This window comes from Euphorbia lathyris, chromosome 10 (assembly GCF_963576675.1).
Source record: "Euphorbia lathyris chromosome 10, ddEupLath1.1, whole genome shotgun sequence".
Taxonomy (NCBI): domain Eukaryota; kingdom Viridiplantae; phylum Streptophyta; class Magnoliopsida; order Malpighiales; family Euphorbiaceae; genus Euphorbia; species Euphorbia lathyris.
This window is the reverse complement of record NC_088919.1, coordinates 55,670,403-55,742,491: the sequence shown is the minus strand read 5'-3', so window position 1 is coordinate 55,742,491 and position 72,089 is coordinate 55,670,403. Positions and strand designations below refer to the sequence as shown.

At 37.7% G+C, this 72,089-nt stretch overlaps 2 protein-coding genes across 5 annotated transcripts; both read right to left on the bottom strand.

Moving 5' to 3' along the window:
- Positions 1-9,741: 9,741 nt before the first annotated feature.
- LOC136209681 (carotene epsilon-monooxygenase, chloroplastic) lies at positions 9,742-18,036 on the bottom strand. 3 transcript variants are annotated; one of them, XM_066001230.1, is made up of 11 exons: positions 17,910-18,036; positions 17,213-17,741; positions 15,987-16,283; positions 15,229-15,426; positions 14,253-14,354; positions 13,751-13,891; positions 13,516-13,623; positions 12,782-12,864; positions 12,226-12,388; positions 11,955-12,013; positions 9,742-10,147 (listed from the first exon to the last, which is right to left on the bottom strand). In XM_066001230.1, the coding sequence occupies exons 2-11, from the start codon at positions 17,720-17,722 to the stop codon at positions 10,132-10,134; spliced, it is 1,677 nt and encodes a 558-aa protein (XP_065857302.1). In that variant the 5' UTR covers positions 17,723-17,741; positions 17,910-18,036; the 3' UTR covers positions 9,742-10,131. The 3 variants fall into 3 exon arrangements, with proteins under 3 accessions (XP_065857302.1, XP_065857301.1, XP_065857299.1); XM_066001229.1 differs by having other exon boundaries at positions 17,213-17,812; positions 17,910-18,031; XM_066001227.1 differs by lacking the exon at positions 17,910-18,036 and having other exon boundaries at positions 17,213-17,903.
- Positions 18,037-31,912: 13,876 nt separating this feature from the next.
- LOC136208357 (probable 2-oxoglutarate-dependent dioxygenase SLC1) lies at positions 31,913-37,700 on the bottom strand. Of its 2 annotated transcripts, none has more exons than XM_065999201.1 (5): positions 37,625-37,700; positions 36,955-37,291; positions 35,795-36,042; positions 33,777-34,113; positions 31,913-32,334 (listed from the first exon to the last, which is right to left on the bottom strand). In XM_065999201.1, exons 2-5 carry the CDS (start codon positions 37,243-37,245, stop codon positions 32,089-32,091), a joined length of 1,122 nt encoding a protein of 373 aa, XP_065855273.1. In that variant the 5' UTR covers positions 37,246-37,291; positions 37,625-37,700; the 3' UTR covers positions 31,913-32,088. The 2 variants fall into 2 exon arrangements, with proteins under 2 accessions (XP_065855273.1, XP_065855274.1); XM_065999202.1 differs by having other exon boundaries at positions 36,955-37,284; positions 37,625-37,642.
- Between the last annotated feature and the right edge of the window lie 34,389 nt (positions 37,701-72,089).

The following is a 72,089-nucleotide window of genomic DNA, read 5'->3' as shown; positions in this document are numbered from 1 at the left end:
ATAATTTGCTCTTTTCTTTCCTACTTTCTTCTTTTGAAAGTCCTTAATATTGAAAAATTGCTATAAATATCATTTAGTCATCACTTCTCTTCCATTGTATTCTATACTTCATATCAAATCAGATTTTAACTCTTCCTTTGTATTGCCTTCCACTATATCTATATACACTGTGGTCATAATTCATACAAAGTTAAAGCATTTTTTACAATTCCAACGTGGATTGAGACCAAAAAAAGCACCAATTAAAAATTAGAAAGACACCAATTAAATCTTCTTTATCTCCAATGCCCGTACTTGAGTTGGAACTAGGATTTTTTTGGAGTTTAGGGGGTTAAAGGGTTGTCCCGTGAGGTGAGGGGGTTAAATGAACAAAATGGACAACTTTAGGGGGCTGTATGCATTTTTTTTACCGTTGGAGGCAAGAACAAAATCCTCCCACGCGCCTCCTGTGTTTGAGACACAAACGTTGACTAGGTCAATACCACGTCGGATGATAGGGGGTTAAAAGTAGCGTTTTTTTGGAGTTTAAGGGGTTAAAAGGATGTCCCTTAAGTTGAAGGGGTTAAACGAATAAAATGGACAACTTTAAAGAGCTGGGTATGTTTAAGCCCTATCTAAATTGATTCTTTTCTACCGATAAACGAATCCGGTAATCCGTGCTGAACCACCCATGGTAAGGTTGTTATGGGCGGTTCCTCGGGGCATGGCCTATCTCTGCGGCTGTATATAAGCGTCATGGAGAAATTTGGATACATCATTACAATGAGTCTAATGAGAAAATAAAAGAAAAATAATTTTCTTTTTCGAGAAAAGCAATTAAAAAAAAAAAGCATTATCTGTAATTTTATCCATATATGGACATTAGTAAATAATGGATACAGAAGATCAAAGCCGTTTAAATTGCACCAATAATGGCATATGACAAATATTTAACTCATATGAGCTTAATCATGATACTTCCTAATTATCTAAAAGGCAAAAAGCATCCAGAGGCCTCTGATCTTTCATTGTTTGGTGCATTAAGCCATCGATCTTTTATTTAAACACATTAAGCCCCTGATTTTTCATCATTTGGTGCATTAAACCCTCGATCTTTCATCCAGACACATTGAGCCCTTGATCTTTCATATATGGGTGTATTAGGCCCTTCCGTAAATCAATTAATATATAGGTTTATTAAGGGCATGTTTGGTTAGGTTTATATAACTGCAACGTTTCGCATTTTCTCTGAACACTGCAACATTTTGGAGCTTTTCACGAAAAGCTCTTTTCATGAACAGTTGTTTGTAGTTACTTGTTATTAATAAAATTACCCTTCTTATTTCCACAAAATGTGCTTCAATTTTAACATTATTTTTATTTTTAGAACATAATTATCGAAAAACAAGGTTTTATTGTGTTCAATAAATTTTTTATTTTTTATTTAAATTATTTTTATTAATTTGTATAATATATTTTTTATTTTAGAATTTGTTATTTTTAGAACATTATTTGTTGTCACACCAAACATGCCCTTAATAAACCTATATATTAATTGATTTATGGAAGGACCTAATACACCCAATATGAAAGATCAAGGGCTCAATGTGTCTAAATGAAAGATCGAGGGCTTAATACACTAAATGGTGAAAGATCAGGGGCTCAATGTGTCTAAATAAAAGATCGAGGGCTTAATGCACCAAACAATGAAAGATCAGGGGCCTCATGATGCTTTTTGCCTATCTAAAATGGAAACTAATGATTTACTATTATTAGTATTTCAATTTAAAATAACGGATAAGGTGTAAAAATACTCTTAACATTTACACTTAAGAGCAATTTTATCCCTAAAGTTAAAATGGTACAATTTTACCTTTAACGTTAGTAGCCAAAAGTAATTTTAGGCCATGTTTGGTAAAGAACGTTTTGGGATAAAAAGAGCGGTTTTGACCAACTTTAGCGGTTTGACCACTGAAACCGCTTATTGTAGTGTTTGGTAGAGAGAGGTTTGAGAGAGAGTTTTGAGATGAAAACGCTAGTAATGACAGAATTGCTGCTGGTGGAGTTCTTCGGGATGCTGGTGGCGTCTGGCTGGCTGGGTTTACCCATAACTTAGGTACGGGCTCCTCCTTTACTGCGGAGCTCTGGGGGATCTTGTCTGGCATTAAACTCGCCATTCGCATGGGTGTTAAAAGACTTTCGGTGGAGTCTGACAATTTGGAGGCTATCAACAGGATTTCGGATAGACAGGTTGTTTGTCTTAAGAGTCAGAATCTCATTAAAGCCATCTTGAGGCTTCGTCCTGCCTTCGATTCTCTTACCTTCTCCCATATTTATAGGGAGCAAAACCGCGTGGCGGATCGCTTGGCAGCTGCTGGGCATGGGGGGATGTTAGGTGTTTCTACCCTTTCCGTTCCTCCTTCTTTTCTGTTACCTTCTCTTCTTGAGGATAGGATTGGGGTCAGTCTTCCTAGACTGATTCCGGGTTAAGTTTTTGTTTGTTTGTTTTTTTTCTTCCCTTCTTACCAAAAAAAAAAAAGAAATGCCCTTATTCGTCTTTTTGCACAAACCGCTATTGTCAATCAGCTAATTTTTACCAAACAGGTCTACACAAACAGCTAGTCAAATCGGCTAATGTAATCAGCTAACAGCTAACACCTAATGTAATCAGCTAATACCTAACAGCTAATTCCCAAACAGAGTCTTAATCTTAACATTGACAAGTTTGGTCAATTGGAAAAATTATTCATCAAATTATCTTTTCGGTTATGAATCTTGTCATCTACACTCACATGTGCGTCATTTTATCACTCATTAGTAACAGATCACAACTACAGTAAAACCTCTGTAAATTAATACTCGATAAATTAATAAACTCTTTAAAATAATAATATCTTCTGGTCCTGACTTGGGCCAGTTCAAAAAATGATTAATTTTAATAAATTAATAAGATAATAATTTTCCAGAACAACCCTTTATAAATACATTGTATTATTACATCTATAAATTAATAATTTCTCAAATACATATGCGAAATATATATATAGATATACATACTTAGGATAATTTAGCAAAATATGAATCTATATTATTTTGTTTTTTCTTGAAATTTAAATTTAGTTGAATTTTATCTCTAACTATTCTCAGCGCATTTAAAAGTTCTGGTGTATCCTTGTCAAATTGTAACAAAAAATTATAAAGAGTGGATAATGCTATAATTGCTTCATTTCCTTTGAATGGCTTTAAAAGTACAGAATTATCCTCAGTTTCATCCTCATTTTTTGTATGATTTGAAACTACACTCCATATAAATTTATATAGTAATTCATTAACTATGATACATTGAATATTTTTAACATAAATACAATGAACTTCCAAATTCAATGAACTTATATGATGCGCATTTAATTTTATTTGTTCACTGATTTTATATAAAAACTTTATTTAAATTAGTAATTTAAATTTTATTTTTAAAAAAAATTTAAAATCACTCTATAAATTAATAAAATTCCATGGTTCCAACATTATTAATTTATAGAGGTTTTACTGTATATGATTAAATATGAAAAGATACTGTATTTTGTACGAGCTGGACAAAAAATTCAAATTTCACTGAATTTAAAAATATTAATCTCTAATTCTATTATTAAATCACAAAAAATATGAAATAATTTTTTTTAAATCAACTTACGTGTAATTAGTATAGAATAAGAAACAAAATATCTGTGTTTTATAATAATGTCTGGAGTTGATCCAACTCACCAACGATAGGGATAAAATTGCTATTGTTAAGGTAAAATTGTATCATTTTAGATGTTAAAGATAAAATTACTACAACATGGTATTTAAAACTCAACCATCTTCTCCTTATCTATTAATTTCAAATTTCAACCTTTCTCTATATATAACGATTATCTAGCCTTACGAGAATCGGGTTTTTTTTCTTCTGCAATAAACAACACACTAGTATTTTTGGATGAGATCGGAATAAAAAAATCTCGCATTATCTTCAAGTCTTTTTTTTTCCAATTAACTGTGCCATTTTTACTGTGAGAGTGATTAAAGAGATCAATTTTTTTTTTCAAATCTGATACATGTTGAACATTTTTTAATATTCGTACCACTCCATCAACCATCATTCTCTTCACTGTTCTTAATCCCGAGACATTGCATGGGTCACCATTGCTTATAATCACAACTAACTTCTTCACGAGTTTTAATCTTCAAACAACTCCTTATTGGAACACATGTGAAAACATCAAGCCGAGCCAAGTATCCGGTCTGAACCCATTGTTTATTCCCCTTTATGGCAACTGTGAAATCGTTTGCTCATCATCACCATCAGTATATATGGCAACTGTTCACAATCAAGGTCGGCTAGACCGTTTAGGCCCCGTCTAGACGTTCGAAATCGAGAATTCGTCCCGATTTTCTTTGATTCCCTCTAGACGTTTTTCTAGCTCAAAGACTATTTTTAGCCAACTGAGCACCGTTTAGACCGCCTTTCTGCCTTCTAAGTAATGATGAAATGTCGTTGGGGCATTCCCTACTCAGCGATGCGCTGCACTTCCTAGACCCGGGTGTAGTGATAAATGTGCAACGGTTGCTAGGTCGTCGCCCCGAAGCGGCGCGCCACCCCAGGACCCGGGGCTGGTGTCAAATATGCAAGGGTTGCGGGTAAATAAGCTAGTCCACGGTAATGGTAGGGGTAGGGGTAAGGGTAGTAGGTTATGCTTTGGGACATGGAACATAGGTTCTTTGACAGGAAGATTAGCTGAAATTGTAGATGTTATGAAGAGGAGGAGAATAAATATAATGTGCCTACAAGAAATCAAGTGGGTTGGAGCCAAGGCTAGAGAGATAGCTCCTTGGGGTTATAAGCTTTGGTACTCAGGAAAGGATAAGGGTAGAAATGGAGTAGGTATTCTTATTGATAGGGAGTATATTGATGATGTAGTAGCGGTGTCTAGGAAGAGCGATAGAATTATGAGTGTTAAGCTAGTGATAGGGGATGAGGTTGTGAATGTCATTAGTGCATATGCACCACAAATAGGATTAGATGTCTCTATAAGACAAGCTTTTTGGGAGGACTTAGAGGAAGTGGTGCAACAGGTTCCTAGGGATGAAAAAATGGTACTGGGGGTGATCTTAATGGACACGTGGGTTCTAGGCGAGATGGGTTTGAGAGTGTTCATGGAGGGTATGGTTTTGGAGATAAGAATGAAGCAGGAAATGATATTTTGGAATTCGCATCAGCCTATGACTTGAGTATTATGAACACATGGTTTATGAAGAGAACATCCCACTTAGTGACTTATCGGAGTGGCGGTAATGCGAGCCAAATTGACTTCTTCTTAGTAATGAGTGCTTGGAGAAAGAGTTATATTGATTATAAGGTGATCCCTGGTGAGAGTACGACAACCCAACATAGAGTAGTGGTGCTTGATTTTCGAAGTAGGAAATGTATAAGACAACAAACACCACAAGTAGAGACTAAGATTAAGTGGTGGAAATTGCAAGGGGAGAATCAACAAAAATTTGTGGATGAGATGACCAAAAAAGATATTTGGACTTGTAATATGGATTTAGATATAGATTCGATATGGACTAAGATGGAGCATAGTATAAGGGAAGTAGCGAAGGAAGTTCTAGGGGAATCTAAAGGTAGCATGCCACCGGGTAAGGACACATCTTGGTGGATAGAAGAAGTACGACAAGCAGTAAAGAGTAAGCGAGAATCCTATAAAATATTGGGGAAATGTAGGAGTGACGAGAACTACAAAAAATACAAAGAGGCTAAAAGGGAAGTAAAGAAGGTCATACGAGATGCTAGAGCAAAGGTGAATCTGGATCTGTATATAAGATTGGATACGAAAGAAGGGGAAAGAGACATATATAGAATTGCTCGGATGAGAGATAGGAAGACGCGAGATCTCGGAAAAGTTAAATGTGTGAAGGATGTGGACCAGAAAGTCCTAGTTGGAGATAAGGATATCAAAGAACGATGGAGGTCTTATTTTGATGACTTATTTAATGGAGATCGCAGACAAGATGTTGGAGATATAAGTATTCATCATGATATGATAAATCATGAATGCCTGCGGAGAATTCAAAAGGGTGAAGTGAAAATGGCATTAAGTAAGATGAAGTTGAAGAAAGTAGTAGGACCTGATGGCATCCCTATTGAGATTTGAAGATGTTTGGGAGAAAGAGGAATCGAATGGTTGACGACGTTCTTCAACAAAATTTGGAGAAACAATAAGATGTCATCAGAATGGAGGAAAAGTATCTTAATCCCTTTGTATAAGAACAAAGGCGATGTCTAAGATTGTGCCAACTATCGGGGAATCAAATTAATGAGTCACACTATAAAACTTTGGGAGCGAGTGATCGAACAAAGGCTAAGGAGGACGGTGAAGATCTCAGAAAACCAATTTGGCTTTATGCCGGAAAGATCAACTATGGAAGCCATCCATCTAATGAGACAATTAATGGAGCACTATCGAAATAAGAAGAAAGACTTGCATATGGTTTTCATTGACTTGGAGAAAGCATATGATAAGGTACCAAGGGAAGTACTTTGGTGGGCCTTGATAAGAAAAGGCATTTCGCGGAAATATATTGACATCATAAAGGACATGTATGAGGAAGCATGCACGAGTGTACGTACTAGTGTTGGAAAGACTGAAGAGTTTCCTATTACGATTGGAGTGCATCAAGGTTCCGCACTAAGCCCATTTCTTTTTTCCATCCTTATGGATGAACTAACAAGTTCACTTCAAGATGGTATACCATGGTGCATGCTGTTTGCAGATGATATTGTGTTGGTTGATGAGACGAAAGAAGGAGTGGAGAGAAAGTTGGAACTTTGGAGACAAACTCTAGAATCTAGAGGCTTTAAGTTGAGCCGAAGTAAGACAGAATATTTGGAGTGTAAGTTTAGCGGCCATAGGAGTAGGGAGGCAGGGACAATCACCCTAGATGGGAGAGTTGTTCAAGCCTCGGATTGCTTCCGGTATTTAGGATCTATTATCCAAACGGATGGAGAAGTAGATGGAGATGTTGCTCATAGGATTAAAGCTGGTTGGTCGAAGTGGAAGAGTGCTACGGGTTTCCTTTGTGACCCCGGCATGCCTAATAGATTGAAGGGAAAATTCTACCGGACGGTAATTAGACCAGCATTGTTATATGGTACGGAGTGTTGGACAGTGAAACACTGCCACATCCATAAGATGTCGGTGGCGGAGATGCGTATGTTGAGATGGATGTGTGGTCATACGAGAAAGGATCGGGTGAGTAATGAAATAATTAGGACAAAAGTAGGGGTCACATCTATTGAGAATAAAATGAGAGAAAACCGACTAAGGTGGTTTGGCCATGTGAGACGTAGAGCGCTCGATGCGCCGGTTAGGAGAACCGAAGAGTGGCAAAAGGATGTAATGGTGAGGGGTAGGGGAAGACCTAAGCAAACTTGGAGGAGGGTGATCGAGAGTGATATGAGTTTACTGGGAATTGAGGAAAATATGGTAGTGGATAGGACGGAGTGGAGGGAGCGAATTTGTGTCGTTGACACGACTTGATTTCACGGTTTTATATGATGGTTCATGTTAGCCGACCCCGAATCATTTCGGGACTAAGGCTTTGTTGTTGTTGTTGAATTTATTTTTCCTTTATTATAATTCACTTTTGAGTTGTTTAAATTATATTATTGTTAAAATATTGATGTTTGCACATTTTTAAAGATATATGTTACAAATGCTCATTTGGAAGTGCCGCAACTTGGCGATTTTTGAATTGAAGCTCCCTTCAATCCAAAGCACATTATCTCGCCTTCGTTTTGTAATCCGTGAGTCAGATCGGATGTTGCACGGTTACTGTAGCAACCACAACAACAAACTGACATTGCAGCGTCTATTTTTGCAAGCACGACCTCCTCCTGCTCCAAACTTCGTTCTGGTTCGATGGCTTCCTCCCCCTCCGAATTGGCTAAAAGTGAACACTGATGGCTCGGCACATGGGGTTCCTGGTGCGGAAGGTGCAGGTGGTATATTCAAGACTCCCCGATGTTTCGTTAGGGTATGCTTTGCCTTTCCTATTGGTTCGGCTACTGCTCACATCGCTGAGTTGCAAGCGATAATGTTTGCTATCGATTTTGCGTGGGAGAAAGGGTGGACTTCCTTATGGGTCGAATCAGACTCTTTGTATGCACTTAATATGCTTCGGCGTCGCTCAGCTGACGTCCCTTGGCGATACTGGCAACAATGGAGACGGTGCTTAGTTCAATGCTCGGATATGCAGGTATTGGTCACACACATCTACCGTGAAGGGAACAGGGCCGCAGATGCGCTGGCCCGATTTGGAGTCATGGATACCACCACGCGATGGTGGCATTCATGTCCTTATTTTGCAGCGAATTCATTTTCAACGATTTATGTAATTTAGCTCACTCTATGTTCAAGTTTCATTCATTTCTCCCTCTGTATTGAACACAATTTTTTCATTTATTTATTCTTTTGGGTTTTGCCGGTCAAGGTTGTGGAGATGCTGACCTAGTCGGGATGCCTGTCTTGCCTCCCATCGTCCCAATTTTCAAAAAAAAAAAAGGTACATGTTACAAATATATATGTTTTTCTATATTAAATAAATTTACATTATTATTTTTAGATAATATAATATATATTTTAATTGAATTTATATGGTAATTTGTTGATTAACAAATAAAAAAATACAAAATATATATCCGATTAATCCCTGACTAATCCCCGATTAATCCTGAAGGCTCTGTCCGTTCGATTAGCGTCTAACGTTTTTTACAACCTTGTATATGGCATATATATTCTCTCATTGTTTTGATTTTTTTTTTCAATAACACCTTATCTCATCCATGTTGAGTGAGAATAACCCGCACTTTGAGTTACCGTAGACCAAAATTTATTAATCTATTAAATTTTTCAATGTCAAACACCATTTGTGAAACTATATTATTTTTGTCTTGAAATAATCAAATAACGAAACTAGACTCGGATACCACTTGTTAGGAATTGAGGATTGGATCAAGTATTGATTAGACAAACTTGATATGCGAAAAGAAAATTACAGGCTAATTCAAAACACATTATTTACGTGGTTTGATCAATTTGTGCCTACTCCTAAAAAGAGGAGAGACATTATTATTGAAGCAATGGAGAACAATTACAAAAGAATTTTATAGAACTTTAAACCTAAGAATTTTTTTAAGAAAATTCTATAACAGAATGGTTTTCCAAAACACTTTACATTGTTTCTACTTTCAATATACACCAATTCTTTTATTAAGAGATTTTCTCTCATTCTCTCTTACATCTTTTCTTCTCACATTTTATTGCATGCATCTTGAATGGTTTTTATAGCTTATGCAAATGAATATTTTGTAAAAAAAAAAAAAAAAAACACTAATGTGAACCAATTTGCATTTTGATACACAACATTTGAGAAATAAAATGGAAGACCCATTTACATTTTTTAACCCATTTACTCAATCTATTACATATCTAGATTATGTTTATGTAACTTTCCCAAAATATCCTTAATATATATATAACACTTAGAATTTTTTTAACCTTTCGTCTTTCACCCTCCCGTCTAACTTCGCAGATTTCGCATATTGCGAAATTTGCAAAGATAATATTTGGTTTATTAGATGATTTCAATTCGCAGATTTCGCAATATGCGAAGTCTGGACGTGTTTTAGCAAAATATGCGATGTGGTATATAACAAAAAAAGGCACAACAACAAGGGATTCCAACATTAAAATCATAACATTATCAAAATTTACAACAAGATTACCACAATAACAATATTAAAATCATAACATTATCAAAATTTACAACAAGATTGTCATAATAAACTCCTAACTAATCATTTCAAAGTTAACATGACGAATTTGGATGGAAATTTCTCCCTGTATTGGAAGTCCATACCTTTTGGGATGAGAAATGGAAGTCCAAACCTTTTGGGATGGATGTTTCACATGGTCCACAACAAGATTGCCACAATAAACTCCTAACAAACCATTTCAAAGTAAATGTGACCAATCTGGATGAGAATTTCTCCCTGTATCAGAAGGAACGACATCTCCTCTATATCCCAGTACATCGCCTTCCTGCGGGATGTTATGTATTCGACCACCTTCAGAAAAATTTAATCGTGTTAGGCAGAAAAAAAAGAAGATTTGACTTTGCCAAATGAGGATTCGCGAAGTATGCGAATATAAATGTGCAAGAAATATGATGATTTTACTTCACGAAATGATGATTTCGCGAAGTCTGCAAGGAGAAATGTGACGCTTTCGCTTCGCGAAATGATGATTACGCGAAGTCTGCGAGAGAAACATCATGAACTTTTCTCTTCGCATACTTTACGTTATCCATTTTCGCGAAGTCAAATCGTCACATTTCAGGCTCTTTCTCCTCGCAGACCTTCGCAAAAACGGATTACGCTAAGTGAATTTCTGAAAAAAACGCAGAGAAAACAATAGATACTTACATTTTTCCCGCCTTTCACTATTAAAATCGACAATAACCATATGATAAACTGGAAAAAACAATGAAAATAACGTAGAATAACGATTTCTTCGATCCGCACAAGAAGAAAGAAACTAAGAGACAAGCAGAAACAGGAAGATGAATAACCATGACGTCGTTTTCTAACAATAGGAAGATGAAGAATCAAGAGATGAAAGAGGAAGAAGAGAAAGACATGGTGAAGAAGAGAAATGGTGCAGATTTCACAAAATATAAAGGAAAGGAGGAAGATCAAAGGTCTAGGGAAGACCAACCGTTCGTGTAACCAGGAAGGGAAAGGGAGAAGATGAAAGAGTAAATGTATTTTGGGAAAGTCACACAAAAATAGTCTAGATGTGTATTAGGTTGAATAAATGGGTTAAATATGTAAATGAATCTCCCATTTGACCCAATTTTATAATTTTCCCGTAAAGAAAGCAATCAACCAAATCATTAATCTGGTTCATTACCAATTGTGGTAGGCACCCCATTTGTGTCTTCATTGATTATTTTTGTATTTTGTTTCACTAATAATAATAATAATAACAACAATATATTATTATTATTAATTTGAAACTAATTGTTAAAATTCAACATTTCTGATTAAAAGATGAGGAGATGCTTCTACCAAAAAAAAAAAAAAAAGATGAGGAGATGAAGTTGGTGAAAAATTATAAAGTGAAAACATTAGAAGAACTCCAGTCAAGAGGGTCACGGAATGGAGCAACGATACTCAAGGAGAACAATGACAATGAAGTACACTAACCCATTGGAAGGTGACCAATTGAACAATTGGATGCACCGGAGGGGTCGGAAGGTGATCCGAAATCGCATTCGAAAAGTAACGGGGAACAAAATTAGATTAGAGTTCGGCAACATGGCTGTTGGAGTCGCCAACCTGCCTAATATTTGTGTCAGGTCGGCCGCCTACCTAGCCTCATTTACTCATTCACAGTTAGATATAGACTTATTAAATCTAAGCTTCATGATGCTTTGAATCTCCACCTTAGGATTCTAATAAGCCTAGATCTAATGGTGAATGAGCAAATTCTACATGCTCATTAAGGTGCATGTGATCAAGACTGTTGTATTTGATACTTTTATCTCATTTCTTCGTTTTTTTATTATGTATTTGTGGTGATGTCTGTCAATCTACAGAAGGTAACTATTAGGTTTAGCTAGAAGCACTTGAACTATTAGGAACTCTCAATTTTGAGAATATTATCTAAATAAAGTTTTTCTAAATGCAATGTTATGATTGTTTTTTCCTAAATGATTAACTTTATTTGTTTTTTTCTGTCTCTTCTCTCTTTTCTTACCATAAAAAGAAAAAAGAATCAGAATATTTGCATTTCATATATAGTATAACATTTTATATTAATACAAGATTCATGTACATAATAATAACCCTATCTCCCATTTCTGTAACTTACCTAGTAGAAGAAGTAAATGCATATACATTTTTCCTTTGGCTGAGTTTCATGAACAACCCCTGCAATACAAATGGGTAAATTATCATTTCTGACACAACAACATGATTTACGGAGAAATCCACCTAGTACGACCCACAATTATCATTTCTGTTTCATATACATCGCGTATTCACATGATATGATTATGACAGGACAACCCGTTTAACTAGGATCACATTTAATGTCGAATCATTTACAAATTACTTTACAAAATAGGTAATGCAATACTTACATTGGTTGTATGTATTGTTGCTCCAGTAGTCATGCTGATTTTTTGATCAGGAACCAGCTCGAAGTTCATCTTTTGCAGAAAGATCGCAAGTGCAACAATGGCTTCCAGTAAAGCAAATTGGTCGCCTACGCATTTACGAGGACCTCCGCTAAAAGGAATGAACCTATCATAACCAATGCACCATTATAGAAATTAGAATCTAACTGATGCTAAGTCGAATACTACTTAGAAGCAAAAAAAAAAAAAAAAAACATTTACTAATTGGCTGAATTCCATGAAAATCACTAATTTTACTAGCATTCCAAAGGGGCGTGGCGAAACGGGGATGGGGATCCAATCCCCATAGGGTGGTAGAGGTTCTCGCCCTGTCCCTGTCTGTGGGGAAATTTTATACCCTTATCCCCACCCGTCGAGAAAATAAATAGGGATTTCTCATCTGTTGGAGCGAATTCACATCGGGGATTAATGGAGACTGATGAACCTCGCCCCGTTTGCAATCCTAATTTTTAGGACGGGAAACAAGTTGGAAATCTAAGAAACAAGAATAAGCATGCACCTGAAATCTGTATTTGTTTCATTTGGAATTGGACCTTCCAAGTCAAATCTTTCCGGGACAAACTCTTCTGCACTTTCCCAGACCTTGTAAAATCATGAGAAAAGAATTAGCACAAGAAGACACTAAGGCAGAAATATTGAAGGAGAAGAACCACAACTCAGAACTAAACAGGTAAAAAAATACATCCATAGCCCTTGAACTACAGTGCTATTAACATTATGACTCCTAAACTTGATTCCTTAACATAAAAATCTTTGAACTTTACATTTCGTATCAATTAAGTCAAAAACAAAAATCCATTAAACAAAAGATTAACGAAAGGAGGATCTAGAAAATTATGGTAAAAATACCTATTTTACCCTCATCATTTCGTTAATCTTTTTCATTTTAAAAGCTTGTAGAAGATAATCTAGAAAATATTCGGAATTTACTGAGTATGTAACTAGATTGATCCACTTCTGAAAATACATTAAATTCTAGGAAACGAGTTCCAATTTTTTTAAATTGCGGTAACATGAGCCTGAACATTCCATACAAGTTTCCGAGAATTTTGATTTCCAAAACAATTCAAAAATGTGAAACGCTTTGAAATTAAAGTTTCCGTGTTTCCGCGCGAAGTAGCCTTAAACTAGTAATACTCCCAATTCTTAACGGAGGAGCTGTTGCTGAACTCATAAGCTTATAAAAGGATTCGCATCAATTATGGAAATAGCAATTACAAGTGCTCAGCATACCTTTGAGGAATGATGTATATTGTAGACAGAAATCATTATATCTTGACCAGCATTAACCTTGTAATTTCCAGGAAGAACATCAGCTTCCTTTGCTCTTCTTAATAACACCTACAAAACCATCAACTAATTCTCATTGTGAATTCAGCTTCGTTTGCTCTCTCTTTCACTTTTTATTATTTAGAATTCAGTTATAATCCATCAACCTGCAAAAGAAGGAAATGAATTTGCAACATACAGGAGGATGTGGGTAGAGCCGCATCGACTCATTTATGCATCGTGTCAAGAATTTTAGATCCTTTATATCTTCATAGCTAGGACGTCTTCCTTCTAATACTCTGTCGACCTCTTCTTGCGCCTTCATCAGTGATGAAGAATCCTGCAAAAGGTTAAGAAATATGAGCTGAAATTTGGAAAGAGAAAAAAGAAAACAGGTATACATATAAGGGCCTAATAACTTCCTAGTCCCTTGTACTTCTCCAGAAAAGTCAACTCCCCTATACTTTAGAAACATTCTATTTACTCCTTCCTTTTGGCTTCTCAGGTGATACGTTTGGAGCCTTGTGCTTTTTGTGCCCGAAGCGCGTCTTTGACAACTCAATCAGATAAAATTTGCAGAGATCCTACATCTAAAGTGTAATAGTGATACTTCCGAGCTACAAAATATGATTTCTCTAACTCAAGGGCAAGTTTCAATATGATTGCCAACAGCCATCTTCCATTGTGAATAGATAGATTACCTTACTTAGAAGATATAATGTCCATGTCAGCACTGAACCAGTTGTCTCATGGCCAGCGACTAACATCGATAACAGGTCATCCCTTAATTGTACGCTTGAAACCTACATATATGAGTAGAATTCATAAACAATTATCTTAGATGGGTAAAGAGACAGAGAGGTACTTCAAATATAACAGCATTTTAGGATTAATTGGATTTTATTCATATTTTTTAATAGCTGAAAGGTATAAATAGACGACAAACACAAGAAAATTTAGAATACTCTTGAAGTACATACTTCCTTACTTAAAAGAAACCATACTCCAAGAGTATTCTAAATATAGAGAGTAGGATGACATCTGTTATATTGAAACAGAATTGTAGACATGCAGTTATAATATCATGTAAATAGACCTAACTCATCCCAAAAGGTCCCCCAAAGAAAGAGGCTTGCCAACCATCTGGAGCGTGAAGCCAATATCCATGAATGACCCAACATTGAATACAACGCTCTCATACCATCTAAATAAAGATCTAATTCACCCCAAAAAATACCTCAAAGGAGGAGGATTGCCTCACATATATGAGGCCATATAGCTCTATAATAAAGCAATGCGTGATATCTAACACATGGTATTAGAGCCTTGGGTTCAATATAAGGTCACCCGTGGATATTTACTTCAGGCTCCAGATGGTTCTGGGCATGAGAGAGATGTGCTAGATATCCACATTGCTTAATTAGAGAGTTATTCTCCTTTGAGGCCCTTTTACGGTGAATTAAGCCTTTGTTTACAGATAATAAATGACAACTTATCAAATTTTATCAGCTATTTTCCCAAACCTGATATGATATACAAAAACCTATTTATCTTATTTATCAACACAAAAAAGATATTAAATCTCTGCAGCAAAGTTTCAAGATTTTAAAAGATAAGCTAAAGCATGAAAATTGCAGATGCAATTATATTGGTAATCATTAAAAAAAAAAGACAGACCTCTTCTCTGCTGGCAAGCAAGAATCGAAGAATGCTCGGATCAGAATCATTTACATATTCCTCGTCATCTATTCTTTCTCCCTCACTCTCCACAATTTCTTTACATTTTGCAATAAGTTCTTCAACTGCATCCCTAATTACTCTAACTGCATTTTCAGCTTTTATTTGTCTAGGAACTATCTTACACAAAGCTTGAATCTGTTTTAAGAACAAGAGAGATGCCCGGTTAGCAAACAGAAAAACATAACTTAAATGGGTACATTACAATCATGACCCCCCAACTTTGTCCTTACTTTCTTTGTGGCCTCAGCTTCAAAATTGGACATTAAAGCCTTGAACTTTACACTTTCCTAACATAAACCGCTGACCAAGTCAAAATGACACATGACAAGCTCAAAATGAAAAGGTTCAAAAATTAAAGTTGTTTAGAACCATGTTTTCAATTTTCCAAAATAACCACATTCGGATCTTTTTCTCTCCTAACCAAACAACTAAATCACCTCAAAACCAAACAAATCAAGAATTAACGTTGCTTAGAATATCATTTCCATCAGCTCTACAATGGAGGTTAACTGGTATTGGAGTGGACATCCTACTCAATAGTAAAAGGGGTCATTATTAGTCAAGTGCACACAAAGTTCATGGGTTTCAATGTCCGGTTTTGAAGTTCAAGACTTATAAAAGAAAGTAAAGGCAAAGTTGAAAGGCCATGGGTGTAAATTACCCGAACTTAAACATACAAGAAAAGGGCATCACACCTTCCAATATGGCAAAAGATCCGTGGAACGAGCCTCTGCTTCTTTTAATGCAGTGTAAACAGCATCAATAACAGGACTATCAGTAGTGAGTGAATCAAAATTATAGTTGAAAACTGAGAGACCAATAACATCAAGAGTCATTTGAGAGAACTTTGCCTCCATGTTAACAGGATTGCCATTTAATGCATCAGCTTGAAGCTTCTCCACCAATCTTTCAGCACAATAGCAAAACACTCTGTCAACCATAACAGACAGATACTTCTTATGAAGAGATGGAACCACAGCCCTCCGCCTCGCCTATATCAAACCTGAATATCATTCTCAAGTAATAAAACAAGGCCACAGCCAATCTACAAATCACTATTTTCAAGTAATTACAGCATTATATTCACCTATTGAAAAATCAAGTTAGCATTCCAACCTATGTTGCACCGAAATGAAAAGCAAACTAATACCGAAACGGAAAAGCAAACTAATACCGAAACGGACACCAGAAAACCATAGTTGTAAGAGATATAGGAAAAAGGAAATATGGGGAAACATGTAATTACTAAAAATGTAGAAGTATATTTATAAATTTTGAATTTTTTGTATATATTAAATAAGAAAAATTGACAAGTTTATATAATAGGAAAGGGAAAAAAAAGGTTTTTTCATTTTGAAAATTTGAAGGAGATGATCTAATTTATGGATTCAATACATGTGACTGACACACGATCATAAAAAGTTTATTAGATCCAATAATGTGTTGTCTCCCTCTAAAAGCACATTGTTAAAAAAACGAGTTTCTAAATTGTAAGAAAATAAGTTTCCAATTTTCTTAAATTACAAAAACGTTGACCTGGAAAGTAAACGTGAAAACTCTTCCAAATCAAGGATTCCGTGCAAAGTAGATTCTAACAGATAAAGAGTCAATTTGAGCCTCCAAGTTTGCTTAGAGTTCATTTGCCAAAATAAACTTTAGGTATTAATTTGATCTTTCCATTTGACATTTTCTTGTGAAATCTTGTTAATATCAGAAATTGAAACCAGTGAATAAATCATCAATCATATATATAATGAACACAGGTCACTTTTAATCAAATTTTAATAAATAAAAAATGTCAAATTATTGATTAAATTCATATACAAAATTCATTTTGTACTAAATTGATCATGCAAGCCAAGTTTAGGGACTAATACGATGATTTACCCGAAATCTAAGCAAAAACAGAGAGCATTCTTACCGTCCAAAGAGGTCCCTCAGCAATGGCGAAACCCGACCCGAACAGAAACTCCGAAACCTCAGCGACGAGACCCTTAGCATACTTCCCGTAATTCCTGAGCACATGCTTAGCAATTGCAGGGTCACTAACCACAACGAAATTTCTCGGGCCAGCAGCAAGCCTATAAACAGGACCATACTCATTCATCCATTTGAACAGAGGAAGAAACAGAGCACCGCCGAGAAGTTCAGACACATCATCAAGCTTAGCACTGGCAATAGGAATGCCGGAATCGTCGTTTTGGCCTAATGTGAGGGTTTTAGTAAGTGAAGTGAGCCAATCTGGGCTGACCCAAGAACTAGGTTTATTGGTATTTGAATTGGGTTTTTTCGGTGTTCCATTGTCTAAGGAGGATTTAATGGAGAGAAAGCGAGATTTCGGAGTCAAAGAGGAGGCGGAGGAGAATGTCGGCTTGAAGAGCGGAGAAGGGAGGAGTGAAACGGCGGTGGATTGACAATATATCGGAGGCATGCTCGGAAAATGAAGTTATCTGTACAGAGAAATGGTGGGAAGAAGGAAGAGTTTGATCAGTTTAACTAATTTCTATTCCACAAATTGCTCCTAAAATTAAGAATGGCGAAGAACTCATGATCTTATCCAATTCAAATACTGAAAAACAGGAAGAAGAAAAAAACTAGAACTTAATTTTTAATGTTACCTGATCGAAGTTTTGCTGGCTTTTTTTCCTCCATTGGGCGGGTTTTCACCATCTCCATGGTTAAAAGCTCGTACAGTGATGTGTGGACTGGAGAAGACTCTCAATCTTAGAGTGAAACGTCGTCGTTATTAGTATATCTTCCGGAGAAAAGTTTTGGATTTTTTTTTTATGTAAACAGCGCCGTTTTTGTTATACCATTCGGGAAATTTTTTGAAATAGCCCATGTTTCCCACCCACCTTTTCAATTACCGAAACCGAATAAAATTAGTAATGGAATATTATTAAGTTGATTTTTTTTAATTTGATTCTCTTACTAACCGAAATATATAAATTATAATTTGATTATTTTAAATTTATAAAATATTATGCAATAAAATAAATTTTATTTATTTATAAAAAAATATTACTATATTTTTTTTATAAAATTTGTATTTTATTGAAATTAAAAATTAATTTGGTATTTTTAAAATTAAATGCACTTATATATATTTATATATACATTTTGATTTAGAGAATATGGAGTGAGATTACAATTTTTTTTATATATATTTCGGTTCGGTTTCGATTAAACTAATATTTTTTACGGAATAACTGAATTGGTAATCGATTATTAAACTAATTCTAAATGAAAATCGAATCGAACTAAAAAATAAATATAACTAAACCAAATTGAGATTCAATTCGGTTCGATTATCAGGTAACGATTATTTTACTTAGTATTATTGATGGGTACCATTTAGACTATGTCCAATTGGTGTTATGCTTTTTATATATACTATTTGTAACAAGTGTCAATTTTTTTTTTTATTGAAAACACACTTGCACTAATAGAGAAAATCACAATCAGTTTGAGTACAAGTTAAAACAGACGTATGAAAATTCTCAATAAGAATTTCTTCATATGAAAGCGAAATAGTACATGCAGCCAAGTTATGTGTAACTATATTCGATTGACGCTTTTTATGAATAAAATCAAAAAGTGAGAATGACTTTATATCTTACAGGATATCAGTAACAATCACTCCTCTTTTTTCTTCTTTCTTCATCATCCGGCTCATAGATACTTACTGGTTCTTTCCGGGGGTTAAGTTGTTCATCATATACTGTTTCTTCATTGTTTGTTTCTTCGGGGTCAAAATAACCCAAATATCTTCATCATATTTCGTTTCTTCCGGAACATAAAACGAATTCGAGCTAATATCATCTAAACCAGGGTTATGTGTGAGGTTGAAATCAGTGATCTTTTCGTTGCCTGGCCGATGAGTTTCAACTTCAACGGTTGTGTCCACTTCAGCGGTTGTGTCCAAATGAATATCTCTATCTATAGATTAGGGAGTTCAAATTTTGTAAATGGCTAACGAAACACTTTGTACATACTAGCAGACAATCGACTTTTTTTTTTAATAAAATTTCGAAGACTCATCATAAATTAAACCAAATGAATATCTTTATTTATAGATTAGGGAGTTCAAATTTTGTAATGGTAATATTAAAAGTAAACATATATGTAATTGTAACATAATTAAATCGGTAGTGATATTGTGCAATATGTGTCACCTTCTAGAACCTCCCTGAATGATCTGAAATGGGAGTAATAGATGGTCAAAGAAAGACCAGCGCCCAACGAATCCACTCTAATACTTAAGTTAACAAAGATTGAAGAGAGATTGAAATTAAGAATATTGGTAACTATGATGTTTACATAGCTATTGTGTATTACCCACCTTATCTCTATATAATAGCTACCAGGGTAGCTGCCATAATACTGAGAACGTGTCTTACTGATTCACTAGACATGTGTCGACCTCCAGTTGGTTCTGCAACCTTCACATTATAGTGACATCAGGTGGTGCACCCTGACTTGTAGCAAGCATGCTGCCAAATGTCATTGTTTCATTAGGCTTAAGGTCTTCAGACCGTTATGGTCTCAGGCGACGTGCTTTGTCATGTACCAACCATCCTTTGCGTAACGATTTCTCATGATCCAACTGTTGAAACACCTTTCCACAAGATTTTGATTTGATAAAATCATCCATGATTAAGAGGCAATTAAATTTAAATGCTTTGATTTAATTGTACTAATGTATTTGTTCAATATTGAGTGCAAGAATATATATATAAAGTAAAGACAGGACAAAAGTCAGCACAAGCAAAGCTGAGCAAAACGGAAACTCAATGTAAGCGGAGTGGAGTAGAACTCAAAAGCAAAACGAAGCTGACTAAAGTTAAAGATTTCTTCAGAAGCGGTTAAACAGAACGGAGCTAACCAAGAATGAACTCAGCTTTGAAGTTGAACATCCGAAGATTACGAAAGGAGCTAAATGACAGTCAGGACAGCATGAAGGATCCGTTCACTAAAGGACAAAGTCTGCCAATCTTCTGCACCAATAATTGGAACCTCGAAGATACACAAAAGACTAATTCCAAGAGACATGGGTCATTGGATTATTGGTAAAAGACAACTGGCACAAAAAGACAAGCCAGACGCAAGAAGACAAACCTGACGCCTGAAGAAAACAGAGAAAGGGAATGGAGGAACAGTCTGAAGCTGACCAAAAGATGTTCCCCAAAAGAGCCGTTTTGGTGTTAACGGTAACAACAATTCAAACGATCCAAATCTGCAATTTCCTTCTATAAAAGGACAATGAAGAACCTTGGATCATTACTGAAGCATCAAGAGAAAAATACAAAGAGAGAAAATCTTGAAAGCACTCAAATACAAAAAGATCTTACACCAATTTTTCTATTCTCTGTGTAAATCCTAGATTGATTGTTGTGTAATCATCTAAAGTGTTCTTTAGTATAAAAAGAACAAGTTTCGTGATCAATAGGAATATTGAGAGTGTTAAGCTGAGTGCCTGGTTGTAAGCATTCAGTGGTAGAGAAATCTAGGTGCTGGGTTGTAGCACTTAGTAGGAGTTGAGTAGACGAATAGAGAAAGGTACTCTTGCATATTCAACTGCCTTGTAATTGGTTTGTGCTCTACCGTTAAAGAGCTCAGTATTGGATTCAAAAAGCCCGGAGGACTCTGGGGACTGGACGTAGGCAGAGAGGCCGAACCAGGATAAGTGATACTGAGTAATCTCTGAACTCTCTCTTATATTGTATGTGTTGTTTGCTATATTTACTCAGCATATAAATTGCCTAAGCTGACCTTGAGTAAATAAGTGGTGCTGAGTTAGAAGCTGACCTCCAAGAGTGTCAATTCTTAACTCACAAGAAAACAACTTTAGTCAACATCTGACTAAAGTTGTCTTGAAATATATCTCACCAAGCTGACCAAAAGCTGAGTTAATAAACTCTCAAAATAACTTCCAGTCAGCTTAATTAAAACGCGAAAAAGTTATATTAGTTCCTAACCCCCCCCTTGGAACTAATTACCAGGGACCAACAAGTGGTATCAGAGCCTAAGCTCACTACTCAAAGATTTGACAATCTTGAGCTGATCCCTAAAAATGGGTGAGAATAGCACTCGGTTCCTTCCAGGAAACCAAACAACACAGATACTCCCTGAGGGACTATCAATCACTAGACCTCCCCTATTCTTTGGGTCAAATTATACATTCTGGAAGAATAGGATGAAAAACTTTATTCAAGCCACAAACATGAGTGCATGGCTTGCAATTGTTCAAGGTCCACATGTGCCATACAAAACTGTTAACGATGAGAAAATTGTTAAAAGTGAGGCTGAGTGGACAGAGGATGACCTCAGAAAATTACAAAATAATGCTTCGGCTATAAACATGCTTCACTGTGCGTTAGATGCTGCAGAATACAATAAGATTTCAGGTTGCGAGTCAGCACAAGTGATTTGGAAGAAGCTTGAAGTAACCTATGAAGGCACAAGCAAAGTTAAGGAGTCTAAAGTCAATCAACATATGAGACTCTACGAGCTGTTTGAGATGAATGAGAATGAAGACATCTCAGAAATGAACGCAAGGTTCACAAATATTATAAACGAGCTAAAAAGGCTTGGAAAGAACTTCACTGAAGAGGAACAGGTGAAGAAAATTCTAAGAAGTCTGCCTAAGAGTTGGCAAGCAAAGAAAACAGCCGTAGAAGAAGCTCAAGACTTGACTACCTATAAATATGATGAGCTGATCGGATCCCTGCTGACCCATGAAATCTCTATGAAAAACTTTGAAGCTAAAGAGAAAGAAAAATCAGAAGATAAGAAACAAAAGTCACTTGTCATGAAAGCTGACTCGACTGAAGCTGAGTCAACTGATGATGAGGAAATAGCCATGTTCACCAGAAAGATGAAGAAGCTGTTCAGAAGGAATGATAGAAACGGCAAAAGGTCATTTAGAAGAAGTGACAAGTATAAAGCCAAGTCAAGTGACAAGTACAAGAAGGACAGCTCGAAGTCTGTCACGTGCTTTGAGTGTCATCAAACTGGGCACATCAAGTCAAGCTGTCCCAACCTCAAAAAGGAGAAGAAGGGAAGCAAAAAGGCTATGGTAGCCACATGGAGTGACAGTGATGTGTCAACATCATCCGAAGCTGAGCAAAATGAAATAGCCAACATATGTTTCATGGCAGATGATGGAGCTGACCAATCCCAATCTGAGCAAGCTGACCTCTCTGAAGATTCCGAGCAGGAGGAAAACAACAATGAGGTAACATCCTTACTTTTGCTTAGAAATGAAATGGTAAATGCCCTAAGTGACTTATATACACTAACTAAGAAGTGTAACAAAAATATTAAGGCACTCAACAGGTGCTGTGATGAGATTGAAGAGGTCAAACTGAGTGACCTCCGATATCTTCTCTAGGACAACTCTGACTTGCATACCAACATGCAAATCTTACATAAGTTTGTCACGGAGGTTCAATCTGAGTCAAAGAAACTTAGAAAGGATATCACAATGTTACAGAGTCAAGGGAAGGGCTCATATAGAAATAAACCCCATGCTGAGTACGCAAATACTAGTCAGCATAAGCAATTTACTCAATGTGAGTGTTGTGGAAAAAGGGGACACACAAAGGATGTGTGTTGGCATAACAAGCGGATTGTCCAATGTGACTTCTGCGGAAGAAAAGGGCATACCACAAAAGTATGTTGGCATGCCCAACACAATAATGCTGACCATACTCAGTTCAACCCACAAATGGTACCGTTTTGTGATTTCTGTGGTAAGCCAGGGCACACCATAAAAGTATGCCGTCACAAGTTAAAATATGATTTTGCACCTGTTTATACTAATAAGAAAGGACCCAAAAGGAATTGGGTACCTAAAAATGAATAGTTTAAACTGCAGGTCAGCTTGACATGCGTGGAGAAGTCAAAACTATGGTATATAGACAGCGCATGCTCAAGGCATATGACAGGTGATGAAACTCAGTTCATCACACTAGAGCTTAAACGAGGTGGAAGTGTAAGCTTTGGAGACAACAAGAAGGGTAAGATAGTTGGCTCAGGTACTATCGGAGGTAACCCAACTATTGAGTCTGTCTCCTTAGTTAAAGGTCTCAAATACAATCTGCTGAGTGTAGCTCAGCTTTGCAAGAGCGGCAGAAAGGTTGTATTTGATGATACTAAGTGTCAAATACTCGAGGGAAATACAAATGAATTGATTCTAACTGCCCCTCGTGTAGAAAATGTATACATGTTAAACCTAGAAAAACAGTTTTCTAAAAACATATGCTTGGTGTCTAAAGAGGACAACTCCTGGCTATGGCATAGAAGACTTGGGCATGTCAGCATGGACCTTCTTGCCAAATTAGCTAGAAAGCAATTAGTTGAGGGATTACCCAAATTAAAGTTTGAAAAAGATCAACTGTGTAAAGCTTGTCAGCAAGGCAAACAAACTAAAAAGTCATTTCATAGCAAAAATATTGTCTCAACCAAAAGACCATTGGAATTACTACACTTGGATCTTTTCGGACCTATCCAGCCACTCAGCTTGGGAGGTAAGAAATTTTCCTTGGTTATTGTAGATGATTTCTCTCGGTACACTTGGATCATCTTGCTGAGCAGCAAGGATGAAACTTTTGAGATGTTTACCACACTGATTAAAAAGCTTGAAAATGACAAAGACCTAAGAGTAGCTCACATTAGAAGCGACAATGGTGGAGAATTCAAAAACCAACAGTTTGATGAATTCTGTGAAACCAGTGGTATTGACCACAACTTCTCTGCTCCTAGAACACCTCAACAAAATGGGGTCGTTGAAAGGAAAAATAGAACTATTGTCGAAATAGCTAGGACAATGCTGAGTGAAAATAGGCTTCCAAAGTACTTCTAGGGTGAAGCTGTTCACACGGCATGTTACATACTGAATAGGGCTCTAGTTAGACCTATACTTAAGAAAACCCCATATGAGCTTTGGAAAGGACGAAAGCCCAACATTGGATACTTTCGTGCCTTTGGGTGTAAATGCTTTATACTCAATACAAAAGACAACCTTGCTAAATTTGATGCTAAAGCTGACGAGGCGATCTTTTTAGGGTACTCAACAAACAGTAAAGCATATAGAGTATTTAACAAAAGAACTCAGGTTGTAGAAGAGTCTGTGCATGTTGAGTTCGATGAAACTGACCCTACAGGTAAGCCAGCTCAGCCTGAAGAAGATGTACCAAGCTCAGCTTCCGCTGATCAACCAGAAGCCTCTGTGTCATCTATACAGGAGCTGACCCAAGGTAAGCAAGAAATTGAAATATCATTTGCTGACCAATCTATTCCTGTGGAGATTGTAGAAACACCTCTTCCAAACGACTCAACATTGTCCAAGGAAATAAATATCCCAAGAGGACATACAGAACATGCCATTCTTGATGCTGCCAACAACAAGTTGATGACCAGAGATCAGCTTAGAAAATACCGTAGCAATGTTGCCTTCGTCTCAATGCTTGAGCCAAAGAATTTTGCTGATGCTGAGCAAGATGAATATTGGATAAATGCCATGCAAGAAGAACTTGATCAATTCACCAGAAATGAGGTATGGGATCTAGTACCTAGACCTAGGAATCAAAAGCCCATAGGAACCAAGTGGGTCTTTAGAAATAAACTAGATGAGCATGGAAATGTGATTAGAAACAAAGCTCGACTTGTAGCCCAAGGCTATAGTCAGCACGAAGGTATAGACTATGGAGAAACATTTGCACCTGTTGCTAGGCTAGAAGCTATACGTATATTGTGTGCCTATGCTAGTTTCATGAATTTTAAACTATACCAAATGGATGTGAAAAGTGCATTTCTTAATGGCCTTATAAACGAAGAGGTATATGTTAATCAACCTCCTGGGTTTGAAGACTCAAAGTTTCCAAACCACGTTTATAAACTCAAAAAGGCCTTATATGGCCTGAAAAAAGCTCCAAGAGCTTGGTATGAGAGGTTGACCAATTTCCTGCTGACCAGGAACTATGTCAGAGGAAAAGCTGACACAACCTTGTTTATTAAGAAAAAGGGTAAACATACCCTACTTGCACAGATATACGTAGATGATATAATATTTGGTGCTACTAACGAGTCCTTGTGCAAAGAATTTAGCCAACAGATGCAAACTGAGTTTGAAATGTCAATGATGGGTGAACTCAACTTCTTCCTTGGACTTCAAATCAAGCAAGGTAAGAATGGCATCTTTATAAGTCAGTCTAAGTACACCAAGGAAATGTTAAAGAAATTCAGCATGGTAGATTGCAAACCAATATCAACCCCCATGGGTACTGATACTGTCCTATGCAAGGATGAGAAGAGTAAGTCAGTTGATAGTAAACTCTATCGAGGTATGATAGGTTCTTTACTCTATCTCACTGCTAGTAGACCGGATATTCAATACTCAGTATGCTATTGTGCTAGATATCAAGCTGACCCCAGGGAATCTCATCTAACTGCTGTGAAAAGAATTTTTAGATACTTGCAAAGCTCAGTTGATGCAGGTCTATGGTATCCAACCTCAAATGACTTCACACTCATTGGATATACTGATGCTGACTATGGACGAGATAAGCTAGAACGGAAGAGTACTTCGGGAGGATGTCATTTCCTTGGAAGCTGTCTAGTATCTTGGTTCAGCAAGAAGCAATCATCTGTAGCTCTGTCTACAACTGAAGCTGAGTACGTGGCTGCTGGAAGCTGTGTTGCACAAGTCCTATGGATAAAGCAACAGCTTGAGGATTATGGAGTCAAAACAAAGACAATAGAGATCAAATGCGACAACAAAAGTGCCATTGATCTATCTAAGAATCCAGTCCAACACAGCAGGATGAAGCATGTTAGTATAAGGCATCACTTCATTAGAGACCATGTACTAAAAGATGAGATCAAGCTGACCTATGTGCCAACAAATGATCAGCTTGCAGATATCTTCACTAAGCCCTTAGCACGAGAATAATTCAATATACTGAGGGAAGCCATTGGTATGTCAAATCCACTCTAAATAATTCTGTATGATTGAATGACTGCTATACTGAGTGGAAATTTGAATGAATGTGCAAATGTCATGCTAAGTAAATTAACAATAAATATCTACTCTCTATTAAGTTTAAAAATAGAAAAATAACCTCATGCTAAATAGACATAAACATTGAGTGGTTATACTGAGTAGATACAAATGTTGAGTAAATATCCTATGCTGAGTAGATAGACATATTGAGTCTTCATCTTATGCTGAGTAGAAGCACATACTGAGTGCTCAAACGTATGCTGAGTTATTTAGAGATAGACAAAACATGGGCACTCAACATCACGAATGCTTCGAATTCTAGAAAAATCAAAAAGACGCACATTAATGGCAAATCCCATGCGCCGAAGATGTCATAAATGATAGAATCTTTGTCGGTTGAACGTCCCTAGGTAAAATGGCTAGTTAATGAATAAGGGCCGCCGTAAATCTATATAAAAAGTGGAAGAATCCCCACTCTTCACTCTTTACGCTTGTAATCTCCTGCAATCGAACTTCTCTCTCTCCTTAAAACCTCAAAACCTTCAACAATGGCTTTCGGTAAAGACAAAACCCCTAAAACTCAAACCTCAAACAAACCCACTCAGGCTGACCACGTGGGTCCTTCGACGCAAATAGAAAGGAAAATGATCAAAGTACAAAAAAGGTCAACAATCTGGAGGTTCTGAAATGCAGATGGTTCTCTCCAGGATTCGTCACCTCTGAGAAGCCCTTTTGTGACTAGATCGAGAAGAACAAGTGGACTGGTCTCTTCTCTCTCTCGGGAACAACCTACCCTAGGTTAGTACGGGAATTCTACTCAAATCTATATGTTGATGAAGATGACTCTGATTATTTGGAGACCACGGTTAAAGGTCAGAAAATCATTGTCACCCCTGCATATCTAGCCACCTTACTAGATTTACCAGACGAAGGAATTGAGTTTAGAACAACAAAGGAGAAAGTTCCAAAAGACACGGCTGAGAAGCTCAAGGGGTTCTGTAAACCCAAGGATCATAAGGGTGAAATACCCAGCACCTGTATGGGTAAAGAACAAAAGATGGTCCACTACATGCTGACCAACTTTATCTTCCCCAAACTCAGCTCAGCTTCATCTGCCTCCAACTTCGAGCAGTTCTTCATCTGGAACATGCTGACCTACACTCCACTCAACTTTTCCGTCTTCCTAGTTGGAGCTCTTCAACGAGGTGGTAAGAAACTCCGCTTGGGATCTCTAATCACAAAAATTCTCGAAGACAAGCAGATCGAGACGAAAAATGAAACAAGTAGCTTGGGGAGTGAAATCACTGCAGTTCTGCTGGATGGACTGTTATACAATCAACCCTTGAAAGGATATGAAGGAGCTGGAGATGCTGAGGAAGATGAAGAAGCTGAGCAACCAAATGCTGAGCTTGAACATGAACCTGAAAAAGAAGTGGAGACTCATACTGAGTCTCCTAGATAGCTCAGCCTGAGCAGAAGAAGAAGAAGAGGAAGGCTCTTGAAACCTGCTCTAAAGACATCCATGCTGTCCCCAAAAAGGTGAGACTTGTGTCTCAGGAAAAAGCTAAAGCTGACAAGGCTAAAGAGCAAGCTGAGTTAGCAGAGAAGAGAAAAAGGCAAGAAGAGCCTCAAGATGAAGAGGAAACCCCTGAATCCCCTTTGATGAAAAGGAAGAAGGTTAACACCTTACAAATAGTTAAAACTGCACCACTCGATGAGGCTATCTCTACAGGTCATGGAACTAACCTAGACGAAGCAGCTGAGAAAGGAACTGAGCAACAAGCTGTAGATGAAACTCATGCTGAGGAAGAAGTTAATACTGAGCAGGAAGAACATACCAATGTTGAGAAATCTCAGGATGATGCTGAGCAGGGAAAAAGAGAAAGTAATGATGTTGAGGGTCATATTGAGCAACTTGTAGAAGAGGAGACAGTTGCTACTGAGTCCAGCGACGAAATTCAAGCTGACCCTTCATCCCCAAAAGCTCCGACACGACGAAGACTTAAGAAGAAGGCGCAAAAGCAAATTGATCTTATGGACGACTTTTCTATTGATGAGCTTGAAACCGATCTCTCCACAATCCAGTTCCAGTACTTCTCGAATGAGACCGAGTCACCATCAGAAAATCCTGTAGAAAAACAAGCCTCTGTTACTCAGGATGAGGAACAAGCCAAACACCCTGAAGATCCAATCCAAGCTGCTCCAGGTAGCACACCTCCTGTTTCAACTTCACCTCTCCAAGCTGAGCAGATTAACTTGTCTAATCAAACTCCACCTTCAACCCAACATATTGATGACTCAGCTCCAGAAATCCATCAAAGTCCAGTTACCAATCAAGGTACTCAATCTGGCAAAGAACCACCTCCTCCACCACCATCAAGCTCAATACCAGCCTCTGAGCCTAATGCTGATCAATTTGCATACTTGAATGCTACTGAGTCAGGACGCCGTGTCATTGCTTCTGCTCAGTCCTTGCTTCAAGATTTAACCACTCCTCAAGCTGATGCACACCAATCCACTCAAGCTGAGTCCTCTCAACTATCAGGTATTACTCAGCTTCTAAATGAACTCCGAGGCCTTAAGGATCTGGTCAGTGTTATTACTGCGGTTCAAACTCAGCAACCAAATCAAGGCCATATAGCCAAACTGACTGAAATGATGCTGAAAATGGCAACCCATATGAATTCGCTTGAAGGCAAAATTCATCAACTGTCAGAAGTCAATCCAGGGTATGCCACTTCCACTGAGCTTCAAAGCTATTTTGCTAGGCTATCAGCGGAACTGACCACCTCTAGCACAACTGCTAATCCTGAGTCTGCTACCTCTGCTGAGTTGCAAGACTGCTTCATCAAGCTAAATGCTGAGCTGACCAAATCGAGTACACCCGGCAATGCTGAGTTTGCCACCTCTACCGAACTTCAACAATGCTTCACCCAGCTTAATGCTGAGCTGAACAGTACACGTGACTTAGTATCCTCCTCTTCTCAGTGTACTATTGACCAACTAAGTGAAGCTGTCAGACTCCTCAACATAGACAGAGCACAGATGGATGTTGATCCAGTCTCCAACAGTGAACTCATGAGTTTTTCACAAGCTATAATGAAGGCAATGCGCATCAACAATTCCCAACGGATGTTTTATGATTCTGCCTTGCTCAAAATGTACCATCAATCGTTTGGTCAGCTCACCGCCTCGCTCACCTGGCTCAGCAAATCCCATGAATGCCTCCTTAGCATGATCAGCAGCTCCCTTCGGGTTCCTAGGCATGTCCAGGACGATAGTGTACCAGTAATTGATGGCTTGGGTGAAAGCACTAAGAAGCTTCAGCGCTACTCCCATTATCTCTCATCCGCAGCTCGAAATGAAACCTTCCTCTACAAACCCGATGATGGCAAAACGGGGGAGACAAGTCAAAAAGGAACTCAGCCTGCAGGTAATACTTCAGGGAATAAAGAGAAAGGCAAAGGAATTGCTCAAGATGATCACTCGGCTCAGAAAAAGAAGAAGTAGAACTAGATATAGTCTAGTGAATGTTGTTTGTTTAGAACTTGCATAGAAACATTTATATGTTCTGCCTTATTGGTTAGCTTTATCTTTTCTTAAAAAATCTATGGCAAGTACAATTTCCTCAAACTGGTCGATCAAATTGAACAAACAAATTAAGAAGTAAAGAATACTCAGTTATAATAACACCTAGGTAATAAACTGAGTAAAAACATACTTAAATGATCAGATCTTGAAAAATCCAACATTTAACTAAATCAGCATACACAAGTGTCTTAAAACTAATCAAACATTGGAAAGTTTAGAATTAAGTTAAGACAACATATGCACCCCTTACGGGGGAGTCATTTCAAAAATATCAATCATGGGGTAACTTATAACTGAGTTCTATAATTACGTATTTTGCCAACATCAAAATGGGGGAGTTTGTTGAAACACCTTTCCACAAGATTTTGATTTGACAAAATCATCCATGATTATGAGGCAATTAAATTTAAATGCTTTGATTTAATTGTACTAATGTGTTTGTTCAATATTGAGTGCAAGAATATATATATAAAGTAAAGACAGGACAAAAGTCAGCACAAGCAAAGCTGAGCAAAACGGAAACTCAATGTAAGCGGAGTGGAGTAGAACTCAGAAGCAAAACGAAGCTGACTAAAGTTAAAGATTTCTTCAGAAGCGGTTAAACAGAACGGAGCTAACCAAGAATGAACTTAGCTTTGAAGTTGAACATCCGAAGATTACGAAAGAAGCTAAATGACAGTCAGGACAGCATGAAGGATCCGTTCACTAAAGGACAAAGTCTGCCAATCTTCTGCACCAATAATTGGAACCTCGAAGATACACAAAAGACTAATTCCAAGAGACATAGGTCATTGGATTATTGGTAAATGACAACTGGCACAAAAAGACAAGCCAGACGCAAGAAGACAAACCTGACGCCTGAAGAAAACAGAGAAAGGGAATGGAGGAACAGTCTGAAGCTGACCAGAAGATGTTCCCCAAAAGAGCCGTTTTGGTGTTAACGGTAACAACAATTCAAACGATCCAAATCTGCAATTTCCTTCTATAAAAGGACAATGAAGAACCTTGGATCATTACTGAAGCATCAAGAGAAAAATACAAAGAGAGAAAATCTTGAAAGCACTCAAATACAAAAAGATCTTACACCAATTTTTCTATTCTCTGTGTAAATGGTAGATTGATTGTTGTGTAATCATCTAAAGTGTTCTTTAGTATAAAAAGAACAAGTTTCGTGATCAATAGGAATATTGAGAGTGTTAAGCTGAGTGCCTGGTTGTAAGCATTCAGTGGTAGAGAAATCTAGGTGCTGGGTTGTAGCACTTAGTAGGAGTTGAGTAGACGAATAGAGAAAGGTACTCTTGCATATTCAACTGCCTTGTAATTGGTTTGTGCTCTACCGTTAAAGAGCTCAGTATTGGATTCAAAAAGCCCGGAGGACTCTGGGGACTGGACGTAGGTAGAGAGGCCGAACCAGGATAAGTGATACTGAGTAATCTCTGAACTCTCTCTTATATTGTATGTGTTGTTTACTATATTTACTCAGCATATAAATTGCCTAAGCTGACCTTGAGTAAATAAGTGGTGCTGAGTTAGAAGCTGACCTCCAAGAGTGTCAATTCTTAACTCACAAGAAAACAACTTTAGTCAACATCTGACTAAAGTTGTCTTGAAATATATCTCACCAAGCTGACCAAAAGCTGAGTTAATAAACTCTCAAAATAACTTCCAGTCAGCTTAATTAAAACGCAAAAAAGTTATATTAATTCCTAACCCCCCCCTTGGAACTAATTACCAGGGACCAACACCAACGACTCTCCTTCTTTCCCTGACGTATACTGAGATGGATGGCAGATATTAATTCACATGACCGGAAGGTACTGTTTAAATTTTTAGAGAATATTTCTTAATTTAGATCAGACGATTCTGGCAGGTCTTTCTGATTCGAAGGATGACATTGATCCATATGTATATGGAATATTCCTTAGGATATCCGGTGGAAAGAAAATTAAGCTCTCAATTTTATGATTGAATAGTTAACATTTTAACTAGCCAATGTCCCACACAATATATTACATTACATTCCAATAAATAATTAATTGCTATATATATCATTACTTAATGCTACCAACAAGTACAAAAATATGAATACAAGGTGCATAACTTTTAATTTCTTCTATAAATAAAAAATAACTTATAATTTCTTAATTATCTCCAAGTTTATGGTATAAAATTGAATGTATATTTTGATGAATTGAAATTAATTAGATCAATTTCCTAGACTCCAAGAAATCTTTATTCTTGGGTTCTTGAGATGAAACATAGTCAAGAAAAGTAGAAAAATTAGTATCTTGATATCTTCTTGGATTTTCTTGATCAATGAGTTTGAGCCATGGCTTCACCATGTAATTGAGTGGAAGAGTATGCAAAGATGCCACTGAAATCCGAGATTTTGTTGAGTTCACTTTCACTCTATGTAGCACACTCTTGTACTTCCCATTACTAAATATCTACACCAAATCAAAACCATAACAACTTATTAGCATAGGTAACAACTAGATCGTTGAAGTTACTTAAAATGATATGATTATCTTCTTAAGTTATACATGGCACAATGATTAACTCCAAGAGTCACTAACAATTTATAAAAAAGGTGTTTTAAGCAAGTTAAAGCAACCGAAAAAAGTCATTGAAACGTAAATTGAGATGACGGAAAAGTTGTTTTGAAAATTCAGAGGATAAGTGCACAAATGGATTCAAGATGAAAGGGTTGTTTAAGTAATAAGATGGGTTAAATGCACTATTGGTTACTGAATTTACATGGTTGTCTCAAAATTGTCACCAATTTCAATTTGTCTCAAAAAAACCACTCAACTTTGACTTTTGTCTCAATTAGGCCACTCTAGCGATTTTAGGGGTTAAAAGACATCGAAATGATATCATAGCTGACACGTCAACATGACACTCAAATATGCGACACTTGGCTACCATGTGTCAGTTATTTTTATGAAAGAAAAACAAAAATTACTTTCTTTTCATAAAAACAACCGACACATGGCTGTCAGTGTTGTTTTGGTTAGAGATTTGAGTTGACTCATACTGACGTGTCAGCCATAACATTATTCCAACGTCTTTTAACCACTGAAATCGTTAGAGTGATCTAATTGAGACAAAACTCAAAATTGAGTGATTTTACGGAGACAATTTGAAGTTAAGTGACCATTTTAAAACAACCATGTAAATTCACCAACCAATGGTGCATTTAACTCGTAATAAGATACATCAACGGTTACTCAAGTTTGAGACATGTTTTACAAAAGTTATTAAACTTTTTTTCCCCAGAAAATTATTATACTTCACATTCGATTTCAATAACATCATTTTGATCAATCCAAATACAAAAACTCACTGAAATATTGACAGAGATAGTTAAACATATAGCAATTAAGCATCATTATATAAGATACACACATGACAACTACATGTGTGCATATCAAAATCACATCTTTGTCCGACAATAACACTTAGCTGTCATATAATCAACTATTTTATATATCGTGTCAATATTAGGATGAGTTTTTATACACAAAGTAACTGGAATGACTTTATTGAAACCAAATCTACGAAAAAAACTCTAAACTTCAATAACGCTAGGTGCAATTTATCTGTGATCTATATAAATGACAAGTAAATATCTATGGTTTTCACCTGGGACTGATCAAGTGAATTTGTCTATCACCTATAGATCTATACTTATTAAATCTAAGACTTGCAATGATTTTAATCTCCATCATAAGATTCTAATGAACCTAGATTTAACGGTGACGGATGAAATTCACTTGGTCAGTTACTGACCGGATGAAAATTACTGAGTAAACATTTATTTAGATTAGATTAGTCGAAGATAATGAAGTAGTTAGGTAAAGAATGAATAAATTAATTAATATCTGACCTCAAGATGATCACCAACATTGACAACAAAAGCATTAGGAATAGGTTGAACAGTGAGCCATTTATCCTTATACTGAATCTGAAGACCTTCAACTTCATCTTGTAGAAGAAGAGTCAAGAACCCATAATCAGAATGAGGTGGCATTCCTAATGTTAATTCTGGTTCTGGACATGCTGGAAACAAATTTACTATCATTAGCTGGCTTCCATTTTTGAATTCCTCCATTATCATTTCATCTTCTTCTTCTTTTTTCTCTTCTGATAAACTCTCCAATATAGCCTCCATTATCATTAAAAACAAGTATTTTGTCTCTTTTGTGTAGCTGGCCACCAATTCCCTGATTAAATTATTACACATTAATACACTAATTAAGGTTAGATGAATTAATATGATGATCCTGATTAGGGGTGTAAAGTAGCTGAGCGAGCCCGGACCTAGGTAGGCTCGGTATTGGCTCGTTAATATTTCGAACCGAGCTTTGATCAAGCCGAGATTTGACCGAATCGAACTTTAACCGAACCGAGCTTTATCGAGCTTCTAACGAGTTTTAAACCAAATTCATCATAGATACATAGAATAAGTAGCGTGAAAAACAACAAAGACTTATAATATACTCCATATGAGTTAAAAATATTTATAAAGAAAAACAATGATGTGTTGTTGTCGAGATTCAAAAATAGTAGATGCTACTTGTGGTAGTAAAATACAAACTCGGAGAAAAATTTCAAAAAATGAAATATATATTAAAGTTTGTAATGTATTTCGTTTGCTATCAAATCTTAATTTTCTAGTTAAAAACTTAAAAGGTCTAAGTTTTTTTATGGGTTAAATCGTATGTGAATTTTGAATTATAATGAAAACCAATAATAATTAATGAAAGAAAAATTTAAAATAATAAAATATTATGGACATAACACTTATTTTAATCCCTAAATTAAAAGTTTAATTTAAAGTCAATTAAGACCTTAAACTATCAAAATCATCAATTAAATCTTTAAACTAAGCAAAAATCATCAATTGAGTCCCCATGTTATTCTAAAATCAGAAACTGTGACTATTTGACATGGACTGCAATGATTTTATGTTGGTTCAGAATAGATTTGAGGAGGAGAGTATGAAACTGTTCAACCGAATGATTTTCGTTTAAGACTTAATTGCTGATTTTTGTTTAGAACGGGGACTCAATTGATGATCTTTACTTAGAATGGGGACTCAATTAATAATTTTTACTTAGTTTAGGGACTTGATTGATTGTTTTGATAGTTTAAGATCCTAATTGACTTTCAAGCTTTAGTTTAAGGATCCAAATGGATATTATGTCATTATTATATATATAGGCCCTGTTTGGTAAAGAGCGTTTTGGGATAAAAAGAGCGGTTTTGACCAACTTTAGAGGTTTGACCACTGAAACCGCTAATTGGAGTGTTTGGTGGAGAGAGGTTTGGAAGAGAGTTTTGGGATGAAAACGCTAATTTAGAAAAAGCTCTTAAAAGGAGCTTTTTCAATTAGCGTTTTGCAATATTAAAATTAATGGACTTCTTTAACCCTAATAGATAGACCCCTTCTTCTCCTGCACCAAAATTAATGCCCTTATTCGTCTTTTTGCACAAACCGCTATTATCAATCAGCTAATTTTTACCAAACAGGTCTACACAAACAGCTAATCAAATCAGCTAGTCAACTCAGCTAATGTAATCAGCTAACAGCTAACAGCTAACATCTAACAGCTAATTCCCAAACATGGCCATAATAATTAAAAATGATCTAGCTTGTTTGTGAGCTTTCGAACCGAACCTAAAAAAGCTCAGGCTCAGCTCATTATTGCTCGAGTCGATCCCGAACTCGATCAAGCCCTTTCGAGCCGAGCTTTGATCGAGCTTTCAATGAGCCGAACTGGAATAGTTTGTGAACTACCAAGGCTCATGACACTCTAATCATGATGTTTTTGGCAACAAACGGAGAGTTTTGGCAACGAATAAAGTCGTTGCCAACATTATTACACATTAATTAATTATTACCTGAAATCTGGTGGAGAAGAAGGCCAATGGGGAAGAACATCTGATAATGGATGAGACATGAGCTTCAAGAAATCTCTCCAACAGAAAACTTTATCCTTGTTTTGATTGAAACTAGTTCCGTATCTAACTAAAGCTTTCATGTCTGCTGACATGTACTTTGATCTTACTTCCAGAGGAAGCTCAAAAAATCTCTTGCTTGCATCGAGCATTCCACTGATAACATCGTTGGGAATTCCATGATTTATCAACTGCAGTAATTAGTGAAGGAGATTCAATAATTAATTAATCAAGCTGCAATTTATGGAGGAGAACGGATTTAGAGTGTATATAAAATCCGCGTACGGAACTAGAACTAAATATTCGGACTCAATGGACAAAAATTAAGAAAGAAATCCAGATTTTTTATTTTGGATTAATAATCTGCGACAAATATCCGTTTCCAAATGTCAAATCCACTGCAAATTCTTAAAATATGAATTCCCAACAAAAGCTTTTTGTTTACAGACGGAAAATAACGTAGCTAAATCTTTTTTTTTTGTTATTTTCTATTAAGTTAAGTTGGTTCTAGAACTACGTCACCTAAAATACACATTTAGGCATAGTTATCGGGGGAGAATTTATTAGACTCCACTTATGAAACCTTGCAAATTTAGTACTAGTATATACTATTATGGTTCCATATGGATGGATGTCAGTACAATGGTAAACGTTGTTGTCGTGTGACTGAGAGGTCATGGATTCGAGTCTTAGAAACGGCCGCTTGTCAAAAAATTGGTAGGGGAAAGCTTGCCCTCAGTACACTCTTGTGGTGGGACCCCTCCTCGAAACCTCGCTTAAGCGGGGATGCATAATGCACCGCACCGCCCTTTATATACTATGGTTCCATATATGGATGCGAGTGACCAATCTAGAAGATCGGAAGGGAGCTGGAGCATCCATTAGGCCCCAGAAAATCCAATTCAACATGTGGATGGAGTTTTATTTTTTTTAGAGTAAAAAACAATTTTTTTCATCAAACACCTATCAGTATTGAAGCACCTGCTGTTAGTGAATCATGGATTTGTCATTGAGATTAATGAAACTTAATGAAACCAAATTAATGGAAAATAGAATTCTATTGAAATTGCTCAATCTACAAAATGTTAATGCTAACAGTGCACCTGAAAAAAGCCGTACTGCCGGCAAGCGTCGGAGAGGGATTTGAGGACTTGATTGCGATTAGAGCCTTGTAATTCAGCAAAATCAATAATGGGTAATTCAAGATTATGCTTATCTTTGCTGCAGAGTTCTTGGAAAGAATTGGGTCTTTCTTGAATAGGCAAAATGTACTTTTTAGGAAGTTTATTTAACCCTTTCTCACATAACAGCTTCACTCCCTTCTGGTATTCACTTTCTAATAATAAGCCATCTTCATCATCATTTTCCTTTCTCAATATTGCCATTGGAGACATGTTCCTGTTCTTGTTCTTGTTCTTCTTCCACCTTCCTTCCTGTAATCTATGCATATTTAAATCCAAAAATTAAAAAAATAAAAGAAAATCATTCTAGGTGTAATTAACGAGCTATCTGCAACATGTACCGTTTATTGCTACTGTTAGCTGTTTATTGACAGTCATTTTCACATGGACCTTAATAACCAAATTAATTTGGTCATTCACCGTTAGATTTAGACTCTAATAAACCTTGATCTGACGGTGAATGACTAAATAGTACATCGTCATTAAAGTTCATGCGATCGAAACTAGTTTACTGAATAGATATTTTGTTTCTCGATTCTAACCGAACAAACACTTAATTTGAAAAAAGGAAAAGGAAAAAAAGGAGTAGTACCTTGTAATGGGGGGCAAGAAGTAGAGGAAAAGAGGGGGAAGTATATGAGGAAAGTAGAGAAGAGAAATGATGTATAAATAGGAGAAAATAATGTAGAGAGGAAACCGGGTGGTTGGGTAAGTGAGAGTTGAATTTGTATTCCAACAAGGACTGACTGTTTCTTTATAAGAAAAAAAAGCGTTGACAAATAATCAGTCAGAGAACTCACGAAATGTCTCTTCCCCCTGGATGGTGTGGGGTCAACTCATCACAGTGTACTATTTTATTAGGAATACAATGAAATCAATCAATAAAAGTAAAAAAAAATTATGAAGAGATTTTTCTTTGTAAGCCGGGGCTTACCCATGATGCGGAGCCAGGATTTCATATTTTGGGCTAATTTTAGTTCCGTAGTTTGTAGTAACTTTCCAAAAGTCGGGCTGGGCAAATTATGAGGCTATCAAGTACACCGAATGAGTTTTATTCAATGGTGGAGCTGGCGGTAGGAGGAGCTGGAGCTCCACGAGCCTTGGGCTGGCTCCGCCACTGTCCATGACGTCTCACTATTGGATATAAGTTTGGCTAATTTTCAACTATTATTAAAGAACTCACTACAGAGCTATGAATCTCGTCATCTTCGCTCTACTTGTATGACATATCACGTATAAGTAACAACTCAAAAATATATGTACACACTGTTGAAATAATAAACTTGTAATTAATAGTCTTTAATTTGGTTCAATGTATTGTCCAAGAGTCATTTCTGTATCTGTATTTATAGAGAGTTAATGTTGTTTACTAAGAGTCATATCTGTAATCTATAAATACATATCAATACAAGTAGTAAGGTAAAGAGAATTTTCTTCCAGCAATTATACTATTCCTCTATACCTTTGAAAGTTTATTTATTTGATCCAACAAATTGGTATCAGAGCCAGACAAAAAATTTCCTGAAAATTGAGAATCATGATGAAAAGAGAAATCACCATTGATTCGTGAGAGATCAAATCGCAGATTTGGAAAGCTATGTGTTGTTGTATCAATGACATCAAAGAACAAGTCGATTCTTTGACCTTCGAGGAGATCAGGAGGTTGTTGGAAAATGATTTGGGATTGGAGAAATATGCTTTGGATGAACAGAAGAAATTTGTCGTGCAATGTCTGGTGGAATCCTTAGAAAATGATGATGATGAGAATTCTGAGGATTTAGGAGAAATTAAGGTACAAGAAAATGTATCAGATGATAAGGAGAGATCGGAAGATTCTCCTGTGATGGGTTTTTTTGCCAGAAACTGATCCAGTCACTAAGAAGAAAGAAGTTCCAAGTAAGAGCAGCATTAGCAAGGCCATGATGAAAAGAGCTTCCTATATTAAAGTCAATTATGAGGAAGTTACAATGGTCTGTCTTTGTCGAATTTTAGAGGAAGATATTGGACTTGATAAATTTGCACTTGATCCATACAATAAATATATAAACGATCATTTAGATGACATATTACTATGGGCTGATGAGATTCGGAGTCTTCAGACAGAGAGATTGATGAGGACGACGAAGATAAAGATGAAGTAAAACTAAAGAATAAAATTGGTGAAAAGCAAAAGGTGCAAAATTCTGAAGTATCTAAAAAGAGGAAGAGGATTGAAAATGAAGTCAAAGCATCAAGCGAGAAGATAAGCAAGCTTATGGAAGAAGTAGTTAAGGACAACAACAGCGCAGAACACATCGAGAATGGCTCTAATGATAGTTGTTCTCAATCATTTGTTGAACAAAGTAAAAATGAAGTTTCAACACCAGTATATGGTAAAGACGTTGAGCATATGATAATCAAACGCGTGCTGGAGAACAAACGTGAGGCCGAGCTAATTAAGGAACTGAAGGAGATATTTTTCATAGAAGTATTATCATCAAACACATCTGAAAAAGAAATCATGGAAGTTAAAAAGAGAAAGGAGAGAGTGGAAGAAGTCCAGGGAATTGACATGAGTAATATTATGTCAATATCATGTAGAAGGTGCACTACAAGTTATGTTCCAAATACAAAACACCAGTTGACAATCATAATAGTGATGTTGATGGTACCGACAAGGATGATGAGGAAGACGATGATGATGACGAGGAAGAAGAAAATGATGAAGATAATAATTGGTATGATGGAGGGTAGACTGAAGAAGTCAACAATGACGAAGTTCGAAGATTTCGACAATTAAGAGATTTGGTGTAACTAAGGGATAAAAAATTATAAGTTTAAGGGGGTGTGTTGAAATAATAAACTTGTCATTAATAGTCTTTAATTTGGTTCAGTGTATTATCCAAGAGTCATATCTGTATCTGTATTTATAGAGAGTTCATATTGTTTACTAAGAATCATGTCTGTAATTTATAAATACCTATCAATATAAGTGGTAAGGCAAAGAGAATTTTCTTCCAGCAATTATACTATTCTCTGTACATTTGAAAGTTTATTTATTTGATCCAACACACATGAAAAAACATATCTTGTGTTTGCACCAAATCAAAGATACGTGTATTCATAAGATATATATTTTTTTTTGAAGTTTTTAGTTTTTTTTCTTCCATGTCTTTGGCATGTTACTAATTAGTTATAACATAATAAACTGGAGATAACGAAATTCATGATTATGTAGTATGTAATTGTAGTTAAGAGTAAAATTAATCCAACTTACAAACATTAGAGGTATAACTATATTACAATGTTAAAATTCATGATTATGTAGTATGTAATTGTAGTTAAGAGTAAAATTAATCCAACTTACAAACATTAGAGGTATAACTATATTACAATGTTAAAAGTAAAATATAGAGAAGTATTTGAAATATTCCTAGTATAAGTCTAGATAGTAGTGCTCACTTGGATTTTAAAAGGCTAAATCATTTTGGTCATTCACCGTTAGATCTAAGTTTATTAGATTTAGGCCTTGTTTGGCAAATATCTATTAGCTGATTACCTTTTCGGTTAAATGATTTAACTAGCTGATTATGTAAAGTTGTTTGGTAAAACTTAGCTGATTGATAATAGCGGTTTGTGTAAAATGACAAATAAGGACATAGTAGTAAATCCTTAATTTGGGGTTAAAGGGTCGTAATTAAAGATAAAAATGTCATTCAAAAGAGATGTAGCAATAAGTTAATAGAAAAAGCTCATAAAATCAAGGTCTAATACTCCTCCAGCTCCCTTAACTTGTACAAATTGGTCATTTTACCCCCTCAATTTATCGAATGTCCTATTTACCCCCTTAACTCCATAAAAGTGGTATTTCTCACCCCCTCAACTTGTCCATTTATCCCCCCAACTCATAGAATATCCTATTTACCCCCTTAACTTCATAAAGTGGTATTTCTCACCCCCTCAACTTGTCCATTTACCCCCTCCCCAACTCATAGAATGTCCTATTTACCCCCTTAACTCCATAAAAGTGGTATTTCTCACCCCTTACAATCCGTCATCGAGGCTTAAACTGATATATTTTTTAAACGTTAAACCTATATTGGTGCTATTTTGTACGTGAAACCTAAATTGATACTTTCCCAAAATCATAGGCCAATTTTGGTACCTTTTCCCTACATATAATATCTTTAACTTGTTTATATTAATGTTCTTGTTTTTTTATCAAAAAAAAAAAACTTGTTCTTTTTATTTGTATCTTTTATTCATTCTTTCTCTTTTCAACTTTTTCTGCTAGTTAAATTTTGATTATCTAATTATTGTAATACGATATTATTATAATAAACACATGAAGAATCGATATAATTATCAAATTAAAACAAAATAAAAAGTTGATATTAAAAATATATACTTTCAAACTCATTTGAATAAGTGCTATTAATTTTGCACTATAAAGGGGTAAAAAAAATACCACTTTTATGGAGTTAAGGGGGTAAATATGATCATAAGGGGTGAGAAATACCACTTTTATGGAGTTAAGGTGGTAAATATGACATTCGATGAGTTGATGAGGGGTAAAATGACTAATTTGGACAAGTTAAGGGAGTGGGAAATATCATTTCTATGGAGTTAAGGGGGGTAAATAGGACATTCGATGAGTTGGATGGGTAACATGACCAATTTGAACAAGATAAGGAGGCGGGAGGAGCATTAGACCTAAAATCAACTTTTTTTCAAAATTAGTTTTTTTCAACAAAATAAGCTCTTTTAAATGTCTTTTTACCAAACAATACTATTAAGAATTTGACTAGTCAAAACTTTTATAGTCGCTCGCTCAAACCTCTAATTTTACATAAAAAAAAACTCTCTACCAAATAGGGTTTTAAGTAGGGATGACAACGGGTATTGTACCCGGTACTACTCGATCCTAATGGGACTATCCGTACCCTATATAAAAGGGTATGTGATGGGTATGTGATCAAAATCATTACCCGTTAGGGTAATGAGACGGGTATGAGAATACCCTACAGGGTACCCGATACCCGTCATAATTTTTTTTTATATATTAATAAATATTATTGTTTTTTAGATATAAGACGTGAGGTTTGAACCTCAACCTTTTGTTTTTCAACCATTGAATGATACCACTAAGCTAATTTATTCTTATTAATTAAGGTACAATTTGTTCAATTTTTAGATAACTGATTTATTAAATTTATACATTGTTAAATTTGTAATATTTTTTGTTTTATTTATTGATTATTAACGGGTAAGGATACCCGCGGGTATTCGCGAATTAAATGGCACGGGCATGAGATATAAAACGTATACCCGTTAGGGTAATAGGACATGTATGGATAATTAAAAAGTAAAAGGGTAAAGATTCAGAATTTACATTACTCGTAGATACCCAACCCGTAGGCTGAATCCCCACCATGATAGCCTAGATTTAAGATGAATGACTAAAATAATTTGCTGATTACTCCAATTGTGTACTATAAGGGGGCGTTTGGTTCACATGAGGTAAGGGAAAAGGAATGAAGAAAGGGAAACCAAAGGAAAGGAAATGAATAAGCATTGATTCCCATATGTGTTTGGTTATGTTTAGGAAAATGAATGCAATTTCAAACCTCTGGAATTTTTTAACTTTCAGATTTCTAGAATTTCAAAAAATTCTTGAACTTCAAAAATTATTAAATTCTGGAAATTTTGGAACTTGAATTTAAAAATTTTGAAATTTTGAAATTTTTAAAATTCCAGAATCCGAAAATTCTGGAATTTAAAAAATTTTGAAATTCTGAAATTCCAGAATCTAGAATTTCTGGAATTTCAAAAATTCTGGAATTTTAGAAATGCTGAAATTCCAGATATTTGAAATTCTAGAAATTTTGGAAGTTCAAAAATTCTAGAATTTCAGAAATTCTAGAATTCCAGAATCCAGAAATTCTGGAATTTCAAAAATTCTGAAATTTTTAAAATTCTGAAATTCCAGAAATTCTGAAATTTTAGAAATTCCAGAAATTTTGGACTTTTTGAAAATTCTGGAATTTCAAAAATTTCAGAAATTCAGAAATTCTGAAATTTCATAAATTTCAGAGATTTGTGGTTCGATAAAATAAAAAGAACAAAAAAATTGGGAAAGGGAATCCAATTCCCTATAAGATTTGGAGTAATGGGTTAACCTAAAGTGGTGTAATCCTATAATCTATAATGGGTAAAGGGAATGAATTTTTTTATTAAACAAACAAGAACAAATGGAATGAAACCCTCCCATTCCCATTCCTAAAGACCCCGAACCAAACGCCCCCTGTATCTAGAAATAAAATTACTTTTATTGTCTCTAAATTGAAATTTTGCATCTTATAACAAAAAGCATTAAATGTAGAGAAGTTTTTAAAATATCCCTAGTACAAGTCTAGGACCGCTTTCCAGTAGTGAGAAATTCTATAGCGGTTGACTTTTTTGGCCTTCCTAATACGTAGGGTCCATTCCATTATTATATATAGAATGGGTAAATTCACCCCTACACATTTTTATATTATGGCCACTCAATTTCATTTCTTCTCAGTATGGCCACTAAACTTTACACTTTTAATACCGGTGGCTACTCAATTTTAACTAACTTCTCAAAATGACCGTTAACGACCTAAAAATGAAAATATTCAAGAATTAAAGTTGTTTAGAACGACATTTACCATTAAACCGCATTTTTTATTTTCGAAAATCACATTTTTTTGGATATTTCTCTCTCTAAAAATTCACTTTCTCTCTCCTAACCAAACAACACCTAAATGACATCAAAACGAAAATTTTCAAGAATTAAAGTTCCTTAGAATATCATTAACGCTTTGGATTTTTTATTTTTACCCATCAATGGTCGTTTTGAGACGTTCAGTGGTTATCGGTGTTAAAAAGTGTAAAATTCAATGGCCATACCGGGAAGAAATGAAATTCAGTGGCCATGGGTGTAATTTGCCCTATATAGAATTGCAAAAGTTTATTAATAAGAACCACGTATTTTACCAATATGAATCTAGCTTAATAAAAAAAAAAAAGGTTTTGATTTCCAAATGAGGAGAGTGAAAATTATTAATTAATCATTTTAAAAAAATAATAATTAATGATTTAGCAAGCACGATTTTAACATGGCTGTGCTGGAGCCGACTTGATTCTAGAAATTTTAAGCCATTGCCAAGAAAAACAGCCATCAGCTTAAGAACTAGTCATATCGTAGGGAGGAAATATTTGTTAAAAATATATTTTTTTTTTTTTTAGCAATTTGTGCAATGCGTTTACATTAAAGAAGAAAGAAAAATTCCCACCAGACCTAGATGTGATTCGAACCCATGACCTCCCAAGGCATAGATAAGCTCTCAACCACTATGCTAAGAGCTTCACCACTTTTGTTAAAAATATCTTTAATATATATAACAGGTAATACAAGAGTTGATTCAAACATCATCTCCAAATCATTTTGGAGGATTTCCAAATCATGTAAGTTTTTTGTTTTTTTGTTTTTATTTTAAATATACGATAATCAATTGCAATTCTATATTAGTTATATGTAACTGTTTTATGCAGTTTTTTTTATAGTAATACTAATATTTCGTTAAATCATAAAATTTTAAGTACAAATGAAACAAGTAAGGAATAAAATCTTACATACATATAGGTTAAGCCTAATACATAGTCCACTATGGCAAGAAAATGACTATTAAAAACAAGAAAAATCATTAAAGGTACATTAAACATAAACAATATTGGAAACATATATAGATCGTAACTCCAAATTCGCCGCAAAGCAACTATAGTCCAATCTTCAGCATTTGAACTATTCTGAACCTTCGGATCTAAGTCTTTTCTTTCGCAACCACATAGATCTAGTGATCTACGGATAAGATCTACCGTTTCTGTCCTTGCTAAACCAGAAAAGGTTACAAAAACAGAGAGTTTAACCAACAGACGCAGTTCACACGGATTCAGAGGCACAATGAAATATATAGGATCCAACTAAAAATTGATACAAACAAAAAGAAAATAACTACGAAAACATAAAAACAAAAATGATGGGAGAAGACAATAGCAAAAGGAAGGCAAACAAGAGGAGAGTCGGTGGTTTAGGAGAGGTGGGGGAAAAGAAGGAAATAGAAGGCGGAGGAGGTGGGATCGGTGGTTGAGGGAGAGCTGGAGATCTAGAGAGAAGGGGCACCTTAAGTGTTTTACGCAGTTTAATCTAGGTTTTGGTGGTTCGCAAATCGTCAATTGGGAACTATCTCACTAAATTGTGAACTATCTTTTATCATTCACATTTAGTATAAATTGTGACCTAGTATATAAAATTGTGATTGACAATTCCTTATATATAAACTGACTGACAAAATACGAAGAGTCAATAATTTCAAGGAATTTCACTAGATTTCACAATTATGAACTATATATTCTATGTCTTTGTTTAATATGATATGATTCTTATAAGAAAATGACTATAAATTTTGCTCATTTCAATAGAAGTATGTCTACAAAGTTTATTATTTGTTTGATCTCGTGGAATGGCCAATGGAAAAAAATGGCAAGTACCATGACATACGTGTGTGGTGAATCGAACTTGCTCCGGGTTTCAACAAAAATCAAGTTGAAAAGGTTAAAAAATAGAATTTACACTTCTATAGGTATATTGATTCAACCTCATATGACCTACCTATGTCCATGCAAGCAAAAAACAATTCAAACAAAAATCTTAAAAAAGTAGTATTTATTGTAGATCGCAATGATGTACGATGCTTCCTAGAGTATTGATGGAAAAATTTGACCTATGTGATGCCACTATATGTTCAATTGATGCCGCGAAAAACAGATGCATAAATACCGCGAGGCTGTAAGGAAGAAAATATTGAGACGAGTGTAACTCCGAAAAATAATACACATTAAACCATGTGACAGAGATCAAATTATTGATCAAATGACACATTTAATTTCATTTTAAGTGTCCTTTTCATTACTTTGGATTTATTTTATGCAATTTACTTTTGTTAACAAACCATTTATTTAATATAAAATAACATCAATGTGGTATATAGTTGTAACAATATCATTTTATACTCACCAAAACAACTAGTACAAACAAAATTAACAAGGACAAAGAACAGCTATATCCAATTTTGGCTTTGTTTGTCATATATTCAAAAATCCAATTCCATAATGGCAATTACCTATATGTCATTTTCTTGAAACACTATATTTTTCTTGGATTTCCATTTATATTTCTCTACATTGGAGCATATCCTACAAATATAATCAGTTCAAAAATAAATTTATTTATCAATATAAAAAATATCTCTAACTTCTGTTAAAAAATTTTTTACCTCTGGCTTCAAGAGTGAAGAATAATTTTACTTTTAATATTATAAATTATATTATTCAAACAAGTTGGCAAATTTCAGATATCAATGATAGAGCCTCATGAATTATGTTACTCAACTTTACATGTACTTTATGTTAGATTTAATATATTTTGCGCTATTTGAGCTTTGAAAATATTTTATGAACCTTTATATTTGTTTAAAATAATAGTTAATTTCCTAAAATTCATGTGGTGGAGGTAAGGAGAGATTTTGAAAAGGTTGAAATATATATATTAGAGTTAATAGATCACTTTAAAAAAAATTAAGGAACTAATAGGTATTTTTCAGAGAGTTAATTGATCACTTCAAGCAAGTACAAAAGGTCAATACAACATTTTTAAAGTTCATGGATCAGTTAGCGTTTTGGACAAGTTCAGAAACCACATGATGTATTAAACCTTTATGTTATTACTAATATACAGGAATGTGTACACATTGTGGAATCTAGGGCCGGTCCTGATAGTGATGTAGATTGAAATCGACTGGAGGTTTTAATCGTAAACCAACAGAGATTACAAACTTCTCTAGCTTAACTAGAAGGTTGAATAAATCCACAATGATGAACTTTGGTGCTCCAATGGAGGCTTTCAAATCAATATTATCAAAAGTTGCCAAACATTACAAAGAAGAGAGTTTAAATACTCTCCCAAATAAGAAGAGAAACGACTAAAAGCCCATGAATAGGTTTTTGGCAAAACATGTGTATAAGGGTAGAATAGGAAAATGAAGAGTCCATGGTAGTTTAGTAATAAGGGGATGATGGCAAAACAGTAAATAAACCTCAACAGTAATGGTCCCCTATTGGTAAGAACTTGGAGGAGAAGTATCCTTCCAGCAGGGTACGCCCCGCGTGTATCTTGGTACGCCCGCGTAACTCATCCCCTGATCATGGAGAGTCTTCACGGGGGATTTCTCGCGTGGCGTTCCTGGGGTCACGCCCCGCGTATTGGAGCCTCTGATCTTGGTGACCCTGGGTGATGACCTTCACGCGGAGCGTCTTCGGGACTACGCCCGCGTACTCGAGCTCCTGGACTTGGTGGCCCTGTTGGTTGGGATCTACGCGTGGCGTCCCATTCGTACGCCCCACGTACTTAACCTCCTGGGATGGTTTCTTCTCCAATGCCGAATCCACACCCCGCGCGCATAGATGTACGCCCCGCGTTCCCGAGCTTCTAGGCAAATCTTCGAAAGTTGGTCCCTTCACGCCCCGCACCTTGATGAGTACGCCCCGCGTACTGGACTGGTTCCCCCGATTCTCATTGTTCTCGTCTCTTGGCTCCAGGCTCGGGCTTAGAGAAGGGATGCCCTCATCATTCTCCCCTTTTTTGAAAGAGTCGGACTCCGCCTCCGATGCCTTGGTTGGCAACGTCCCCTCCGAATTCCACAAGCTAAGGTCATGCACATTAAAAGAAGAAGATATTTTCCCAAGAAAATTGGGAAGGGTTAGTTGGTACGTGTTGGCACTAATTTTCTTCGTGATCCGGTAGGGACCATACTTCCTCGGCTTCAACTTGCTACTTGGAGCATGCATAAGGCATTCTTTCCCCAAGTACACCATCACCTTATCCCCAACCTCAAACTGTACATCCCTTCGGTGTTCATCCACCTTGGTTTTGACCCGATTATTTTTCTCCTCAATGCAATGTCGGACTTCTTGGTGCATTCTATGATAGTCATTGGCCAAGTTGTGTGCGGCTACACTCTTCTTCCCCCCCTTGGGAACCTCGCCCAAATCAAGTGAATGGTTGGGTGCTTTGGTGTATACTATCTCGAAAGGGGACTTCCCGGTAGTGGAACTCACGGCGGAGTTGTAGGCAAACTCGGCTTGGGCGAGCACATAATCCCACATCTTGGGTTTGTCTCGACATTTTCTTCTCAATAAATTTCCCAAGGTCTGATTTACCGCTTCGGTATGTCCATCCGTTTGGGGGTGAGCCGTGGTGCTAAACTTCAACGTGGTTCCAAGAATGGCCCAAAGAGTCCACCAAAAGTGGCTTACAAACTTCGTGTCCCTATCCGACACTATGCTCTTTGGGACCCCATGTAGCCTCACTACCTCACGGAAGAACAACTTGGCGATGGCGGTGGCATCATTAGTCTTCCTACATGGGATAAAGTGGGCCATTTTTTAGAATCTATCCACCACTACAAAGATGGAATCCATCCCCCGTTGAGTCCTCGGCAGCCCCAACACAAAGTCCATAGAGAGGTCTTCCCAAATGGTTTTCGGGATTGGGAGATGCATACGTAATCCGACATTAGTAGCATGCCCCTTGGAGGTTTGGCACGCCTCACATCGCTCCATGATGTATGCCACGTCTCTCCTTACTCTAGGCCAATAGTAACGGGAGCTAACCGCTTCAAAGGTCTTGTCCCTTCCAAAGTGTCCCCCCAACACCCCTCCGTGTAACTCTCGGATCACTCTTTCTCGTATGGACATATTTGGAAGGCATAATTGGCTACCCCTCATGAGAAACCCATCCACTAACTGATACCCACTCTCTTCGGTACCTCTCCTACATTTCTCCCATTCAAGCCCAAAGTCCGGATCCTCCTCATACTCTCCATTGGTGTGATCAAAATCCACTAACTCTAAGACTACTGTTTTCAAGAGAGCTATCCTTCGGCTCAAGGCATCCGCCACTTTGTTCTGTTGACCCGCTTTGTGAAGAAGTTTATAAGGGAACTTATCCACGAAAGCGGACCATCTAGCATGCATGGAGCTCCTGAGTTGTTTTTGACTTCCTAAGTATTTGAGGGCTTGGTGGTCGGTGTACAACATAAACTCTTTTCCAATGAGGTAGTGCTCCCACGTCTTGAGAGCCCGCACTACCGCATAGAATTCCTTGTCATAGGTGGCCCATTTTTGCCTCGAGTCACACAACTTCTCACTAAAATAAGCTATGGGCCTCTTCTCTTGCATTAATACTCCCCCAACTCCTACTCCACTCGCATCACACTCGACTTCGAAGAGTTTATCAAAATCTGGAAATGCTAAAACCGGAGCGGTGCTTAGCTTTTCTTTTATCAAGGCAAAGCTACCGTCTTGTTCATCTTCCCACTTGAAACCTCTACCCTTCTTCAAACACTCGGTCATAGGAGCCACAATAGCACTGAAATTCCGGATGAAACGTCTATAGAAAGTAGCCAATCCATGAAAGCTTCTAATATCTCCAACGATCTTCGGAGTCGGCCACTCCCGAATAGCTCTAACTTTCTCCTCATCAACCCGGATACCACTCCCACTGACCACATACCCGAGAAACACCAAACTCTCCATCACAAAGTCACACTTCTTAGTATTGGCAAAGAGTTGATTCTCCCGGAGTAAGGTTAATACGGTCCTCAAGTGCTCCACATGCTCTTCCAACGTCTTACTATGGATGAGAATGTCATCAAAGTAGACCACCACAAACTTCCCAAACCGGACACAATACTTGGTTCATCAACCTCATGAAGGTGCTCGGTGCATTGGTCATCCCGAATGGCATCACTAGCCACTCATACAATCTGTCACGCGTCTTAAATGTCGTCTTCTATTCATCTCCCGCCTTGATCCGGATTTGCTGGTACCCACTCCTCAAATCAATTTTGGAAAAGACCTTGGACCCACCCAATTGATCAAGCATGTCATCGAGTCGGGGAATCGAAAACTTGTACCGAATAGTGTTCTTGTTGATGGCTCGGCTATCCACACACATCCTCCACGACCCATCTTTCTTGGGTGTCAACAAAGCCGGCACCGCATATGGACTCATGCTCTCCCTAACATAGCCCATCCTTGTCAAGTCTTCCACATTCTCCTTCATCACTTCACTCTCCTTGGGACTCATCCGGTAATGAGGAAGACTAGGCAAGCTAGCTCCCGGCATAAGATCGATATGGTGTTGGATGTCCCGTAGGGGTGGTAGCCCATATGGTAACTCCTCCAGAAACACATCACGGAACTCATTAAGCAACCTTCCCACTTCTTCCGGGACTTCTTCACCTTCGCTACCTCCCCTTTCCGACGGTGTACTAGATTTCACCATCACTACATAGACCGTTTGACTTTCCTCACACTCGTTGATAAATGCCTTGTGAGTTGGGCAAACGATCAAAGTAGACTTTCCCTTAGTCTTGGGCTCTCCTACAAGTGGTGTGAGCACATAACGAATCCCGTCCTTCACAAACCGATAGGTGTTCTTTCTTCCGACATGGGTAGCATCCCTATCAAATTGCCACGGTCGTCCCAATAATAGGTGGTAAGCATCCATCTCCACAACGTCACAATATACTTCATCCCGGTACTCCCCTATCTCAAGAGGTACCCTACACCTTTGAGTGACTTTCAGCTCTCCGACATTCTTGATCCAACCCACACTATACGGACTAGGCTGTGCTTCGATAACCAACCCAAATCTCTTAGCCGCTGTGTCGCTAATGATGTTCTCTTAGCTACCACTATCAATAATCACATTGCACTTCACCCCTTGAACTAGACATCAGGTTCGGAACAATTGATGCCGTTGGTCCGTTTCCACTCTACTCGAGATCAAGAGTCTTCTCACCACATGTACGGCTTGTCCACTATCATACTCTCCCTCATAATCATCATCAATTGGGTCACAACAAACATCCCCTTCATCATCATACTCATCATCATCTTCATACCGCTCAACCATGTTGGCACTTCTCCTCTTGGGACACTCATTGGAACGGTGACCCGGCTCATTGCATCGGAAACATTTGAATGGAGCCGGTCTCGCATAGGGGTTGTTGCCCCTAGGGGGTTGTGTCGCCTTAAAAGGCCTCACATCTCCACTAGGTGCCTTTCCCGCACTTGGCGCCTTGGGATCGCATGAACTTGCAATACCCTTGCCCTTATCAATCCCCTTGGGAGCTCCTCTCCCTCCATAAGTACCTTTAGTCCCGGCTCTCTTGTAGCCTTCACGTCCCCTCAAACTCAACTGTGCCTCGGCCTTCAATACTAAATTACGGGCGTCTTGCACCCGAATCACCATTTGCATCCCGATCCGATCTTGGATGTTGTACCTCAATCCTTCAAGATACCTTGAAGTCTTTTGGCTTTCGGTTTCCGATAAGTTAGCCCTTGCCGAAAGCCGTAAGAACTCCGAGGTGTATTCGTGCACACTCCTTGCACCTTGTGAGCAATTCCGATAAGAACTGTAAATGTATTGCTCGTAGTCGGGTGGTAGAAACCTCTCCCGCAACATCGATTTCATTCTAAGACAAGATCTAATCAGCTCCCTTCCTCCTCTTCTTCTCCCTTCCTTCATATTATCCCACCAAACCGAAGCTCCTCCTTTCAACCGGTAAGCTACTAAACGGGCTTTCTGATCCTCTAGTCTTCCCGCATAATCAAAGAACCGTTCCACCTCTAACAACCAATCAAGGAAACTTTCTATGTCGAGTTCTCCCCCGAACGACGGTAAATCCACTTTTAACTTAAAAGCATCATCCCGCTCAAAATTACCTCCATATGCCCTTCTCAAATTCGGCTCTCTCCCATATCCGCCTCTTTCATTGCCTTGACCCCCATACGGATCATTCAACCCAACATTCTCCCTCTCATAACCACCTACAACATTATCATGCACAATATCTATATTCCCGGCATGCACATGCACGGGACCAACAACATCATTCACATGCATGTCATTCATATGCCTATCATTCAAAACATCATCATTCATTCTAATCCCCATATTTCTAGCAATCATAGGCATATCATAGTCATCAAATAAATCCCCATCACTATCACTATCCATATTTCTAATGACTACGGGATTGTTTCGTCTTACCTCTTGAACCCTAGGGCCCATTGGTAGTTGTGGTGCATGATTCCTTCTAGGAGGTGGAGTGGGTTATCGCTCAAGTTGAAGTCGGGGGTGCTCTTCTTGCCGCTGGTGGGGGTTCTCCGGTTAGAAGAGCTTGAGTGTTGCGGTGTCCGATCTTTAGTTCTTCAAGGGCAAGAAGAATCTCTCGGGTACTCGTGTCATATCTTTCCTCAAACGTTCTTAGAGGCTCCGTTAAATGCTTCACGTTGCTTTCTAACGCCTCAACTCTTTGTTCCATAGATCCGGTGGCTTCGTTTGTGATACGTGGTTGAACCATTTCTAAGAAGAAGTCTCCGAGAAGGAAAATGACTCGGCTCTGATACTAACTGATGTAGATTGAAATCGACTGGAGGTTTTAATCGTAAACCAACAAAGATTACAAACTTCTCTAGCTTAACTAGAAGGTTGAATAAACCCACAAGGATGAACCTTGATGCTCCAATGGAGGCTTTCAAATCAATATTATCAAAAGTTGCCAAACATTACAAAGAAGAGAGTTTAGATACTCTCCCAAATAAGAAGAGAAAAGACTAAAAGCCCATGAATAGGGTTTTTGGCAAAATATGTGTATAAGGGTAGAATAGGAAAAGGAAGAGTCCATGGCAGTTTAGTAATAAGGGGAGGATGGCAAAACAGTAAATAAATCTCAACAGTAATGGTCCCCTATTAGTAAGAACTTGGAGGAGAAGTTTCCTTCCAGCAGGGTACGCCCCGCGTAACTCAGCCCCTGATCCTGGAGAGTCTTCACGGGGGATTTTTCGCGTGGCGTTCCTAGGGTCACGCCCCGCGTATTGGAGCCTCTTATCTTGGTGACCCTGGGTGATGACCTTCACGCAGAGCGTCTTCGGGACTACAACCCACGTAGTCGAGCTCTTGGACTTGGTGGCCCTGTTGGTTGGGATCTACGCGTGGCGTCCCAATCGTACGCCCTACGTACTTGACCTCCTGGGATGGTTTCTTCTCCAATGCCGAATCCACGCCCCGTGCACATAGATGTACGCCCCGCATTCCCGAGCTTCTGGGCAAATCTTCGAAAGCTGGTCCCTTCACGCCCCGCGCCTTGGTGAGTACGCCCCGCGTACCGGACTGGTTCCCCCAGTTCTCATTGTTCTCGTCTCTTGGCTCCGGGCTCGGGCTTAGAGAAGGAATGCCCTCATCAGATAGTTTACAGACCCATGCGAAATAAGAGATAAATGACTTTTAATAATAAAAAAAATGTACTTAAAAATTTAAAATATAAATTTGGGCTCATTTTAGACCTAAAATATCACATTATTAGATATCCTTTTATACCTAAATGAGTATTATACTACATTTATAATAAAAATAATAATTTACTTTGTGTGTAGAAAAAAAAATATATTTAAGCCCTTTTTAGCTCTAGGTCTTAGGCGGTCGCACTCCTGATCTATATTCAAGACCGATCCTAATGGCATCGTATGGATCCCATATTATCTAGATTGTTATCACGTGTTTACACATAAAGAAAAAGAAGTTAGAAACAAAATCTAAAAATAAAATAATAAAAAAATGTAAAACGATTACTTTCTTTTTTTTTTGGTAGGAACAGGAAAAGAAAAGAAAAAACAAAAACCAAAGACCTAGCATGGGATCAGCCTAGGGAAGCTAACCCCTACACCATCTTCCATAAGAAGAAAAGAAAGATAATTAGGAGGATAAGAAAAGGTTGTGACGCCCAACATCCCCTCATGACCAGCAGCCGCCAAACGATCCGCTACCCGGTTCTGTTCTCTGAAGATATGGCTGAAATTAATGAAATCAAAGGAAGAACAAAACCTTCTAATACCTTTGATTAGATTTTGGCTATTTAAACAAATAGCATTTTTATCGGAAATCATTTTGATAGCCTCAAGGTTGTCAGATTCTACAATCAACTTCTTCAAACCCAGACTCTTGGCAAGTTTAATGCCAGAAAAATTCCCCCAAAGCTCAGCCGAGAAGGACGAACCCATACCCAGATTATGAGCAAACCCAGACAACCAGGCACCCACATCATCTCTGAGAACACCTCCTGCAGCAATCTTACCGTCCTTTAGGCAAGAACCATCCGTGTTTAATTTCACCACCCTTTCCCTAGGCCTGCACCAACCAAGGAGGTGAACCGTCTTCTTTTGGGTCGTCCTAGCAAGAGAATCTCCTTTGAAGCTATCAGTAATATTGAATAATTTTTCCGAGAAGAACTCAACTAAATTAGGAATAGAAACAGTTTTTCTTCCAAAGATCTCCTCATTCCTCCACTTCCAAATCTGGTGACAGACAATAGCAAAGAAATGTTGGGGTTTAGTGTCCTATAGTCAATTGTTGCGGGATACAAACTTATTGTAAATGAATTGTTCTTTATATCATTTGTTTTAATGAGATATATGTTTTATAACTATATAAAGGCAATCCCTTTTAAGCACTAAATAAAGTCTAATAAAAGGAAATCCGTAAGTTTGTTTAAAGTGATTATAAAGTGTTCATACAAGCATGAAGTGAGACAAAACTTTATAATAAACTAATAAACTTAAAACCACCCCAAGTCAAGTGATATGTTTAGGATTGATATATCACAGTTGAGACTTGTATGTAACAATGCCTTCTGTCCGACAGAAAGCTGATCTCACAAGCTTCATATATATAGATATCTGGACAGTTACATAGATCCGGTGAAACGTTGTTCATTAGGATTGGGGATCCGACTTGAGATAACAGGATAGGTAGATTCATCCTTGTCAAATGTTCATCTCATTGGTATTACTAGGTATAACTAATCCTCAGACTCAAAAGAATGTTAATTGGTCATCCTGAATTACTGAATGTGAGACTTTGATCCTGCGGTCCCACGATCCTTAACAGAGATGACTCTGGGGTGTGAACTGCAAAGGTTAGGTGTCACATGAAGTAATTTCAGGGTAGTTATACATTGGATTGAGCATTTATCACTCCCGATTAATGGGAGATACATCCAAGGATCGCTTGTGGAAGACTCGACTCTAAACCCTTGCAAGGTGATAGCTTAAGAGTAGAAATACAGATTTCACTTAACCTATCTTTTTGAGTTGACTCGGCCAAGAATAAGTAAAACGAATGTCTCGCTATATGTGACTTGACATTACCCATAGTCATAAGATTCAGTTCAAGGATGTAGTTGATAAAGGATCGTATTATACCGTAACTAATACGGAAGGGTTAACGACAGAATCAACCTGTCTTCTTAACGGACTCTGGGGGAATGATTACAGACTTGCCAATAACATACTCTGTACATCATTCCGTTATGCAAGGGATTAAATATAATTCTTGATGAAATTAATTTAATAGGTTGCATACGGCCAGAAGTAGTAAGGACCTAATGGATCACACATAAGACTTGGAACCAAAAGAGAGATGGATGTGATTAATAGATGGAAGACCAATTGAGCCCAGTAAGGCCCAAATACAAGGAGGGGGCCGAAATTTGTATGTATTAGTAAGGGATTGATTTTATTCCATTAATCCTAATTTGATTAGGATTATGAATTAAATTAATTAAGAGATAATTTAATTAGGAGTTTTAATTAGATTAATATTCTCCTATTATTATCCAATTAGGTTATTTATTATTATCCTAAATATATTAGATATATAGTGAGATAATAATTAGGAATCCTTTTCCGAATTGGATTCCTATTAAGTAACCTATTCCTATCTAACTAGGGTTTAGATACAAGCTAATATATATACCCCTCCCTATAGTGAATTTCGACCATGCCCTAAGCCTCCCCACTTGTGATTTTCGAAATTGCTTAGAGAGAGAGAGAGAAAAGAATTCTATTCCCCAAGTTCGTGGATAAGAATTCATACGGCATTCCATCGATTGATTAATCTTATTCATCCCTCTTTCTCCTTGATCTTGTGTTGGTTAATTAGAGGCAATCTATTTTGGTTGCATCTCATAAGGGTTGATTTCATCTTAGCCTCACCGTATTAAACTTTGTGGTTGGAACCTCGGAGAAGAATTGTGGGCGCTTCTTTAACAACGGTAGATTGTTCATCGAAAGGTATTCCTTCTTATCCCTCTTTATATGAAATAACGATTAACGGATCCTATGGTTAAAAGAAAATAGGCTAAAATTTTTATATTTCCGCTGTTATACCTTAGCCCTAATTTCCTTCAAGAAAATATCACCATGCTCAAGGTTAGCCAATAGCTTCCCACTAACTCCATCAGTAAACCAGTCATGATCAGAGTGAGCCAAGAAAGTAGAAATCATGTGGTGAGGGAGAACTTTTCTCCACACCTCTTTACTCCTAATACAGTCCCTAAGAGCATGGCAAATAGTTTCAACATGCCCTTTCAATCTGCTGCAAGCACCTGAATCCACCAGATGCCGTCTATTTCTATCCGAATTAGTGAGCAGCCTATCCTTAACACCCAGCCACAGAAAGCTCCTAATGCGGTAAGGAATTTTTAAAGCCCAAATGATTTTCCAAACTTCAGAGTGAGGATACGTCCCATTTAGATTGAAAGCCTCAAAGGCAGACTTGCAGGTATAAGCTCCATTGTTTGTTAAAGCCCAACAATGACTATCCCTATCTTCCTCCTTGTTACTTATCTTAACCCCTCTAATCCTCAAGAGCGTATCCAGACTAAAAAAAGAGTCAAATTTAGACCAAATCCAATCCACCTCCGAATCCACCACATCAGCAATCCTCCAATTATGGATATTACTAGGCGGCGGGGAGCTACACACCTCTAATAAAGATTTGCCTCCAATCCAAATGTCATTCCAGAAGCTGATGGACTTACCATTCCCCACCTCCCAACCTATCCCAGAGCAAAACTCTGAGAAAACAGTACTGAGGCCTTTCCAAAGAAAAGAACAATTGACAACTCTCTCCTTAGGGCCCCCAAAAATCTTATCTTTTCTATATTTTCCACAAAGAAAACGAACCCAAAGAGAAGAAGGGAGTTGCCACATTCTCCACAGAAGCTTCATTAATAAAACTTTGTTATTGTCCTTAGCTTGTCTTATCCCCAGGCCTCCCATCTTTTTAGGTTGGCAAACCTCCTTCCAAGGAACAAGATGGATCTTTTTCCCCTCCGTAGAGTCCCCCCAAAGGAAACGCCGATTGATTTTATCAAGATCATTAATAACAGGCTCAGGCAATCTACAAGCTTGCATAATATGATTAGGAGTCGCACAATTGACAGACTGAATCAAAGTAAGACGACCCGCAAGAGAAAGAGTTTTAGCTTTCCAACTGGCACATTTACCATTAGTTTTGTCCAGAGTCTCTTTAAATGAGGCTTTGGAGACTCTGTCACTATGGAGGGGAACCCCCAGATACTTACCCAAAGAATTGGTCAGAGGAATACCAGATATTTCACTTAGCCTTTTGCAGACACCCTTACTCATGTTTTTAGAACACAACATCCGAGATTTTTGGATATTGAGCTTTTGGCCAGAAGCAGCGTAGAAACAGTTAAGGATATCCATAACCACACCAATTTGCTCCTCATTCCCTTCCACAAAGATCATAACATCATCTGCGAAGAACAAATGAGTAATCGAAGGACAGAAGTTGTTGATGGAGACTGGATGGAAATTCCCATTGCCCACAACCTCTTGGATAAGGTGAGACAATCTTTCCATAGCAATAACAAATAAGAAAGGGCTCATAGGGTCCCCTTGACGGATACCCCTGGAAGGAGTAAACTCCTCCGACATATCTCCATTGATCAAAACCTGAAACACAGGAGAAGAAATGTAGACCTCGATCAATCTCCTCCAACTATCCGGGATACCAGCTCTCTTCAGACTATCCAGAAGAAAACTCCAGTTTAAGCGGTCATAAGCTTTCTCCAGATCCAGCTTTAGAGCCACAATACCTCTCCTACCCTTTTTAATTTTCATGGAGTGAACCGTCTCCTGGGCTATAACAACATTATCCATCATCTGTCTGCCAGAAACAAAACTGCATTGATTCTGGCTAATAATCTCTGGACGAATACACCGGAGTCTATTAGCCGCAATTTTTGTAATAGCTTTGTACAACACATTACAAAGACTAATAGGCCTCATTTGTAAAAAGGAGGATGGTTTCTCAACTTTTGGAATCAAGACCAGAAGAGTTTTATTTACAAGCCTAATATCGTCGGAACCACTGAAAACTCCTTTAACAAAACTGTATATGCCTTCCTTCACAGTATTCCAATGTTTATGATAAAAACTGGCAGGAATACCATTAATCCCAGGAGCTTTGGTAGCTCCAATACTCGAGAAGGCCAGATCAATCTCTTTCTGGTCAATGGGATGGAAAGCTTCCCGAATCGTTTCCTCTTCCAACCTAGGAAACGAAGTCCTAGAAAGAGCTTTATCCAGCTCCACATTCTCCTCTTTCAATAAGTCTTTATAAAAAATTAAGGGCCAAGCGACGAATGTCCTCATCCTCATAGACCCAATCTCCATTAGAATCTTTGATAGCATCAATCTGATTCCTCTGCCTTCTAATAATAGTAGAAAGGTGGAAAAACCTGGTATTGCGGTCTCCATCTTTGATCCAAGCCTTGCTAGATTTCTGAAACCAAAGTAGCTCTTCCTGCCTCAACACAGCTTCCAATTCGTTCTAGAGAGTTCTAAGAAGACCATTCAGACTATGATCAAAACTAATCTCCAAATTATGTTGAATGCCTTCGATTCTGCTTAAAAGTTTATTCTTTCTTCTGATAATATGGCCAAAGATGTTTTTATACCAACCCACCACATTCCTTCTAAACCCATCAGCAGCAAGGAGAACATTGGAGTGGGGCTGCCAATTGTCCTGAACAAAGTTTTTAAACTCAGGGTGAGAATCCCAGGCCACCTGGTATCTAAAAGGTTTGTCCCCTTTAGGCCGATGGCTTTTAACCAACTTAACTAAAATAGGACAGTGATCAGAATGACGGAAAGGGAGATTCAACACATTCGCTTCGGGAAATCTATAGATAGCCGCAATATTCGCATAAACTTTGTCCAAACAAACAAAAACACTATTACATTTCCAAGTAAATCTATGACCAAGAGCTCCTAGATCAGAAAGCTCACACAAATCCATATAGTGGTTCACATAGTGGTTCCCACCCCCTCTTTGATCACTCATAAGGGCAATATCATTAAAATCCCCAGCCACAAACCAAGCATCCAAAATACTCGTACTCATAGTATACAGGACCTCCCACAACCTTTTACGATTGGCCATGATAGGATCAGCATAAACAAAGGTGATAAAGAAGGGTTTATTACCAGGATAAATAACCTTACTGTAAATAAATTGTTTGTCCATATTGACAATGTCAATCTGAACACGATCTGGCTTCCAGAAGAGCCAAATCCCCCTAGCCCGGCCAGTAGCCTCCGATCTGACACAATTCCAATTTCTAAACTTTCTAACCACCTCATCTGCTTTACTACCACTGATCTTGGTTTCCAGCAAAGCAAAACAATAAGGGTTAAATTGTTTAACTAAATCTTTAACATGGATACGGGTAGCCTTACTAGCCTCACCTCTAACATTCCATACAAAAAAGTCCATCAAAAAAGCAGACTACTGACCACAGGCCCAACACCCTAAACCAGGTACTTATTCGGGGCTCCTGAGAGCCTTGAAGAGGTACCAGCAGGCCCCCTTTTATCCCAAACATCCAAAGAGCTATGGTTATTTTTCTTATTACCCTTAGGTTTTTTCATATTTATTTTATTGACCCCCATAGCCTTTCCATTTGAACTATCAACATAGGTTTTCGGGATACTAACCTCATTGTGCTTCTTTTTCCCAAATGGGGCATGATTCTGGGAGCTCCCCAAGGCAATAACTTTGGACTCAAATAGAGGGTTAACAGTCTCAACTTTATTGGTCTCCGGCTCAGCAGATTCCAACCCTGGCATGCTTAGCTCCATATGCTCGTTTGATTGGTTAGATTCATGAGCATCCTCAATAGACAGGACCCCAAATCTAGATCCTAAACCGAGGACCGTATCATCACTAGAACCAACTTTCTTATTGGGGGGCCTTTCCTTGATCTCAGGGGCAATCTGGAGAGTATTCATCTCCTTACTAATGTCAGGAGGACGATTCTGAACAACAGTTGCCCGAGTCCTACATCTAACCGACCTCTTAGCCAGCATCCAGGGGCCAAAGTTCCTCCCTTCACCTTGAATCCTCTCTTCTCTTTCTTTATCAGCCACCATAACCTCTTCGACCAGCTTCTCTCTCTTTTGGCACCCTTCAAACGTATGGCCAAACATACCACACTCATAGTAAATATTATGAATGCCTTCATATTCAATATAGTAAACCACATTCTGAACACATAATTTAGACAAAAGAGGCTTAACTAGATCGGTATCAATACAGACCCTGGCAAACTTACCTCTCACTGCCCCAATGGTGGTTTTATCCACATGGTGAACTTTCCCAACAAGACCACCAACTTTATTAAGAAAGCTTTCATTATAGTATTCAATAGGTAAACCCGAGAATCTTACCCAAGTTAGAATCCTATTAACTGAACAGTCATGAGGATTAAAATTAGGGACCCATGGCCTTAAAGCCAGAACATGATTAGAGATAATATAAGGGCCACCATTAATAACAGCATTAAAATCCTCCGCCCTGGTAAATTTGATAACATAATAGTCATTTTCTAAGTCAGTAATGATGACTTTCCCTTTTTTAGCCCACTGCGCCTGGATTCTCTGAGCGAAATAATTAAAAATAATCCTTTTACCAAGCACATTAACTATTAAAGCTAACTTCCATTTAGACCTGAGGGCGCGTTTATCCGCTGAGGAAAGCCGAATTACTAGACATAACGGGTCATCCTGTTCTTCATCCTCAACATCGGAGTCAGAATAGACCCCGTCAGAATCATCCTCTACAATTTCTTCATCTAACACGGGTTCTTCCTCGACCACCCCCATCACTGTATCTCTCCAAGAGTTTTTCCCCAAGCTTAGCTCATTAGATTTTTTGTTTACAGCATCAACAAATGTCCTAGGACCCATAATCGAATTGGACATGGATTCATCGTGAACCGCCATCCCCTGGACAGCCGGCCCGCTCTCCTGGATCTGCGCACCCTCACCCGCCTTAACTCCCCTACCACCGCCAGCAGTTTCACCCCCTGCCGCAAGGAAATCCTTGCCGCCGACCGCCCTACCGCTGGCTTGCCCCAGCCGACTCACATCCCTCGTTTGAACCGTGCGCTCCTCATCCACGCCCTGCTCTCTACCTTCACCCCCTGCCGATCCGAGCCTTGGCTCAAATCCTCCCTCCCCAAAATCGATCCAGCCGCCTCCCTCTTAAATCCCACCAATCTCCCTCCTCTACCCTCCTTTTCCCCATCCGACCCCAGATCCCCTCCTAACCCCGACCTCGCCTCCCGATCGGCCCTATCCACCCTCAGCCGCTCCCCTCCACCGCCTGGCGCTGCCCTCTCCGATGACCTGTCCCTGACCCTCCTTTCTCGCATCCCGTCTTCGCCTCTCCTTTCTCGCATCGCGTTTTTTCTTATAGTAAAATAAAAAACGATTACTTTCTGAATCAATTAAATGAATATAATATATATTTTTAAATAATATATGAAATTAATCTAGTTTATTAACAAATTTTTAAATTTTTTTTATTAACATTTGATTATTACTTATATCATTTAAAATATATTGAGGATAAAATTGTTATTGGCGATAACAATAGTTATTTTTTACCTTGAATAAAATTTTTTACTATGTATGATAATGAAAATTAGAAGACTTTTGAGCAAAGTGACTACGTGGGATCAAACCGACCAACCAATAATCTCCTATTACACACGTAGACTTGGCCAAGAAAATAAATAGAATTATTAATAAAGAAAAATAATTTTTTTACCTAATTTTGATATTTTCCCAAAGTCCCTTCAATATATATAAAATTTTATTAGGATGAAAGTTATATTAATTGATTTGGTGAGAAGAGATTGCCATCTTAATTCTCTACCTTTGACATAATTTTAATAAATTAACCTTACATATTGACAAGTATAATATATGATACTATTAATTAATGGTATGGATTTATTCACAGATAGATATATTATATGTGACTAGGGATAATCACAGTTCGGTCCAATATAGAGATTCAAGAATATTCAGGATTAGATTGAACTTCGGGATTCCTAAAAATGGATCTCTAGAATTGGATTGAAAATTTCGGTTTGATCCAATTCAGAGATTTGGGGATTCAGTTCCGGTCCGATCTAATACAGTTATTTGATAAGTCAAATAAATACTCATACTTTCACCAAAAATAAATTAAAAATATAATTTACAAGATAATAAATATATAAATTCTTAATCAAAATAAATAACATGCGTTTACAATATCAAATATTAATTTCAACCTAAATAAAGTAATTAGTGAACCGAATTGCTAAAGAACAAAATTTAAAATCAATTGATTTGAATTCTAAAATCATTTGCTTCCTCAATGTTGCTTTACATTAAAAAGAACTTAATAATCCAATTAAAATATGGATACAAGAGATGTTGCAGCTTCGGGATCTGAACTAATTTCTACAAAATCAAAACAAATTCATATTCATAAATATTCAAATAAGATAACAAATATGGAATATTTTCTAAGTGAATATTATCATCTCGATAGCTTCGAGATCTTCAAGTTCTTCTTCATACTTGAAAGTTTGGGTTGAAGTTCTCAACCAATCTTGACAAAAAAATCAACACTGCAGTTGTAGCATGAGTTAAAGAATTTCTAAATTGATCCAAAGTTCTACCGCTTGTGCTAAATGTAGATTCTGAAGCCACAGTTGAACATTGAATTGCAAAAACATCTTTTACAACTTTGGATAAAGCAAGGTACCTTACATCATTAACCTTCCACCACAGTAGAAGATCAAAATCAACAACATATTTCCCTGATAATTCATTCACATATCTTTCCCAATCTGCTTCGGTTAACACATTATCTTTATCAACATTTAAAAAATAATCATCAATCTCATCATCCACTTCATCAAATCTAGAAAATTGTGCTCCAAGTTTTACATTTTCTTCTATATTTTTCACTTTATATTCATCCAACAAGGCAATCATAATTTTTGTCACTTGCCACCAGCTCATTAGCATCATTCTCACAATGTTAACTCAGTGTATTTAGCCATCAAATATCTCATCTTATACATTGGGTCTAAAACCATTGCTACAAAAAGCATCACATTCATTATGTCAATAGAGTCCAATATTTATCAAATTTTGCTCTCATTTGAGTCCCCGTGTATTTTAAAGAAGGATTTCTACTGTTTTGACATAGTGTAATATCCTTAAAAAATTTCATCACTTCAAGAAAATAAAGGCTAGAAGTCAAGTAAGATGAACCATATAATTTATAAGTTATGTCATAAAACCTTTTCAAAAGCCTATAAAGTCTTAATATTCAACCAATCACTCTCAACAAGAATATCATTCCCAAATTCCTCTGTATATCTCTTATCAAGGTCTTCTAACTAGTCAAATACATTTTGATATCCTAATGCAACATCCAACGCCAAATAGGTGCTATTATGCCTAGTGGGGCAAAACACAATGCTCTTGTATACTTAATACTTGATGACACACAACAACGTTTAAACAAAGCGAGTCTTTGTGGGTCGTTTCGAATATATTTAACTACAACTCTAATTCTTTTGCTTGATCCATCAACTAATTGAAGACCATCTTTGAAAATTAGGTTAAGAATATGAGAGAAACACCTCATATGAAAATAAACTTCATCCAATACAAGTGTGATGCGGACATCCTAACTGGCAGCACTGATCACGCGTGCTCTGGCGGATCCTCAGACATCAAACCCACGGAGGTTATACCGAGGAGGGCGGATCCCCAGGACATACGAGCGGCGCGGATCTAGGAGTACACAAAGAGGCATATCAACATCTACCCTGGGCGGATCTCTAGGTTTACTTCCTCCCGAAGTAATTCACCAACAACCCTGACAATCCGTACCTGTACCATTGTACTGATTGTCGGGGCGTATCACCTATTTTACCCTTTTACGGATAGCCTTATTGAAACCCTAGTAGGGGTAGTCCTTGTCTTTTATTATCATTAGGAGGATGTATTTAAACCCTCATTTTTAAGGATGAGGCAACTTTTAATCAATCAAAATCATTCTCTTTGAGAACCTAAGGTTTATACCTTGTTTATCGGGATTCACTCCTTCTAGTTTAGCTAGAGAAGAACCTCTTTGTTGGTTTACGATTAAAACCTTTATTTATCGCTTTCAATCTATATCAGTTGGTATCAGAGCCAATCGTTTCCTAACTCGAAACTTCTTTTAGCAATGGTTCAACCCCGACAACCGCAAGATTCCATAGAAACCAGTGACCGGAGGTATGAGGAGCTGAGGGAGCACCTCGCGGAACAAATCCAAGCCAGCCATGAGCGGCAGAGGCAAACCGACCAACGGTTCCTGGAGCTAACCACCTCCCTAGAAAACTTCAAACTGGAGGTTCTAGCTCTAATCCGACCAACCGCAGGAGGATCAACCCAGAGAAAGGAAGGAGTCCCTAAACAACAGCTTCCACAAATGGGTCCTAGGGATCCTGAGGTAAGAAGACCCAACTTTGTCCTTGTGCATAACGCTGATAGTGATAGTGATGACTTTGAGGGTATCGGGAATGATGATACCGTTAGGACTATGAGGGATGTTGAGCCTGTTGGCAACCGACGTGTGGAGGTTGTTGAAACACCTTTCTACATAATTTTGATTTGACAAAATTGTTTAAGTATAAATTAAAATACATATTCTAAACACACTAAGTTTAAATGCTTTGATTTATTCTACTAATGTGTTTGTTCAATGTTGAGTATAAATGTTATAAGGATTGGAAGGCCCAAGCCCAATACGGAAGCCAAGGCCCAAGTCAAACAACTCAGTACACTCGGCCCGCGTATATCAAGACGTTGCCGTTTTGTTTAAAACGCAACTCAGCAATCGGAAGGATCTAGAAGACCTTCGGTAACAACTTCAAGATGAAGCTGCTGAGTAGTCTCGACAAAGCGTACAAGACAGCAGCTGGCAAAGGAAAACTTCCAGACAAAGTGTTTCCTCTTTTGGCAAAGTTCAGACGACATAGTATGCTGTCCAGTTGACTTTACCATAAAAGGAGAGACCATCTGCTGTGCTGACCGAGGACAGAAGATACACGATTGTGATTGGCTGAGAGCTCTGTGCAAGTCAGGATGACAACGACACATAGCCGTTTCCCTCCAACAGTTATTTTGAAATTCGAAATGACCGAATGACCAGACGTCTCTATAAATAGTGCCATCACAAGCTTCACAAATATAAAACTTGATCAAGCCATTACGCTGACCAAATCTCTACAAGTTCTGCAAGCAAGAAGCAAAGCAAAATTCTTACACTACATTTTCATATCTGTGTAAAAGTCTAGAGTGATTGTAAATCGTCTAAAGTGTCTTAGCACATCTTTGTATTAGGACAAAAACACTTATCATTTCTAGAGATAGAAAGGAGAGGCTGAGTACTCGGTTTTAAGTACTCAGTGGAGAGATTAGGATTGAGTAGAAGTATAGAGGAAGGTACTCTTGTCATACTCAATTGCTGATATTGTAAAAGGTTTGAGGCTCTACCTTTAAAGAGCTCAGTAGAGGATTTGAAATCTCGGACGTGTTCCGGGGACAGGACGTAGGCTTAGAAGAAGCCGAACCTGGATAAATCTGCTGAGTGAAGTATTTCTAAACCTTTGACTCCTTATTTATATTGCTTGCTTAAACAATCAAAACTGACCAAGTCAAGAGGTCAAGTTGAGTTGTGCGAATTAAAATGTAAGAGCTCAAGAATAGACTCTAAGTGTTATCTCCTGACTCAAGCTAAGAAACTGACCTAGTCACCTGTTGACTAAGCCAGTATCTTGCTGTTTACTCAGCGCCGCTGTTCAAACCTTTTCTTTAGTAAAAGAAGTCTGCCTAAATTGTGAAAAAGTTTAAATAGTTCCTAACCCCCCCTTGGAACTATACTTGCAACTAAATAAGGGACCAACAAGTGGTATCAGAGCTTAAAAGCTCATTACTAAAGGTCTAACAACCTTGAGTTGATCCATACCATGGGTGAAAACAGCACTCGGTTTCTCCCTGGAAACCAGACAACTCAGATATTACCTGAGGGGCTGTCCATTACTAGGCCTCCCCTATTCTTCGGGTCAAACTATACCTTTTGGAAGAATAGGATGAAGAACTTCATTCAAGCTACAAACATGAGTGCTTGGCTATCTATAGTCCAAGGCCCGTTTGTACCTGTGAAAGTTGTTGCTGGCCAGTCAGTTGTTAAAGCTGAGATTGAATGGACAGAGGATGATCTCAAGAAGCTTCAAAACCATGCTTCGGCTATCAATATGCTTCACTGTGCGCTCGATGCTGCAGAATATAACAAAATCTCAGGTTGTGAGTCGGCACAAGAGATCTGGAAGAAGCTGGAAGTCACCTACGAGGGAACAAACAAAGTAAAAGAATCCAAGGTGAATCAGCAGATGAGACTGTACGAGCTGTTCGAGATGAACAATGATGAGGGCATTTCAGACATAAACGCAAGGTTCACCAACATCATTAATGAGCTCAAAAGACTTGGAAAAATCTTCACTGAGGAAGAACAAGTCAAAAAGATACTCAGGAGTCTTCCAAAAGACTGGCAAGCAAAGAAGACAGCAGTTGAGGAAGCTCAGGATTTAACCACCTACAAATATGACGAACTCATCGGTTCATTTCTGACCCATGAGATATCCATGAAAAACTTTGAGGTGAAGGAAAAATCTGATGACAAGAAGCAGAAGTCACTTGTCATGAAGGCTGACTCCACTGACGGGAGTTCAACTGATGATGAGGAGATGGCCATGTTCACAAGAAAGATGAAGAGGCTGTTCAGGAAGAACGAAAAATATTCTAAAAAGCCTTACAAAAGGTTTGATAAGTATAAGGCTGACTCAAGCGACAGCAAATACAGAAAGGACAGCTCAAAGCCCATTACATGCTTTGAGTGCCATCAAACCGGACACATCAAGTCAAGCTGCCCAACTCTGAGGAATGACAAAAAGAATAGGAAGAAGGCAATGGTGGCAACATGGAGTGACAGTGATGATTCTTCATCAACTGAAGCTGAGGCCACAGAGTCAGCAAAGATATGTTTTATGGCTGACGAACTTGCTGAGCCATGCGTCTCTGAGCATGCTGACCCATCCATCGCATCAGATGATGAAGAGCAATCAAATGAGGTAATTTCTCTTCCCCAACTCAGAAACGATATGGTTAATGCCCTGAGTGATCTCTATACACTTGTTAAGAAGTGTAATAAAAAGGTTAGAGCACTCAGCAGGCGCTGTGACGAAGTGGAAGAGGTCAAGCTAAGTGACCTCAGATATCTTCTTCAGGACAATTCGACTCTACATGATAACATGAAGATCATGCATGAGTATGTGTCTGAAGTCCAGTCAGTTTCAAAGAAACTGAGGAAGGACGTCACAACCATCCAGAACCAACTAAAGTTTCCTAAGAAAAATAACATTCCTCTGAGAACTCAGTACCAAGGTACTCAGCAGAGATGGAATCCCCAGCGAAAAGTCCAGTGTGACTTTTATGGGAAGTTAGGACACACTACTAAAGTGTGCTGGCACGCTCAGCACTGGGGTGCTGACAAGTCAGTAAAAAATCCTAAACAGAAGGTTAGTTGTGACTTCTGTGGAAAGAATGGCCATACTGTCCATGTATGTCGCCATAAAATAAAATATGATGCTATACCTGTTGCACCTAACAAGTCATGACCCAAAAAGAATTGGGTACCTAAAAGTAACTAGTTACAATGCAGGTAAGCCTGAGATGTGCCGAGAAGTAAAAAATGTGGTATATTGACAGCGCATGCTCAAGGCATATGACGGGTGATGAAACTCAATTCATCACGTTTGAACGTAAACGAGGAGGAAACGTAAGTTTTGGAGACAACAGAAAGGGTAAGATAGTAGGATCAGGCACCGTTGGAGGTAATCCCACTATTGAATCTATCTCCCTAGTCAGCGGACTCAAATATAACTTACTCAGCATAGCTCAGCTATGTGATAATGGGAGAAAAGTTATATTTGATGATACTGGATGTAAAATATATGAGGGAAAAACAAATGAGTTAATCTTAACTGCCCCTCGGATAGACAATGTCTTCATGCTGAACCTAGAAAAGAAGTTTTCAAAAACTGTATGCTTAGTCACAAAGGAAGAAAATTCCTGGCTATGGCACAGGAGACTTGGTCATGTAAGCATGGACCTCTTGGCCAAATTAGCAAGAAAGCAATTGGTTGAGGGACTGCCTGAACTTAAATTTCAAAAAGATCAACTATGCCATGCTTGCCAAGCTAGAAAACAAACCAAACAATCTTTTCACAGTAAAAACATTGTCTCAACTAAACGTCCGTTAGAATTACTACACTTGGATCTCTTTGGTCCAGTCCAGCCGCTGAGTCTGGGTGGAAGAAGATTTTCCTTGGTCATTGTAAATGATTTCTCTCGGTATACGTGGGTTATCTTGCTGACCAGCAAGGATGAGACCTTTGAGACATTTTCAAATTTGGTTAGGAAAATTGAAAATGAAAAAGACCTAAAATTAGCTCATATCCGTAGTGATAACGGTGGAGAATTCAAAAACCAAAAGTTTGTTGAATTCTGTGAAGCCAGCGGCATTGACCACAATTTTTCTGCTCCTAGAACACCTCAGCAAAATGGGGTTGTAGAAAGGAAGAACAGAACTCTGGTTGAAATAGCCAGGACAATGCTGGATGAGCATAGGCTTCCAAAGTATTTTTGGGGAGAGGCTGTTAACACAGCATGCTACATTCTTAATAGGGCTCTAGTTAGACCTATACTCAAGAAAACCCCCTATGAACTTTGGAAAGGATGGAAGCCCAATATTGGATACTTTCGTGCCTTTGGCTGTAGATGTTTTATTTTAAATACCAAAGATAGCTTAGCAAAGTTTGATTCAAAAGCTGATGAAGCTATCTTTCTAGGCTACTCAACAAACAGCAAAGCATACAAAGTTTTTAATAAGAGAACTCAAGTATTAGAAGAATCTATACATGTGCAATTCGATGAAACTGACCCTGCAGGAAGATACCAGCCGCTGATAGAAGATGAACCAAACTCAGCAACCGCTGATCAAGAACCAGCTACTGAGTCCTTCACAAAACGGCTGACCAAGAGTAAGAGTGAACCTAAGATTACTTTCACTAACCCATCTACTTCTGCAGAGAATGTTGAAACACAAATAGAACAAGACACGAATCTACCCAAGGAGATAAGAGTCCCAAGAGGGCATTCAGAAAATGCAATTCTTGACTCAGCTGGAAATACGCTGATGACAAGGAATCAACTAAGGAACTATCTCGGTAATGTAGCTTTCGTCTCAGTTCAGGAGCCGAAGAACTTTGCCGAAGCTGAGCATGACGAATTCTGGATGAATGCCATGCAAGAGGAACTCAACCAATTCAGGAAGAATAATGTATGGGAGCTAGTGCCACATCCAAGGAGCCAAAAGACCATTGGAACGAGATGGGTCTTCAGGAACAAGCTGGATGAACAAGGAAACGTAGTCAGAAACAAGGCAAGACTTGTAGCTCAGGGCTACAATCAGCAAGAAGGTATTGACTATGGTGAAACCTTTGCCCCAGTGGCAAGGCTAGAAGCAATTAGGATTTTATGTGCATATGCATCTTATATGAATTTTAAACTGTTTCAAATGGATGTTAAAAGTGCATTTCTTAATGGAGTAATAAACGAGGAGGTCTATGTCAATCAGCCTCCAGGGTTTGAGGATTCTAAGTTCCCAAACCACGTTTACAAACTAAAAAAGGCTCTGTATGGTCTCAAGCAAGCACCACGTGCTTGGTATGAGAGGCTGACCAACTTCTTACTGACTAGAAATTATGTCAGAGGTCAAGCTGATACAACCTTATTCATTAAGAGAAAGGGTAAAGATACCCTGCTGGCACAAATATATGTAGATGACATCATATTTGGTGCTACTAATGAATCTATGTGCAAGGAATTTAGCAAGCAAATGCAGACTGAATTCGAAATGTCAATGATGGGAGAACTCAACTTCTTCCTTGGAATTCAAATTAAACAAGGAAAGAATGGCATATTCATCAGTCAAGCTAAATATGCCAAGGAGATATTGAAGAAATATGAACTAGAACATTGTAAGCCAATATCCACTCCTATGGGCACTGACACTGTCCTCTGTGCTGATGAGAATGGTAAGTCAGTAGACAGCAAGTTGTACCGAGGTATGATTGGCTCTTTACTTTACTTAACAGCAAGTAGGCCGGACATTCAGTTCTCAGTATGTTATTGTGCTAGATATCAGGCTAACCCTAAGGAATCCCATTACATAGCTGTAAAAAGGATCCTTAGATATTTGCAAAGCTCAGTAAATGCAGGTTTGTGGTATCCAAATACTCATGACTTTACACTCATTGGATACACTAACGCTGACTATGGACGGGACAAGCTCGAAATAAAAAGCACCTCTGGAGGATGCCATTTCCTAGGAAGCTGTCTTGTATCTTGGTTCAGCAAGAAGCAGGCGTCAGTAGCCCTGTCCACAACTGAAGCTGAGTACATTACTGCTGGAAGTTGTGTTGCTCAAGTCCTGTGGATCAAGCAACAACTTGAAGATTATGGTGTTCAAACGAAGACAATTGAGGTCAAATGTGACAACAAAAGTGCAATTGATCTGTCCAAGAACCCAATTCAACACAGCAGAATGAAGCATGTCAGCATCAGACATCACTTCATTAGAGACCATGTACTCAAGGGTGAGATCAAGCTGACCTTTGTCCCAACGGACGAACAGCTTGCGGATATCTTCACGAAGCCACTGGCTCGTGAGCAGTTCAGCATACTGAGAGAAGCAATTGGTATGTTTAATCCTCTTCAGTAAATTCCTCTGCTAAATGAATATGAATGCTGAGTGAATTACATACTGAATGATTTAGTGTTTGCTGAGTTAATCATCGGAACTGTCTGAATATACAATAACTGAGTAAAACTTGCATACTGATTAAATTAGTTTAGAACTTGAACTTAAAATCATCCTTAAATACTGCACTGACCACTCAGAATATCAAACGCTTGACATTCTAAATACTGAGTGATTAATCCGTTAGCATAAATGCAAAGCACGCGTATAGCCTAGGATGACGTATTCACCGTAATGTGTCATAAATGCTAGGATCATTGTCGGTACATGATCCCAAGGCAAAATTGACACATGGATTCGATTAAGATCCACACCGTTCATTTCGTCTATAAATTATGGGTATTTCCCCATCTTTTACTCTTTACGCTTAATCAATTCTTAAGGAAAAGAAATCACTTAGAACTTCTTTTCTCTCAAATTCCTTTAATTCCTCCATATTCGAAGAATGACTAAGTTGTCTTTCAACGTCTCCGGTGCCGGCCACCAAAAGTCCAGCTCCGATGAACCTTCACGAAACCCTTCTACACCAAGCAAGGGTAAAACTGGCCAAACTTCTGGCCAAGGGAAAGCTGTTAAGATCAGGACCTACTCCAAGGTCTTCGACAATGTACGTGAATGGAAGGTAGAACCCTCCAGATGGGTTTCGGAGCACTTTGTACAGAACGAACAGCCATTTGCTGAGTGGATTTCCAAAAACGAATGGACTAGGCTGTTCTCGGTCAGGGATGAGACATATCCTGACCTAGTGAGAGAATTTTACCACAACCTCAAGGTTTCC

What these genes read in the sequence shown, in the direction of transcription:
- LOC136208357 (XM_065999201.1), bottom strand. Translation starts at nt 37,245, where the DNA reads ATGTCTCCAATGGCAATATTGAGAAAGGAAAATGATGATGAAGATGGC. An exon ending in GGCAGTACGGCTTTTTTCAG is followed by an intron (nt 36,043 to 36,954) that starts GTGCACTGTTAG and finishes TAATTACTGCAG; the next exon opens with TTGATAAATCATGGAATTCC. An exon ending in ATGTTGGTGATCATCTTGAG is followed by an intron (nt 32,335 to 33,776) that starts GTCAGATATTAA and finishes GATTTGGTGTAG; the next exon opens with ATATTTAGTAATGGGAAGTA.
- LOC136209681 (XM_066001230.1), bottom strand. Translation starts at nt 17,722, where the DNA reads ATGCCTCCGATATATTGTCAATCCACCGCCGTTTCACTCCTCCCTTCT. An exon ending in GGCTCTACCCACATCCTCCT is followed by an intron (nt 13,624 to 13,750) that starts GTATGTTGCAAA and finishes ATGGTTTTGTAG; the next exon opens with GTGTTATTAAGAAGAGCAAA. An exon ending in GAAACAAATACAGATTTCAG is followed by an intron (nt 12,389 to 12,781) that starts GTGCATGCTTAT and finishes TGGTTATGATAG; the next exon opens with GTTCATTCCTTTTAGCGGAG.